Below are 72089 nucleotides of genomic sequence, written 5' to 3'. Positions count from 1 at the left end.
TTTTCTGCCAATACCATGCTGTTTTGATTTTCCTGGCCCTATAATATAGTTTGAAGTCAGGTATTGTAATGCCCCCAGCTTCACTCTTTTTTTTTTAGGATTGCTTTGGCTATTCGAGGTTTTCTATAGTTTCATATAAATCTGATGGTTTTTTGCTCCATTTCTTTAAAAAATGTCATTGGAATTTTGATGGGAATTGCATTAAATTTGTATATCGCTTTGGGTAATATGGCCATCTTGATTATATTTATTCTTCCTAACCAAGAACAAGGAATATTCTTCCATCTCATTATATCTTTTTCAATTTCCCTTAACAATGGTTTATAGTTTTCAATATATAAGTCCCTTACATTCCTTGTTATGTTTATTCCTAGGTATTTTATTTTTTTCTTGCAATTGTGAAGGGGATTATTCTTTTGAGTTCATTCTCAAATGTTTCATTGTTGGCATATAGAAAGGCTATTGACTTCTGTATGTTAATTTTATATCCTGCGACCTTACTGTATTGGCTTATTGTTTCTAGTAGTCTTTTTGTGGATTCTTTGGGGTTTTTGATGTATAGGATCATATCATCTGCAAAAAGTGATACCTTTACTTCTTCTTTTCCGATATGGATGACTTTTATTTCTTTGTCTTGTCTGATTGCTCTGGCTAGAAACTCTAGTACCACATTAAATAAGAGTGGAGAGAGTGGACAACCCTGTCTTGTTCCATGATTTAAGGGGGAAAGCCTTCAGTTTTGTGCCATTTAATATGATGTTAGCTGATGGTTTATCATATATGGCCTTTATCATATTGAGATATTTTCCTTCTATACTCATTTTGTTGAGAGTCTTAAACATAAAATTGTGTTGTATTTTATCGAAAGCCGTTTCTGCGACTATTGATAAGATCATGTGGTTTTTGTTCATTGTTTTGTTGATATGGTGTATTACGTTAACCATTTTACGTATGTTGAATCATCCTTGAGATTCTGGGATGAATCCCACTTGATCATGATGTATTATCTTTTTAATATGTTGTTGTATTTGATTTGCTAGTATTTTGTTTAGTATTTTAGCATCTGTATTCATTAGAGATATTGGTCTGTAGTTTTCTTTTTTTGTGTCATCTTTGTCTGGTTTTGGTATGAGGGTTATGTTGGCCTCATAAAATGTGTTTGAAAGTATTGCTTCTTCTTCAATTTTTTGGAAGACTTTGAGTAGAATAGGAACCAAGTCTTCTTTGAATGTTTGATAAAATTCGCTAGTATAGCTGTCAGGGCATGGACTTTTATTTTTGGAGAGGTTTTTAATGGTTTTTTCTATTTCTTCTCTACTGATAGGTCTGTTTAGGCTTTCTGCTTCTTCTTGACTCAGGTAGGAAGGTTGTATTGTTCTAGGAATTTATCCAGTTCTTCTAGATTGTTGAATTTAGTGGAATAAAGTTTTTCATAGTATTCCACAATAATTCTTTGTATATCTACAGTGTCTGTGGTGATTTCTCCTTTTTCATTTTGGATTTTATTTATATGAGTTCTTTCTCTTTTTTCCTTGGTGAGTCTTGCCAAGGGTTTGTCAATTTTGTTGATCTTTTCAAAGAACCAGCTCCTTGTACTATTAATTTTTTCTATAGTTTTTCTGTTCTCTATTTCATTTATTTCTGCTCTGATTTTTATTATCTCCTTTCTTCGGCTGGTTTTGGGTTTTCTTTGTTCTTCTTTTTCTAGTTCCTTAAGGTGTGAAGTTAAGTGGTTAACTTGGGCTCTCTCTTGTTTGTTCATATATGCCTGCAGTGATATGAACTCCCCTCTTATCACTGCTTTCGCTGCATCCCATAGATTCTGATATGTGGTATTGTCATTTTCATTAGTCTATATACATCTTTTGATCTCTGCACTTATTTCTTCTTTGATCCATTCATTTTTTAAAAGTATGTTGTTTAGTTTGCACATTTTTGTGGGTTTTTTTTTCTCTTTTTTTGCAGTTGAATTCTAGTTTCAAGGCTTTATGATCAGAAAATATGCTTGGTACAACTTCAATTTTTCTGAATTTGCTGATGTTGTTTTTGTGGCCCAACATATGGTCAATTCTTCAGAATGATCCATGTACACTGGAGAAAAATGTATACTCAGTCACTTTGGGATGAAATGTCCTGTAGATGTCTATCATATCCAGGTGCTCTAGTGTTTTGTTTCAGGCCACTATATCTTTGTTGATTCTCTGTTTGGATGACCGATCTAGAGCCGTCAGCGGTGTATTGAGGTCTCCAAGTATGATTGTATTTTTGTCAGTTTTTGTTTTAAGGTCAATAAGTAGCTGTCTTATATATTTTGGTGCTCCTTAATTTGGTGCATATATATTAAAAATTGTTGTGTCTTTTTGATTCAGTGTCCCCTTAGCCATTATGAAATGACCATTTTTGTCTCTGAGTACTTTTGCTGTCTTGTAGTCAGCATTATCAGATATGAGTATTGCTACGCCTGCTTTTTTTTGGATGTTATTTGCTTGGAGTATTGTTTTCCAGCCTTTCACTTTGAATTTGTTTTTATCCTTGTTACTTAGATGAGTTTCTTGTAGGCAGCATACAGTTGGATTTTCTTTTTTAATCCATTCTGCTACTCTTTGCCTTTTATTGATGAGTTTAATCCATTTACATTTAGTGTAATTATTGACACTTGTGAGTTCCCTATTGCCATTTTATAGATTGCTTTCTGTTAGTTTTGTGTCTTGTTTGATCCTTCTCTTTCATTTTTCTATTTTTTTTTTAATTTGGTTGTATTCCATACATCTTTCCTTTGTTGCTATCTTTTTTAAATCATGTGCTTCTGTAGTGGTTTTTCAATGGTGGTTACCTTTAAGTAATGAAAACGGTTCCTACCCTGTTCATTGTAGTGCACTATTTTGTGAGTACTTTTGCACTCCATCATCCTTTGCTACTGTTAATTTCCATCTTCTCCCTCCCTTTCTTTTTGTTTTTGTCACAGTTTAAATTTAAATTTAGTTTTATTGTGTTCTTCTTGGAGCTTTTACTTGTGGCTTTGTTTTTTTGTGTGTGTGTGTGTTTTATATCTGATTGGAGAACCCCCTTTAGTAATTCCTGGAGTGGGGATTTTCTGATGATAAATTCCCTCATCTTTTCTGTATCCGTTAATGTTTTTATTTCTCCTTCATATTTGAAGGATAGCTTTGATTGGTATAGTATTCATGGCTGAAAGTTCCTCTCTTTCAGGACTTTAAATATTGGGGTCCACTCTCTTCTAGCTTGTAGAGTTTCTGTTGAGAAATCGGATGATAATCTAATGGGCCTTCCTTTATATGTTGTATTCTTCTTTTCCCTGGCTGCCTTGAGAATTTTTTCTCTGCCGTTGGTTTGTGCCAATTTCATTATGATGTGCCTTGGAGATGGTTTGGTGGGGTTAAGAAAACTTGGTGTTCTGTTTGCTTCTTGAATTTGAGGCTTTAGTTCTTTCCACAGGCTATGGAAGTTTTCATCTATTATTTGTTTGAGTATGTTCTCCATTCCATTTTCTCTCTCTTCTCCCTCTGATACACCTATTATTCTTATGTTATTCTTTTTAATGGAGTCAGATAATTCCTGTAGGGCTATCTCACTTTTTTAAATTTTTGAGTCTCTTTCTTCTTCTTTCTATTGTGCCTCAAGTTGTTTGTCTTCTATTTCACTAATCCTACCTTCTATCTGGCCTGTTCTATTAGCTAAGCTTGTTACCTCATTTTTCACCTCGTGAATTAAGTTTTTCATCTCTGTTTGATTTGTTTTTATAGTTTCAATTTCCTTGGAAATATATTCTTTGTGTTCATTGAGTTGTTTTCTGAGCTCCCTAAACTGCCTTTCTTGTTTTCTTGTATATCTCTGAGTATTTTTAGGATTTCTATTTTAAATTCTCTGTCATTTAACTCCAAGGTTTCCAATATATTAAAATTTTTGTCCATAGACTTTTTTCTCATCTATCTGTGTTACCTCTCTTTCTTTTGTATCCATGATATTCAATTTTCTCTTCCTTAATAGCATCTGAGGGTGGTTTTATTGATAGTATTAATGAGATTTAATAAAGTATAAAAAGTTAAAAAAATAAAAATAACAAATCAAAAAGAATTTTTTTAAAATTAATAATTAAATAAAAAAACAAAATAAAAATTGAAAAAAAAAAGAAAATTATATCCCCCCCTTCTTTTTTCTCCTCTCCTCTCCTTTCTTTCTTGAGAAAATCTTGTGGTGAACTGTGAATTATATTGTACTAAATAGAACAAACAGTGCCTGTAATGGAGGGCCTGAATTGGGGAGAAGTAATAAAGGGGCAAAAAAGGGGGGTATGGACCTACAGAAAGCAAATAAGGAATAAATTTGGGTCAAGAATAAAATGATTTGCTTTTAGGTGTTGGTTGACTAAGAGTTATGATGAGAGAAATAACAGGGAAACAGGAAAATGGGGGGACAAATTAAAAAATTACTATTGTATTTAGTGGAACAAGAACTAGATAAAATGGAGAGCCAGGGATGAGAGCACTGCTAGTGAGTTAAAAAGGTGAAATAAAAAAACCCCAAAATGCCACAAACATAAGTTTGAGTCCCAGATAAGATAATTTGTTTGCTATTGAGGTTTGAATGAGAGGAGACATAAAGGAGAAAGGAAGAAACTAATATAGAGGGAGAGAGAAAGAGAGAGAGAGAAAAAAAGGGAACCACTAAAAGAAGAAAAAGAAAAAAGAGGAGAGAGAGAGTTAAGTGTTTTGGAGTGCAACCCTCATAGAGAGAAAGGAAGAAGAAAGAAAAAATAATGGGAGATGTTACACTTATGGGTAGTGTAGTTCAAGGAGAGGAGAGAGTAAGACTGGCAGAGAGTTAAACAACCAAGTTAGAGGAGGAAAAAAAATTAAGAATGAAGATAAGTGAAACAAACAAACAAATATAATAAAATGGGATAGGTTGTAAAGTCTGCGGATTATTCTTGATTTTGAGAGGTTAATCTTCTTGATTTTTCTTTTCTCTCCCTCTTCCTCGTCGGTGACTCTGTACCCCAGGTTCTGCCTCTTTGGCACGCTCAGGTAGAGATTTGCAGTTGATAAGTCTCTATGGCGATATCATCTATTGTGCTTCAGTCTCGTTGTCAGTCGTGGCTCATTAGTATTTATAGGCTCTGCCAGTGAGAGAGACTGTGTTCCTGGAGCCTCTCTGCAAGTCTTTCCTTCCTCAATTAGTAGCCTGATAATCCAGCTATGGGATTGCTGCTGCCTCTGCCTAGATAGTAAGAATCTCAAAGAGTTGGCAACTCCCCACTCTATTTTCACTCAGCACAGGGCTCTGGGTAAGGCTCAGAAAGTCAGAGCTGCTAGTATAATCAGGCGGGGCTTCTGCCCACTCAAAGACCTCTGGCTCTGCCACTCTGTCTGGTAACATGGGCGGGCGCCCACTCCTCAGGCGCTTGGAGGAAACTCTCGCTCACTATCTGCGTGAGCAGACCAGGATATCAGGCTGGCTGCCTCACCCTCTGAGTGAAAGCCCCGCCCACATGGAAAAGTTCCAGCATTGGAATTGGCTCTCGCTCCTTCCCCATGCGTGACTTTTTCAGGGTGCCAGGGCAGCCCAAGATTCCGCTTTTGGCCCACACAAAGGCCCCAGACTCTGCCCCTCTGTGGGGTAACAGAGGCTCCCACTCCTGAGGCACTTGTAGGAATCTCTTGCCCACTCTCCGTGCGCGCCAACCAGGATATCAGGCCAGCAGTCTCACACTCTGAGTGAAACCCCCACCCGCACAGAAAAGTTCCAGCATTGGAATTGCCTCTTCTTCCCTCCCTGTGTGCGGCTTTTTCAGGGTGCTGGGGCTGCCCGGAGATTCCACTTTTGGCCCACACAAAGGCCCCTGACTCTACCTCTCTGTGGGGTAACATGAGCGCCCACTGCTGAGGCACTCAGAGGAGTCTCTCACCCACTATCTGCGAGCACCGACCAGGAGATCGAGAAAAATACCTGCCCCGCTTGTCTTTCTTTATCTGGGTTTGGCGCAAGTGTTAGCTTGTATTGACTGGGTTGCCACAGGCAGAGTTTTTCCTTGACTTGGATCTCCATGCCAAAGCCTGGTTCGGCCGTTTGTGCCATGGCCTGGATCTATTCACCCCCTTTGCCCACCTTAGTTTCTATATTCTCAGTTCCCAGTGAAAGCAGCCCTGTTTAGGTTAGTGAGGAAGGTGGAGCATTTCTTACTCCCTATTTTTTTCGGTGTTTGATTATATATTTAGCCAATTTTTTACTCGACCATACCTTCAGGTGTATTGCAGAACATCTGGAGGCTCCAAGGATAGGTTTTTCTGTTTCTGGTTGAAGATCTTGTTGAGTTTTGGGGGAGATTTATTGGTATTGCTTCCTACCGCACCATTACTCTGCTATATATATCTTTATTATATGCGGCTCAAGTGTCTGTTTGTCGCTGATAGCTTATTGGTTGCCTGCATGACTGTACTAGCCAATGGGGTGAAGTTGCCATGGCATTCAAATAGTCCTGCCTTCTGGCATGCCACCTCACAAATTGAGGTTAAAGATTGGAGCAATTATTATGCTGTTAAGAAATCTTAACACCAGAAGGGATCTTTGCAATGGTACAAGACTAAAGGTTTTCCAATTGAAAAATAATGTCATAATAGCTAAGTCTTTGACTGGCTCCTCTAAAGGTGAAATACATGTCATTCCAAGAATTGATTTGGCTCCATCTCTAACAGGATTGCCGTTTCAATTGAGACGTAGACAATTTCCTGTAAAACTTGCCTTTGCTATGACCATCAATAAGTCTCAGTGCCAAACGCTTAAGCGTGTTGGCATTTTTTTACCTGAGCCTGCATTTGGACATGGTCAACTTTATGTTGCCTGTTCAAGAGTTCGTGAAAGAATGGACGTAAAATTAAAAATAATTGATGGTCCTCTGCAAGGCGAGCTTAAAAATGATGGTAAGATCTACACAAGAAATGTTGTGTACAAAGAGATCTTTGACATGTGAATTAACATTTTATTATTTAAATCACCTTTATTTATTGAGCTAGTGGTGGCTCTTAAGAAATGTAGTGCCAGTGGTTTCCTTCATTGCACTCTACTTTAAGCAATTAAGCAAGTAGAAGGGGGAAACCCTGTGGGACAGTAAGCAAAGGGGTGTCCTCGCCACCTGCCCTGGGTAATTCAGTTTGAATTAGCAGACACTTTTGCACAAATCATTTTAATTACAATTTATAATATCTAGAACAGAGGTCATTTTGTATGACTGCCAGGCTTTCTAGTCTTTAATGCCACTTTTTCTTGCTTTTTATATGAGACTTTACTTTTATATTTTTCATTGGGCCTATGAATTATACAGCCATTCCTGACTGTATATTACAAAAAAGGACTGTATATTACAAAAATATTTTGATATTCCCTTGAGATACACCACTTCCTGCATAGAAATGATGAAAGCTGATGGGGTGGTAACTGTCTCTTAGTTCTATTGGGACTGTTTAGAGGATAGCAAACACTTTCCATCAAAGACATAAACACTAAGTCAGTATTTACAGTTAAACCTGATGAGGGCCATTTTTTCTCACCCTTCCAGCTGTGTTAAGTATCACATCATGAGAGGAGCTTAAGAGAATGTATTAACAAATTATATTCTGGGAGTATAATTTAAGAGACCTGATTCTAAATCTGCCTCTGGCACTGATTAGCTGAATGCTGTTTAGAATGTCATACTCCTTTCGGTGACCCTCTTTCCTCATGTGTGAAAAAATCAGTTTTGATTAACTAGTGTTTTCAGACTGTCATGTTTCTAGAAAAATGCTTTAATGAGGGAGAGGTTTCTGCTAGGCAATGGAGCTATAGATGCCTCATACTTTTTTTCACCCATACCTGTTCCATGTTTATTTTTTTATATTTTTGTTATGCATTAAAATTTATTTAAATATATAAATATTAAAAATTTTAAACCCATCATTATGACCTTTATGGACCATTCTACTTCTAACTTCTGATTCTGATAGTATTTAAACTTGAATCTTACAAAGAGGGTAATGTTCATCCCAAAAAGAAATCTTCCATGACGAATTACCATAGAAGAACAGGAATCTAGGGAGGGTAAGGAGGTAAGGAGTCATAAGGCATAATCCTGGGTGGTATAGAGCTGAAAGATAAGAAAAATTTAAAAAAGGTTCAGGATTTCTACTGTGGGTTGAGATAAGAAACATCATCAAAACCAGGAAATTCAGCTAGAAGTTTGTGCCCAGGAGTAAGACTTTTCTCCATTACACAATAAGATATAACTATGCCTGGTGGACAGAATGGACTAAATAAAGAAAAAGGTTAGTTATGAGTACATTTTAATTCTGCTATTTTTTTTTTACCTTTTATCAATTTCTACAACCTATGCTAGACCTAGGGTGGAAGATGAGAAGAGTAACCAAATATGGCACCATTTTCCCAAAGGATTCCAGTATAATTAGCAAAATAGAAATTCTTAAAAAAAAGAAAAAAACTGGAGTATTTTATAAGGCCAAGTGTCATAGTACTACAATAAATGTACAAAGTACAAAGATAAAACTTTATGAATACTCACTTCCATCAGTAAAAACTCTCTGAAAAAGAAGATGGGATTTAAGTTTAGACTTTAAAAAAATCAATAGGACTTGGAGAGACAGGACATGGAGAGCTTTGCATTCCACATTTAGGAGTTTGAAATTGATCTTATTTGCACAGAGAGACATGAAAAGTTTTAAGCAGTGTGCAGGGTAGAAGAAGGATGATCTGATCGGATTTAAATTAAAACCACTGTGCTTGTTATGTGAAAAGTGGATTTAATAGGATTAAGGGTAGATTCAGAGAGAAGGAATACAAGATCATTTTGATAATCCAGGCCAAAAATAAATAATAAATATATAAATAAAGAGTGCAATGGTCTAGTAGGACAGTGGTTCTCAAACTCTTTGAAGTCGGGGCACATTTAAAATCCTACAAATAATTGTAGGCGTACTATACACAAATTTCTGAGAAATATGTTATAATAATTAAGTCAAATATTAAAGAAAAAATATAAAGCCCAAGTGTGCTTTTATAGTAATTAAACAAAATAAATATGACAAAATTAAATTTATTCTGACATTAAAAAACATTTTTATGTTACATTTTTTGTTACACTTTTTAGAATTTGTAAAAAAGAGAGGTTAAAAATTTTAAAAATGACAAAAAAGTTATCTTTATAGATAGATAGATAGATAGATAGATAGATACATTCTTAGTAAGATTTAGTAAATTTGGCAGGTCCTGGTTTGAATGTGTGAAGTTTTTTCATTTTTTTCTTTATGAGAAACATGAGCCTGATGTGTCCTAGCAATTTCTTCAATATTTGGGCATATATTTGGAAGGCAAACTCTCATTTCCTTGTCAATACATTGAAGAATTCCTCTCTTTTTTACTTTTAATTGTGTTGAGGGTAGAAAATCCTAATTCACATAAGTAGAATGTTTAAAATTGTAGTAAAATGTTCGAGGCTTTTTTAGATATTGCCATATATTCTTCTTTTATAGAAATCGAAAAGGCTTCAAGAGACAATTTCTTATGTTTAATTATCAATCCACGATCAGTGGATATAGCTGCCAGTTCTTCTTCTTCTGTTAATGTTGAACCAAAATCACTTGAAGCTTCCATGAACGAGTTGCTAATCCAATCGTATTGTGCAGTGTTAAGTGATGGAAAATAAGAACCCAATTTTTCTTCTAAACTTATTAAATATTCAACTATTATTGGAAGTGTTTCATTTATGCAAGTGTTATTTACCAATAGAAACATTACCAAATTACCTTCAACAGGTTTTCTTTTCCAAATATGTAGTTTTCTCTGAAACACTTTCATTTTGTCAGAGGATGGGAGAATATTTTCTTCTTTTCCTTGCATGCTAGTCTTCAAAATATTTAACTGCTTAAATATATCAGACAAATACCGTAACCTGGCAATCCAAAATTCGCACCAAAGGAGGTTGCAAAATGTAATATTGCATCTCTTCAAAAAATGCAAGAAGTTCTTGTCGTGGCTCCTGTACACGGGTAAGTACTTTTCCCCTTGACAACTACCTCATCTCAGTGATCTCAGTGTATAAAAGCAGCTGTCTGTGTTGTGAATCCATATTGATACAAAGCTTTTTGACAGGTCTTGTTTTAATACAGTTTACCATCTGAACAACTTGATCTAAAACTTCTCTTAATTTTTCTCCCAATGTTTTTGCCATCAAGGCCTCCCCATGAAGAAAGCAGTAAGTTGCGATAACATTCTTATTTTGATTTTTTTACAAAAGATGTAAGACCCTTAACACAGCCTACCATGGAAGGGGCGCCATCTGCACAAATGCCTACACATGACTTCTATGTTAACTGCCATTTATCACAATAGTTATTCAAAATGTTAAAAAACGTCTTCAACTTTTGTAAACACACCTCATTCTTTGCAGAAAGGAAACTGATTTACTATTTTATCTTTATTAATAAAACGGATGAATGCTAAGAGTTGTGTCATGTTGGTAATGTCTGTTGACTCATTAACTTGCAATGCAAAAGTTGAATACTGAAGCTTATTACTACATACATTTTTCTCAATATAAGAGGACATTTCTATAATACGCTTGTGAACTGTAGATTCCAGACAGAGGAATCTTGCTTATTTTCATTGCTGCTTCATTTCCTAGCATTGTCATGACGATTTTTTTTTTGCATGCAGGCAAAATAAGTGACTTACCTAAAGTATGGGCTTTTATTTTTTTTACTATCAGTTCTGAGACTTGATAAGAAGAGATTTGAGCTTTATCAGAAACAGTCATTATATTTTTAAAAGAATTTGCCACTTTTGTTTGCTGTTCAATTTCTTGAAAAATATTACAGATTTATCTTGTAAATTAGAGTGTATAGTTTTAAAATGTTTACTCAATTTACTAGGAAGCAATAATTCATTTGCTATTTTACACCGCACCCACATACTAAACATAGCAGTGAAGGATGACCTTCACTTCCAGTCCAAATGAAACCAAAGCTTAAATAACTTTCATTATATTTATAAATAAGCTGCAATTTTGCTTTCTTACCTGCACTTAACTTTTGTTCACTTCCAGAATCATATTCTTCAATATCACACTTCTTTTTGAGAAATCTATGCATTTTATTTGGGTGTATTTATCTAAAAATAATATAATGATGTGTTAATAATAAGATAATAATGAATATTAACAGAAAGAGTGGTGTATCCATAATGAAATAGCATAATAGAGTAACTATATTTATTTTTATATCTGGGCACATTCCGTGAACCAGCGCAGCTAGTAATTCCAGGTCCTGAGTGGGAATGGTGTGGAATTAAGAAAATACGGGGTCAGGAGGGCCCTGTAATTGCTGCTGGCAAGAACAAAGCCGCCCAAAAATTGCATCTTGCTTTATTTATAGGGCAAAGTGAGGCCATTAGCAAATCTTTACTTTACACCAAGCAAAGGATAAAAGAAACTTGCCTCCAGTCTTTCTGGGGAACATAGAGGGGTAGTGTAAACAATCCAGCACCACAGCTTAATAGCCTTTTGCAACCTAATCAGGCAGGTGAGGTGGGGGTTTGGGCAGACTGTCAGTTTACAGCCAATTCCCCACACCTCTGTCCCTCAAAAATCTAAACTCCAAAAACCCTGTTGGTTTTTGGTCCCCAACAAGCACATATTTCTCTGGAATACCATAGGGTGCACCTGGAAATTTTCTAGGGCGCATGCTTTGAGAACCACTGGTAATGACAGTGGTAGAGAAGAAGGAACCTGATTCAAGAGGCATTTGGAAGAAGGGGATTTGGGAGGGGGAATTGACAGGATTTGGTAATTGATTGAATGTAGGAAGTTGAAGGGGAAGGATGTATCAAGAAATGACTCAGGTTTGGGGCTTAACAAAATGGGTGGTATCATTTACTTAGAGAAAAAGGGAAAAGGAGGAGCAAGTTTAGAAGACTTCAGTTTTTAAAGGTTAAATCTGAAGAGACTGAGGAACTTCCAATTGATCATTTCAGCTGGCAGGTGGATATAAGGATTTGGGGCTCTAAGAGAATTGGTTTTCACACGGCTACCAAGTAAACCACACTCCCTCACAACTGGCATTTAGAAGTCCTTATCTGAGGGCTAGTAAGGCTACACAGTTTCTTGGAACAAAGACAGAAGAAAAATTGTTCTTGGAACCTGTCGGTCAAATAAGTTTGTAAAATATGACTTTTATGTTTGCTAACTTATAGTTGCATTTGGGAGCTGGTCAGCACCAGGTATATGTGGTCTGTGAAATTGAAAATTACCTTCATGCAAAATAAATAAATAAATAAATAAATAAATAAATAAATAAATAAATAAATAAAAACGGCATGAAAAAGGTAAAATAATCATTTTCAAAGCGCACAAATCCACAACACTCTCCAAACCTTTCCCTCATGTACTTTCTCACTTTAAATGCTTTCCTAAATACTATCACTATTTTCCAGGCTTAATGTTTAGATGGTGACGATGTGAGAAAAAAAGGAAGTAAGTAAAATTAAGAAAGTAAGAGGGAACACAGATAAAGAAGAAAGCAAAGGCACAAGATGAAAGGCACGTAATATTTGTTGAAGGAATGAATGAGGGAGGGAGAAAGAAAATAAGTGGTATCAAAAGATATTCTTTATCAATATAGAATTAAAAACTCAAGAAATTTGGGATAATGAATTCCATTTCACTCTCCTTCATTTTTCCAAATCAAGTCCAAGAAATATGAGGTAATAATAGGGTAAACATGTCAACTTATTTCATCATTGCAGACACTCCTCTTTCCATATTTGTGACATTATTTCTGAAACAGTAGAAGTTACCACCACTTACTATTTTTCTTGATCACTGATCACTAAATAGTTTTCTGGATCTTGATCATCTCTTCATTGGTAGTTGCAGAATCAGAACATCGTTAAATGGCTATCAGAAACTGAACATAAGTCTGAAGGTATCATTTTGATCCTGTGAAAGAGCACTAAAAGGATTCATGAAGCTCTTGGCTGATCATCACCTGACTCATTCTTCTAACTATTCCTAGGACAAAGGTAAAGCAACTGTGCAATACTAGTGGTGAATTTCACAAGAACTTGTTGGTCAGATAAGTTTAATCAAAAGACCAGGTCATAAAAGGGTTAGAGTCAGGTGACACTGAAGCTAGCTGCTGAACTCTGTCTCTGACTCCTTTTTTTGGTATTTTTTCCAAAGTTAGAAGTGGGGAGGCAGTCAGACAGACTCCCTCATGTGCCCAATCAGGATCCACATAGGATGCCCACCAGGGGGCGATGCTCTGCCCATTTGGGACATTGCTCCTTTGTGGCCATTCTAGCACCTGAGGCAAAGGCCATGGAGCCATCCTCAGCACCTGGACCAACTTTGCTCCAATGGAGCCTTGGATGCAGGAGGGGAATAGAGAGACAGAGAGGAAAGAGAGAGGGAGGGGTGGAGAACCAGATGGGTGCTTCTCTGGTGTGCCCTGACTGGGAATCAAACCTGGGACTTCCACATGCTGGACCGAAGGTCTACCACTGAGCCAACCGGCCAGGGCCTCTGACACTTTTAGTATTAGATATATCACAAGATCTCTAGTGTTTGACTTGCTGTCTCACACAAATGCCTGAGTCCTGCCATGAAAAAAGCACCAGAGAAGAAAAAGGATAAATTTATGCAGATCCATCTTCATTTATAGAATCTTAACTACATCAGAGTCCTTATGGTTTACTGGATGGCCATCAGTGAGTGATATCTAGAATTTCTCCATCTTATAAGTGGTTGGACTAGGATATCTCTGGAGTTTCTCCCAACTTTGATGCAAAAGAAACCATGTTTGTTTCAATTCACCAGAAAACACAGGCTTTTTGTTTAGTGTAGTAGTTAATATGTCTGATTCTGAAGCTATCTGAACCTATTTGAACCCTGGTTTAGAAGGTCACTGCTTCTGTGACTTGGGACTTAACCTACCTAAGCTTTACTTTACTAATCTGTAAAAGAAGGACATGTATATGAACTATGTCATCAAACAATACTGAAGATTAAATAAAATAATCTAAGTAAATCACTTGGTACATATTAGGTGCTCACTGAATGCTACTTTTTTCATGACCACTCCTACTTATGCATTTACTACTTTTCTCTCCATTTCTCCAAATGGGAGCAGAGATATTGTATGTGTACATTACTATAATTTTAAATCAATAGAACGAAACTTTAAAAAGACTGGCTGACGTATAATCTCTGTACTTCACTACTTAACCATCTTTCAGACACACACACACATAGCCATTTGGCCACAGCAGGTGAAAAAATAGTCTTTAACTTACAAGAGTAAATCATTTCTTAGTGCTCCAAACTGTTGGGAGCTCAGCACAGCAGCCCACCCAGGGGCACATTCAACAATTTATACTAATAAATGGGGATATTGGAAGAGAAAATAATGGGCTGAATAGAGATAATAGAAATAATATTTTCAGAGACAAAAGAGACAAGTTCTACTCCTAGCACTAATTTGTATTGTCTTTCAGTGAAAAGTTCACTTAACCTCTTTGAGCCCCATATATTCTCATCTCATAAACAGAAAAAACAATACCCACTAAACCTCTCTTTTAGGGTTGGCATAAGGATCAAATAAGATAATGAATGTGAACACACTTTATAAACTCTGGAGGGTGATACAACACACATGTAATGAATCCCTATTATTATTCCATCATCTAAGGTAAGAGAAAGAGTAGAAATGCGTCAATATGATCATTTCTGTTGTCTATTTCAGCTCCTGCTTATAGAGCTGCACTCTGTGCCCTCCCACACACCCCCTACACACACATCATCTGCTCTTCCTCTCCACCGTAGAAGTCTCAACTTTTGAAGTTTAAAACAAATAGCTCTTGGCTGTTCACATATTTTGAATCATTTAAAAACATGTTTTAATGTTAGTTTTATGTTCTTGTACAATTTTTAAAATTTCTCATTTTAAGATAACTCTATTCCTTGACATCTGCATACATCTCATGTATTTAATAAATTAGTTGAATGGATAAGTGATTTTCTATTAGTCTTTAAAAGATGATGAAATCTTCACCTGACCAGGCGGTGGCACAGTGGATAGAGCGTTGGACTAGGATGCGGAAGACCCATGTTCAAGACCCCGAGATCGCCAGCTTGAGTGCGGGCTCATCTGGTTTGAGCAAAAGCTCACCAGCTTGGACCCAAGGTCACTGGCTTGAGGAAGGGGTTACTCAGTCTGCTGAAGTCCCACGGTCAAGGCACATATGAGAAGGCAATCAATGAACAACGAAGGTGTCACAACAAAAAACTGATGATTGATGCTTCTCATCTCTCTCTGTTCCTGTCTGTCCGTATCTATTCCTCTCTCTTACTCTGTCTCTGATTCTGTAAAAAGAAAAAAAGATGATGAAATCTTTTATACTTAAAATTAGAATAAGATTTAGTTGCTTTTTTCCCCCAAAGAAAATAAATATTCAAAATTAAGACTTTATAAAGGAATAATTTGATACATCCAATCCATACATGGCACTGCATTAACTATACTCCTCACAAAAATTAGGAAATATTTTATTGCTTCATATTCATTTTGAAATATCTCCTAATTTTTGTGAGCAGTATAATCTCAATATAGCAGCCAGAATTGGTGTATTATTAATGTGGATAATATGTTTAGGGTATTTATTTATTGAAAATAATCAAGCACTCTTTCTATTTGTTGAAGTAGTAATTTTTCATGTTTAAAAGATGAATTCATGCATTTATCCCTAAATGTATGTAAATTTATACTACTGGTACTTTAAATATATTTTTAGTTACCACTCTTTTTAATTATTTATTTAGTTCTCTGGGACTCTTTCAAAAATAGCTTAACACTTAGGATTTAAATAAAGGTTCACTTATTTATTTGTTCAATAGAATTTCTTGAGTGTTTAATAAATGCAGTGTTTTTAAAGATCATGTGCTCCAATCTACTCATGTCTTGATAAAGAAACAGAAATCCAATGTGATTAAGTTAGGAATTACTTTATTATGAAATGTTCTTAGAATTCTTATTTGTGTTTATTAAAAAAAACTGTAACAGACTTGTGTGTACTAAAGTAATTAAGGTACATGATTATTGTAATTTAAAAGTTGTACATGATAAGGCATGTTTTTTTTTTTTTACTGTATGTTTTTACTGAATTACCTGTAACTCATCTCAAGTCAAACATGAACAAAATTAAGTTAAATATAGCATGTGACATCACATTCTCTTAGAATTTGTTTTATCTATTTTATTTTATTTAATACAGTCTGCATTTTTGTTTGTTATCATTGATAAAATAGACAAATAAAATATGACCTGCAAAACAAACAAACAAAAAACAAAGGGGTGAAGTGATTTGTCTAAGACCTCATGATAAATTAGTGGCAGAGCTGGTGTTTGAACACAGATCTCCTGACTTAATTTGGTGACCTTTTCATATCATTATCTTTATATCCCCTTAATTTATTTTCTGAAGTTATTGTGGGTTAGACTTTCACTTTTGCTATACACATTCTTCTAATAACAGATGAAATGTCATCCTCTGTCACTATATTTGAGCTATATGGTCTTTTTCACCCTTAGTTACTTCATCAATAACATAGAGCAGCTAGACTAAGTAGTTTCTGAGGCTTTTTCCAGTTCTCAGTTTTAATTTCCCATCGCTCTGTGAGTCAAATTGTACACAGATCATTGGTTGTTCTCAATATGTGATGAAGGGAAGCGGAAAGCAAATTTCTGTAGTTCAATGAGTCTAGGTTATACAAACCACTCTACCCTATCTGCTCTTTCAGCCCCACATGTTAGTAATGTCATATTGGTGTTTGACCTTTGTGTAAGGCACTAAGAACCACTGAGGCAAAAACATGAGATGATTCCCGGCCAGGGCACACAGGAGAAGTGCTCATCTGCTTCCCCACCCCTCCCCCTCCCCTTCCTCTCTGTCTCTCTCTTCCCCTCCCGCAGCCAAGGCTCCACTGGAGCAAAATTGGCCTGGGTGATGAGGATGGCTCTATGATCTCTGCCTCAGGGGCTAGAATGGCCCTGGTTGCAACAGAGCAACACCCCATATGGGTAGAGCATTGCCCCCTGGTGGGCATGCTGGGTGGATCCTGGTCAGGCACATGTGGGAGTCTGTCTGACTGCCTCCCCATTTCCAACTTCAGAAAATTTTTTAAAAAATGAGAGAAATGTGTTCCAAACTTCTTAACTACTTTATGGCAGAAAAGCTTAGTCAAAGATTTGGTCAAAATACCCAGGTTATGTCATATCTCAACTCTATGATCTTGGACAAAATGCTCAACACATTTGTCATCAATTCTTTTATCTAAAGTAAAAATAATACTACTTAATTTGAATGTTTTGCAAATTAAATAAGAAAATTATATAAAGTGCTTAACATATATTTAGTCACTTATTAAATGTTGCTTTTGTTTCTCTTTGAAAGTCTATTTTTAAATTTTAAGGTTCCATATATATAAATGTCCAAAATACATAAATGTGTAGGGACAGAAAGTAGATTAGTTGTTACCAGTGTCTTGAGGAGCAGTATAGGAATGATAGGTATGGGTTGTTTTTTGTTTGTTTGTTTTTGGATTAGCTATTGATTTAATTTAAATTTCTGGACTTACACTTTTTAAAATGAATTTATTGGGGTCACATTTGTTAATAAAATCATAAAATTCTATAGGTTTCAGGTGTACAATTCTATAATACATTATTTGTATATTATATTATGTTCATCAAACAAGTCAAATCTCCTTCCATTTCCATTTAGCCTTTCAACTCCTTTTTTCCTCTGGCAATTACTCAGGTATTATCTGTATCTATGAGGCAATTTTTTTTTGCTTAATCCCTTCACCATTTTCACCCAGCATTGCAATACCCCCTCTTTCTGACAGCTGTCCATCTCTTCTGTATCTTTAAGTCTGTTTCTATTTTGTTCCTCAGTTTATTGGGTTTATTAGATTTTACACATAAGTGAAATCATATGGTACTTGCCTTTCTCTGACTGGCTTCACTTACACAATACTCTCCAGGTCTATCCATGCTGTCTTAAAGGGTAAGAATTCCTTTCTATATAGTCAAGTAGTATTCCATTTTTTCAAGATACCACAGCATTTTTATCCACTTCATCTACTGACAACACTTTGGTTGCTTTCAAATTTTAGCTATTGTTAATAACGTTGTGATGAACATAAATGTGCATATAATCATTTGAATTAGTGTTTTAGATTTCTTTGGATATTTGCCCTGAAGTGGAATAGCTGAGCACGCTTTTGATATTCCCATATGTTTACAAGTTTTTCACTGCTTCTTTTCTTTCTTTCTTTCTTTCTTTCTTTCTTTCTTTCTTTCTTTCTTTCTTCTTTCTTTCTTTCTTTCTTTCTCTCTCTCTCTCTCTCTCTCTCTTTCTTTCTTTATGTGATGAAAATGTTCTAAAATTGAATATGGTAAAAGTAGTACAATTCTTAATATACTAATATTATTGAATGCAGGAAGAGATAAAGGAAAAAAAAAACTCGTAAAAACAGACAACTTCTTGGTTATCACAAGAGGGTCAAAGGGTGGGGGGATATAGAAGAGGGTAAAAGGGGGATAAAAGGTAATGAAAGGAGATTTGATTTGCAGTAGTGAACACACAATATAATATACGGATGATGTATTAAAAATATTAAGTCCTTCCTGGTTGCTCAGTGGATAGAGCATCAGCCCAGTATATGGACTTCCTCGACAGGGCACACAGAAAAATGACCATCTACTTCTCTTCTCTTTCCTCTCATTTTTCTCTCCCTCTTCACCTCCCACAGCTAGTGGCTCTACTAGTTTGAGTGTTGGACCCAGGTGCTGAGGATAGCTCAGTTGGTCTGAACGCATCAGCCTCAGGCATTAAAAAATAGTTTGGTTGATTCAAGCATCAGCCCAGATGAAGGTTGCTGGTTGGATCCTGGTTGGAATGCATGTGGGAGTCTGTGTCACTATCTCCCTTCCTTTCACTTAAAAATAATTATTCAATGTGTGCCTATCCCTAGAAGTGAATTCTACGGTATGTAAATTGTTTCTCAATAAATCTGTTTCCAAAACAAGGTAATTCTGATAAATATTGGCAAAAACAAATTTGTTATAGATCAATCATCTTGGCTAAATCTAAATTCTCTACTTAGCCTCAGGGAAGAGTCTTGGTTAGCATTGGATGAGATCATCAACTTAAAATTAGCTTGAAAAATTTAACAATGAAAATATAAATGTATTTGAAAGAAATAATAAAATTATAATTATATAAATAGATATATTAATAATGAAAAGAGATATGTTACTGCCAACTGGCAATGTTAAAAAATATAACAAAGATGAGACTCTTTAAGGTAATATGTAGATTTAGTACAATATAGTTAATATTCTACAAGATATTTTTAAAAATCTACAGTATACTTTACAAACCATAACAAATTTATAGTGAAATTCAATTTAAAGCATAAGAACACAAAAATACTAAACAATACTATTTTATGTAATGATGGTGGATAATTTCTCATTTTTTAAACCTTACTACAAAGTCATACATATTAAAAAATTAAAACATTTAGCATCAGTTAAAAGCAAAGATTGATCAATGAATAGCATATTTCAGAGAAAAAAGATTCAATCTCATAAAAGATCTCCAGTTGGCTAACTAGAACACACACATACACGAGTACTAACCGATCAATATTATTGGAAAAACTAAATACATAACAAGAAAAGTGAATATGAATCTCACTTCATATGCTTCAATAAATTCCAGATAGATCAAATAGTTATTTATAAAAATCCAAATTCTGAGACTAAGGAAAAAAGAGAATAGCATTGTTTATCTAGCTATTGTAATTATTGAAAAAATGGAAAGTATCATCAAGGCCAAGATAATGTGTTCAAATATATGACTAAAAGTCTGTGTCACTATACTGTAATAAAATAAAGATCAAAATGCAACAACCAAAATGGAAAATATATGCAATTGAGCAGAACTTTTAAAATACACTAGTTAGAACATATAAATAAATAATAAAATACATGAGATCAACATATGAAGTTCACTAGATGAATAGTCAAAGAAATAGAGTATGCATAGTAAGGAACATACTAAGTATATAATCACATAACAAAACATATTATGACCTCATCATAATACAATTTAAAACACAGTTTTTCCCAGCTTCTAAGTATGTACATAATTAAGATTATTGTCAGGAAATGGGTCACCATGTAAATTACTGATGAAATTTTTGCAATAAACTATGATAGTGTTTATCTGCTTTTTGTCTGGGTAATTCCATTTTCAGGATATGATCATCTGTAAATCACCATTTTATAAGTTTAGGGGGATTTTATTATGTGTAAGATGCAATCCCTGCCCTCAAGTAATGTATAATAAAGTAAGGAAAACAACTGTATATATAACATGTTCTATCATGGAAATAAAGACAAAGAGCTAGAGGAACAGATGTTATTCCATGTAGGTGGACCAGGGTAGGGGTAGAAAGAAAAAAGGTATTATGGAGGAGATAGCATTGGCTATGGACCTTGAAAGGTTAGTAGAGTTTTGTACAAGATGGGAGTGGTTAAAAGACATTCCATGAAATGATTCCAAATGGTCAATAACTGGGGAATGGCCAAACATAAGCTTGGATAATACCAGGTTGAATGGCTATACAATCATTAGAAACAAACAAAAGAAATATATTTGTGATATAACCATAAGCCACACAAAACCATGACTGTACTTTTAAAAAGTCAGATTAGCATTCAGTGTGCTGGATATCAAAAATATTTGTTTCAGTTAAGTGGCTCATGTTTCAAAAGTTTAAAAAGTCAACAACTATATAAATATGAGTGTTAAGGCAAACCAATGATCATTTGTTCTGATCTTAATCTGGGATCCTAATCAAAGTCGGGAGGGTGGTGAACACTGGGTTCCCACAATGTCTTCAGAAAAGTAAGAGTAGGAGTTGTCTCTTTCACTTTCACATCTTCTATGAACACAAGTCATTCACTTTATATGCCTTCACTTTGTCTTCCCCTTACATCTTAACCCACTAAATCCTCTTGTTTTTCACTGAAAAAAAAATCCCTAGTCTCCAAAATCCCTGAGTAATGGGACATGAGTTAGAAAGACTCAGAACATCTGTCTTGTTTTACTAATTCTACTGACAGGGGGGAAAAAAGCCCCCAGGATTGGGAACCTTAGTTTACATAAGCTTGGAATTCATCAGCGCTGATTTCTGCCTCGTATATTCTTACCCAAATTTATTGTGTGTTTCCTCTGCAGATGTAAAATTGAACTATGGAAAGCAATTTAGAATTACTCAAAAAAACAACAAAACTTGTCTTTCTGCCTGAAGTTTTTCAAGTTGTAGATCCTAAACAGATTTTATTGTATAACCAAAATCAGTGGCTCTTGAAAGGGCCCGCACTATGGTTTGCTCCCTTTTATTGCAAATACAGGGATTTCAACAAAATGCACACTTCCACTAACCTTACTTACAATGTCTAATTTTTATCAAGGATCCCTTCAGCATCTCACTCATCTTTTCCAATTGTTTCTTTCGGAAGAACTGAGCCTTTTAGCTTCTTGGACTTCTATCCATATAAATAGCCACCTGTGGGTCAACTGTGTGGTATCTACACAAGCAATGTACATCATATAATACAGAATAATTCTCCCCTGAGAGAATCTGAGTCTATTTAAAAGACTTCTATGTAAATAGACCCCCTTTCCTTAATCATATCATATATTTGTGAAAATATTAAAAAAATTCATGCGATTATTTTTATTATCCAAATCCCACTCAAATCTGTTACTATACTTTTATTTTTCTAATACCCCTGTGAAATTAGTAAGCTGTTGCTGGTACACACTTAATGTATCTGGGATGAATAAGACCAGGCCCTATCTTTAGACCCCAATCAGAAAGAACAATGGGCAAATTGTCTGAAAAGATGACCTCTGGCCTCAGCTCTGCCACTAACTAGCCATCCAAGCTTTAGGTAATAACTTTCCCTTTCTGTCCCTCAGTATTCTTTTTATTTTATTTTTTCTTTAATTATTCATTTTAGAGAGGTATAAGAGAAAGGGGGATGCAGAGAGAGAGAGAGAGAGAGAGAGAGAGAGAGAGAGAAAGGGGGGAGAAGCAGGAAGCATCAACTCCCATATGTGCCTTGACCAGGCAAGCCCAGGGTTTTTAACCAGCGACCTCAGCATTTCAGGTTGATGCTTTATCCACTGTGCTACCACAAGAAGTTAGGCTGTCCCTCAGTATTCTTATCTGTAAAACAAGTTATTGGACTGGACAGTTTACAGGTTTTTACCATGCTAAGATTCAATGAGTTTAGGTTCACAGCCATGTTTCAGAGGCAGCACACTGTGCACAAAATATAGTATCATAAAATTGAAATACATTGGCTTAACAAACTTCAGGCTGAATCTTAAATTTTCCACTACTGGTGTGCCATTCACCTAGTTGACCTCTCTGAGCCTTACTGCCTTTGACTATAAAAACAAGGTAGTAATAATAAACTCATGTGGTTTCTGTTATAATTAAAAAAGAAAACATAGGTAAATAACATGGCACATAATAGCTTCCCAGTAAATGGTAACCATTATTAGCTGTCACACAGGTTAACACACTGTAAATTTCTCTTTAGAACATATTTGTATATTACTCGTTTATAAACATTTATCTTTCTAGCTTTCAAAAAAATGTGTAAATGGTAGACTGATTATATCTAGTACATAAGTTATAAATAAAATAAAATAAAATAAACATATCTTCTCTACTTTCCCAGTTAGAGAATAAATTAGCAATTGTATAATTACTATATCAGCAACCTTATTTTATATATAAAAAAACTGAAATTATATGACTAGTCCAAAGTCATAAAGTGAGTTAATGACAGAACTAAATCTAGAACCCAGGTCATCCTATCCCCAGGTCAGTAAGCTTTACATACTCAATTAATAATCTTTAGATTGTTAACAGTTTGTGGTGTCATGTAATAACAACAACAATAATAATAATAATTTTTGTTCTTTCTATTGCCTAGCTAATGTAGGCAAAATGAACAAAACAGACTATAGAAGAATATCTAGCCAAATCATCTGAGAGTAAGGCCTACTATGACAAAAAATTTAATCAGCATCTTTGTGTTCCATTCAAATATCTAAGGATCTCAGGACATAAAATGTTTTAAAAATTCTATTATGAAAGGAAGAGATAAAAACAAACAAGGGAGAAAAACAACTTAGGCAAAATAAATTTCAGATAGATGAGAACTTTAAAAATCATCCTGATCATCAGAAATTAGAAAATAGATTATATCATTAAATAAAGAACAGTGTACTATAAAAATAAACATTAAGTAAAATCTCATAGACACAGATAGCAGTATGGTGATTACCAGAGGTAAAGGGAGATGGAGGGAGGTAGAAGAGGGTAAATTGGGGATAAATGGTGATGGAAGGAGACTTGACTTTGGGCTGTGAACACACAAGACAATGTACTGATGATGTACTAGAGAATTGTACACCTGAAACCTCTATAATTTTATTAACCAATCTCACCCTTCAAAATTCAATATAAATTTAAAAAAATAATGGATATTTTAAGTGACAACAGAAATAAAACTTCAATAGTAGTAGTGGAAAATGATGGTGAGAAATTCTCACAAAAATTAACCAAAAAAATAAAGCTAAAGAAAATAAGAAAAAAATTTAGAATGTTGAACCAGTAGGCCCAACGTAAGAATGCAAAGACACATGCACCCTTATGTTTATCACAGCATTATTCATGGTGTCCAAGATATAGAAACAACCAGTGTCCCTGCATAGAAGATTCGATAAAGAAGATGTGGTACATATACACAATGGAATACTACTCAGCCATAAGAAATGATAATATAGTGCCTTTCAAGACAAGATGGATGGACCTTAAGAACATTATACTAAGTGAAATAAGTAAATCAGAAAAAGTTATGAATTATATAATTTCACACATAAGTAGGATATAAAATTGAGACTCATCAACATAGATAAAAGTACAGTGGTTACTCAAGGAGAGAAGTAAAGAGTGACAAATATATATGGTGAAAAAAAATGATTTAACTTTGGGTTATGGGCACACAATGCAATTGACTGTTTAAATGTTATAGATCTGTTTATCTGAAACCTATGTATTTTTACTGTCCAATGTTAATTTCTGAATAAAAATATTATAAATAAAAAAATAATAACTTCACACATACAGATTCAAACAAATACATACACCTATACACCTACAAAATGAATTATAGGTTTTCCTGAAGGAGGACAGAGAAAATGGAGGATTAGAAATAATAATTAAAAAATTAAGAAAGAATCCCAGGATTAATAAATAGTTTCCAGATTTGAATGGACATTTGAGTACTCAGAAAGATTAATGAAATTAAACACACACTAAGGCATGACATATTGAAATGTAAGTACACTGAAAACCAAGAAAATATTATATATTTGAAGGGCAGACTAGAGTAGGAAAGCAAAGGTGAGTAAATTCCAGAACTACTGTATCCAATTGATAAAACTCTTCCTATTTTACTCTAAAAGGACATCAAGTGTCCAAAGGCTTTTCTTTACCTCCACTGTACCATCTTAGCACAACACACTATTCTGTTTCTCGTGGAGTACTAGAATACCTTGTAACTGGGTTCTCTATTTAACTCTGGTCCTTTATAGCCAATTCTCTAAACCAGTGGTCCCAACCCCTGGGCCGCGGACTGGTATCGGTATGTGGGCCATTTGGTACCGGTCTGCAGAGAAAGAATAAATAATTTACATTATTTCCATTTTATTTATATTTAAGTCTGAATGATGTTTTATTTTTTTTAAATCACTAGATTCCCTCTGTTACATCCGTCTAAGACTCACTCTTGACGCTTGTCTCAGTCACGTGAAACATTTATCCATCCCACCCTAAACGTCAGTCCGTGAAAATATTTTCTGGCATTAAACCAGTCCGTGGCCCAAAAAAGATTGAGGGCCACTGCTCTAAACAACAGCCAGAAGCATCTTTGCAACATGAAAACCAGACCCTTTTCCTTCCTTTTTTAATCCGCTCAATGGTTTTTCACTGTATTCGGAATTAAATCCAAACTTTTCACCATAGTATTTAGAACACCCCATAAAGTGGCCTTGAATATCATTTGACATCATCATCATCTGTCTCTCTTACTATTTCCAGCCACACTGATTTTTACTATGTTCTATATATATGAGCAGTATATATTCAACTTAGGGTTTTGCAGTAGTATTTACTTATAATTCTCTAGCTTCTTTTCATCAATCATCACTTAAGTCTCAGCTCATTTGTCACTTCCTCAGAGAAAAATTCCCTAATCATCTTCTCTAAAGTAGTCACTGATTCAACACTTTTCTTTTTTTTTTTTTTTAAATAAATTTTTATTAATGGTAATGGGATGACATTAATAAATCAGGGTACATATATTCAAAGAAAACATGTCTAGGTTATTTTGTCATTAAATTATGTTGCGTACCCCTCGCCCAAAGTCAGATTGTCCACCGCCACCCTCTATCTAGTTCTCTGTGCCCCTCCCCCTCCCCCTAACTCTCTCCCTCCCTCCCTCCCATGTCCTCCCTCCCCCCACCCCTGGTAACCACCACACTCTTGTCCATGTCTCTTAGTCTCATTTTTATGTTCCACCAATGTATGGAATCATGTAGTTCTTGTCTTTTTCTGATTTACTTATTTCACTCCTTATAATGTTATCAAGATCCCACCATTTTGCTGTAAATGATCTGATGTCATCATTTCTTATGGCTGAGTAGTATTCCATAGTGTATATGTGCCACATCTTCTTTATCCAATCTTCTATTGAAGGGCTTTTTGGTTGTTTCCATGTCTTGGCCACTGTGAACAGTGCTGCAATGAACATGGGGCTACATGTGTCTTCACGTATCAATGTTTCTGAGGTTTTGGGGTATATACCCAGTAGAGGAATTGCTGGGTCATAAGGTAGTTCTATTTGCAGTTTTTTGAGGAACCACCATACTTTCCTCCATAATGGTTGTACTAGTTTACAGTCCCACCAACAGTGAATGAGGGTTCCTTTTTCTCCACAGCCTCTCCAACATTTGCTATTACCCGTCTTGTTGATAATAGCTAATCTAACAGGGGTGAGGTGGTATCTCATTGTAGTTTTGATTTGCATTTCTCTAATAACTAATGAAGCTGAGCATCTTTTCATATATCTGTTGGCCATTTGTATCTCTTCCTGGGAGAAGTGTCTGTTCATGTCCTCTTCCCATTTTTTTATGGGATTGTTTGTTTGTTTGTTGTTGAGTTTTATGAGTTCTTTGTATATTTTGGATATTAGGCCCTTATCTGAGCTGTTGTTTGAAAATATCACTTCCCATTTAGTTGGCTGTCTGTTTATTTTGATATCAGTTTCTCTTGCTGAGCAAAAACTTTTTATTCTGATGTAGTCCCATTCATTTATCTTTGCCTTCACTTCTCTTGCCATTGGAGTCAAGTTCATAAAATGTTCTTTAAAACCCAGGTCCATGATTTTAGTACCTATGTCTTCTTCTATGTACTTTATTGTTTCAGGTCTTATATTTAGGTCTTTGATCCATTTTGAATTAATTTTAGTACACGGGGACAGGCTGTAGTCGAGTTTCATTCTTTTGCATGTGGCTTTCCAGTTTTCCCAACATCATTTGTTGAAGAGGCTTTCTTTTCTCCATTGTGTGTTGTTGGCCCCTTTATCAAAGATTATTTGACCATATATATGTGGTTTTATTTCTGGGCTTTCTATTCTGTTCCATTGGTCTGAGTGTCTATTTTTCTGCCAATACCATGCTGTTTTGATTATCGTGGCCCTATAATATAGTTTAAAGTCAGGTATTGTAATGCCCCCAGCTTCATTCTTTTTCCTTAGGATTGTTTTGGCTATTCGGGGTTTTTTATAGTTCCATATAAATCTGATGATTTTTTGTTCCATTTCTTTAAAAAATCTCATAGGGATTTTGATGGGAATTGCATTAAATTTGTATATTGCTTTGGGTAATATGGCCATTTTGATTATATTTATTCTTCCTATCCAAGAACAAGGAATATTTTTCCATCTCATTGTATCTTTTTCGATTTCCCTTAACAATGCTTTGTAATTTTCATTATATACGTCCTTTACATTCTTTATGTTTATTCCTAGGTATTTTATTTTTTTTGTTGAAATCGTAAAGGGGATTATGTTTTTTGAGTTCGTTTTCTAATATTTTATTGTTGGCATATAGAAAGGCTATGGACTTTTGTATGTTAATTTTGTATCCTGCGACCTTACTGTATTGGTTTATTGTTTCTAATAATCTTTTTGTGGAGTCCTTCGGGTTTTCGATGTATAGGATCATATCATCTGCAAAAAGTGATAGCTTTACTTCTTCTTTTCCGATATGGATGCCTTTTATTTCTTTGTCTTGTCTGATTGCTCTGGCCAGAACTTCTAGCACCACGTTAAATAAGAGTGGAGAGAGTGGACAACCCTGTCTTGTTCCTGATTTAAGGTAGAAAGTCCTCAGTTTTATGCCGTTTAATAGGATGTTGGCTGATGGTTTATCATATATGGCCTTTATCATGTTGAGATATTTTCCTTCTATACCCATTTTGGTGAGTGTCTTAAACATAAAATTGTGTTGTATTTTATCAAAAGCCTTTTCTGCATCTATTGATAAGATCATGTGGTTTTTGTTCTTTGTTTTGTTGATATGGTGTATTACGTTAACCGTTTTGCGTATGTTGAACCATCCTTGAGATTCTGGGATGAATCCCACTTGATCATGATGTATTATTTTTTTAATATGTTGTTGTATTCGGTTTGCCAGTATTTTGTTTAGTATTTTAGCATCTGTATTCATTAGAGATATTGGTCTGTAGTTTTCTTTCTTTGTGCCATCCTTGCCTGGTTTTGGTATGAGGGTTATGTTGGCCTCATAAAATGTGTTTGGAAGTATTGCTTCTTCTTCAATTTTTTGGAAGACTTTGAGTAGAATAGGAACCAAGTCTTCTTTGAATGTTTGATAGAATTCACTAGTATAACCGTCTGGGCCTGGACTTTTATTTTTGGGGAGGTTTTTAATAGTTTTTTCTATTTCTTCCCTGCTGATTGGTCTGTTTAGGCTTTCTGCTTCTTCATGACTCAGTCTAGGAAGGTTGTATTGTTCTAGGAATTTATCCATTTCTTCTAGATTGTTGTATTTGGTGGCATATAATTTTTCATAGTATTCTACAATAATTCTTTGTATATCTATGATGTCTGTGGTGATCTCTCCTCTTTCATTTTGGATTTTATTTATTTGAGTCCTGTGTCTTTTTTCCTTGGTGAGTCTTGCCAAGGGTTTGTCAATTTTGTTGATCTTTTCAAAGAACCAGCTCCTTGTTTTATTGATTTTTTCTATAGTTTTTCTGTTCTCTATTTCATTTATTTCTGCTCTGATTTTTATTATCTCCTTTCTTCGGCTGGTTTTGGGTTGTCTTTGTTCTTCATTTTCTAGTTCCTTAAGGTGTGAACTTAAGTGGTTTACTTCAGCTCTCTCTTGTTTGTTCATATATGCCTGAAGTGATATGAACTTTCCTCTTATTACTGCTTTTGCTGCATCCCAGAGATTCTGATATGTCGTATTTTCATTTTCATTTGTCTGTATATATCTTTTGATCTCTGCGCTTATTTCTTCTTTGACCCATTCATTTTTTAGAAGTATGTTGTTTAGTTTCCACATTTTTGTGGGTTTTTCCCCCTCTTTTTTGCAGTTGAATTCTAGTTTCAAGGCTTTATGATCAGAAAATATGCTTGGTACAATTTCAATTTTTCTAAATTTGCTGATATTGTTTTTGTGGCCCAACATATGGTCAATTCTTGAGAATGTTCCATGTACACTAGAGAAAAATGTATACTCTGTCGCTTTGGGATGAAGTGTCCTGTAGAAGTCTATCATATCCAGGTGTTCTAGTATTTCGTTTAAGGCCACTATATCTTTATTGATTCTTTGTTTGGATGACCGATCTAGAGCCGTCAGTGGTGTATTGAAGTCTCCAAGTATGATTGTATTTTTGTTAGTTTTTGTTTTAAGGTCAATAAGTAGCTGTCTTATATATTTTGGTGCTCCTTGGTTTGGTGCATACATATTAAGGATTGTTATGTCTTCTTGATTCAACTTCCCCTTAATCATTATGAAATGACCATTTTTGTCTCTGAGTACTTTTTCTGTCTTGTAGTCAGCATTATTAGATATGAGTATTGCTACACCTGCTTTTTTTGGGGTGTTGTTTGCTTGGAGTATTGTTTTCCAGCCTTTCACTTTGAATTTGTTTTTATCCTTGTTGCTTAGATGTGTTTCTTGTAGGCAGCATATAGTTGGATTTTCTTTTTTAATCCATTCTGCTACTCTGTGTCTTTTTATTGGTAAGTTTAATCCATTTACATTTAGTGTAATTATTGACACTTGTGGGTTCCCTACTGCCATTTTATAAATTGCTTTCTGTTAGATTTGTATCTAGTTTGATTCTTCTCTTTTGTTTTTCTATCATTTGTTTTTGTTTGTTTGTGTTCCATACTTCTTTCCTCTGTTGCTACCTTTTTTAAGTCAAGTGTTTTTGTGGTGGTTTTTTCAAGGGTGGTTACCATTAAGTAATGAAAAAGGTACCTACCATATTCATTGTAGTACCCTATCTTATAAGTATTTTTGCACTTCATCGTCCTTTGCTACTGTTAATCTCCATCCTCTTCCCCCTTTTTTTCCTTTGTTGTCACAGTTTAAGTTTGGTTGTATTGTGTTCTTGGTGGAGCTGTTACTTGTGGTGTTGTTTTCTTTTGTTCTTTGAATCTGGTTGGAAAACCCCCTTTAGTATTTCCTGGAGTGGGGGCTTTCTGTTGATAAATTCTCTCATCTTTTCTGTATTTGTGAATGTTTTTATATCTCCTTCATACTTGAAGGATAGCTTTGATGGGTATATTATTCTTGGCTGAAAGTTCCTCTCTTTCAGGGCTTTAAATATTGGGGTCCACTCTCTTCTAGCTTGTAGAGTTTTTGCTGAGAAATCTGATGATAATCTAATAGGCCTTCCTTTATATGTTGTACTCTTCTTTTCCCTGGCTGCCTTGAGAATTTTTTCTTTGTCATTGGTTTGTGTCATCTTTATTATGATGTGCCTTGGAGTGGGTTTGTTGGGGTTAAGAAAACTTGGTGTTCTGTTTGCTTCTTGAATTTGAGGCTTTAGTTCTTTCCACAGGCTTGGGAAGTTCTCGTCTATTATTTGTTTGAGTATATTCTCCATTCCATTTTCTTTCTCTTCTCCCTCTGATATACCTATTATTCTTATGTTATTCTTTCTGATGGAGTCAGACAGTTCCTGTAGGGCTTTCTCGTTTTTTATTATTTTTGAGTTTTTTCTTCTTCTCTCTGTTGTGCCTCAAGTTGTTTGTCTTCTATTTCACTAACCCTATCTTCTATCTGGGCTGTTCTGTTAGCTAAGCTTGTTACCTCGTTTTTCAGCTCGTGAATTGAGTTTTTCATTTCTGTTTGATTTGTTTTAATAGTTTCAATTTCCTTGGTAATATATTCTTTGTGTTCATTGAGTTGTTTTCTGATCTCTCTATATTGCCTTTCTGTGTTTTCTTGTATATCTCTGAGTATTTTTAAGATTTCTATTTTAAATTCTCTGTAATTTATCTCCAAGGCTTCCAATATGTTAAGTCTTTTCTCCATAGGTTTTTCCACATCTATTTGTGTTACCTCTCTTTCTTTCGTATCCATAATATTCGATTTCCTCTTTCTTATTGGCATCTGAGGGTGGTCTTGTTGATAGCACTAATTAGAATTAATAAAGAGTAAAAAGTAAAAAAAAAAAAAGGTAAAACACCCCACAAAAAAAAAACAGTAATAATTTATTATTTCCCCCTTTTTTCTTTCTGCTCTTTCCCTCCTCTCCCCTCCTCAGGGAAATATCGTGCCTATAATGGAGGGCCTGATTTGGGGTGAAGAGTTCAAGGGGCAAAAAAAATGGAGTAGGGACCTACTAAATGCAATAAAATAAAAAAATAAAAAATAAATAAAATAAAAGGAAGAAAATTTTAGACAAGCATAAGATGATTTGCTTGTAAGTGATGGTCAACTAAGAGATATAATGAGAGGGATAAGAGGGAACCAGAAAAAAGGACCAAAAAAAGAATAATGAAGAAGAAAAAAATAAAAATAATAAGTAAAAATCTGTTGTATTAAGTGGAGCAAAGACTAAATACAATGGATACCTTGGGTTGGGAGGACCCAAAATGCCACAAAAATAAACAAACAAGAAAAAAACAAAAACATAAGCAAAAAAGAAAAAGCCAAAAAAAGCCTTGAGTCCCAAATTAACTAATTTGTTCGTGATTGAGGATTAAATGGGAGGAAAGTAAAACGAGAAAAGAAAAAACGAATAGAAAGGAAAAAATAAGAAAAAGAGAAAAACGAAAGAAGAAATAAAAAAAGGAAGAGAAAAAAACAATAAAGCAAAACAAAAGAGGAGAGAGTGAGAGTTAAGTGTTTTAGAGTATAACCTTAAAGGAGGGTGAGGATGAAGAAGAGAAATAAAATGTAACACTCATGGGTAGTGTAGTTCAAGAAAAGGGAAGCATAAGATGGGCAGAGAATAGAAGGACCTAGGTGGAGGAAATAAAGGCAATAAGATAGAAGAAACAAACAACAACAACAAAAAATTAGTGGAACAAGTTGTAAAGTCTGTGGATTTTTCTTGATTTTGAGAGGTTAACTTCTTCTTTTTTGTTTTCTCTCCCTCTTCCTGGTCGGTGACTCTGTATCCCGGGCTCTGCCCCTGTGTCACACTTAGGTAGGGATTTGCAGTTGATGGGATTCTATGTCAATGTCATATAATTGGCTTTAGTCTTGCTGGTAGTCAAGGCTTGTTGGCATTTGCAGGGTCCAACGATGAGAGAGTTTGCTTTCCTGGATTCTCTCTCCTAGTCCCCCCTTCCTGAATTAGCAGCCTGGTGATCCAGCTATAAGGCTGCAACTGCTTCTGCCTGTGGGGAGTAAGAGGCTCAAAGAGCTGGGAAATCCCCACTCTATCCCCACTCAGTGCAAGGCTTTGGGAAAGGCTCTGGCAGTCAGGGCCTCCAGTGTAATCAGGCATGGGTGGGAGTCAATTGTTGTCAAGGTGACTGTTCAGCGCCTAGCATTCAGTTGGACCTCAACCCAGGCTTTCCACACTTTGTAGCCTGTTTTGGCTGGGAAGAAGAGGCACTAGTCTCTGCTTGCGACTAGTGTAGTATAGATCTTATTATCTGCCAAGTCCTTCTTGTTAGCGTTTATCCCTGAATATGGAGGCTCTATCAATCAGAAGTTGCCCCTGCCCCTTTAGCAAGAGGCACTAAAAAATATCACGCCTCTTGTCTTGGGTCGCTGAACTGAGAGAGATCTTATCAATTAGAACCGAGGGTGCGCAGATTTCATGGGTTAAGCTAATTTCAGTGATTGGGTCGCAGCTGTGCTCCCGAAGATATTTTAGGCTGCCTGCGTGCGCCCCTCCCCCAAGGCTTGATTGTTAGCTTGAATGGCTGGGTGAGGTGCCCTGCCCACGGAGAGAATCTCCCAAGTAGGGAAGACCACCCTGGTGCCTCTCCCGCTCGCCCTGCCACTGGCGGCTGGGGCACACCGGGTGCAGGGTAATGGGGCACCCTGGGTGTGCATGCCAGTAGGGCGCTCTGGGCACGTGGAATGCCCAGGGCACGCGTGCGAATGGGGTGCTCCGGGCACCGGCGGCTGGCGACTCTCACTCGCAGTGCACAGGCCCCTGGGAACGTTAGCGGTGCTCACTCTGCAACCGGACCGGGCGCGCGCCAGCGGTTGCTCGCCGCTCTGTAGTGTGGGCGTTGCTCGCTCTGCAACCGGACCGCGCGCGTGCCCGCGGCTGCTCGCCGCTCCCGAGTGTGGGCGGTGCTCACTCTGCAACCATACCGGGTGCGCGCCAGCGGCTGCTCGCCGCTCCAGAGTGTGGGCGGTGCTCGCTCTGCAACCGGACCGGGCACGCGCCCGCGGCTGCTCGCGGCTCCCGAGTGTGGGCTGACTCACCACATGCGCACTCCCTCGTGGCTTGAATGAAGGTCCCTGCGGTAGCTTCCTCCACACCCTCGTCTCTCAGATTCAAGTGTTAACAGTCCTTTCGCTTTCAGTTTGTGTGGAACTCCAGAATGCTCCGAGGATAAATTTTTCTGTTTCTAGTTGATAAATTTGTTGTGATTTAGGGGAGATCTGTCGGACGCGCTGCTCATGGCGCCATTTCCGTGACGTCACTCCGATTCAACACTTTTCTATTTCATTTTATTTGTAATAGTAATTAATAGCTAAAATTATGTTTTTAAATTTGTTTCTCTACATACTTACTATCTTCTCCCACTAAAATATAAGCACTAGGTGGACAAAAAAATATAATTGTCTTACTTATTTATCACTGTAACTCAGCACCAATAACGCATCCTTGAAAGCCATAAATGTTCAGTAAATATTGTCTGAATTAATTTACTAATGGATTAATCATCAAGAGTTTATAATCCTTGAGTTAGAGAAAATGGCTGCAGAGTAGGATACAGTCTGCAGAAATTACACTCACCAGTTCCCAGCCTGAAACCTGATTTATACCGAAATTATATTGTAGTCAACCTGAATAACCAACTGAAGGTTAGCTAAACCAAAATGCTCTAACGAAGGATTTTCAGAAAAAGCCATATAGAGACTGTTGAAAAAGGCAGAGACACAGAAAGAGTTAGTCTCCACACTGAGGTGTGGCAGCTGAAAAGCAGAAGGTATATCTCAGCTGCAAAACTCCCTATACCCTGGAACATGGGGTCTTAACCCCATACAGGAATCTCCAACTCAGAGCAATAGATGGGAAGAGGAGCCTGCATAACATCTGGTGGTGAAAATTAGTGGAGATTCAGTCTACCTGAGAGACCCAGGACACACTATCTCAGGGAAAAGGACATCTATTGTTTCAGCACAAGCCTGGCAAATGTACTACCTCATCTCCAACTGCTGATGAAGCCACTCTACCATACTTGGGTTGCAGAAAGGTTGCTGGCTGCACCGAATAGTAATTTTACAGGCCCTATTTTCCTTAGAAGGCCTTTAATGACTAAATTGTGTGACCTTGGAAAGAGGGCTAGTCTCCCCTACCTTGAGCACAGAGCTGATGCCCTTCCCCTCTCCTGTTGAAGCACTTAGCCAGCCCCGGCCTGTTGAGTTCAGTCATGCAGGGTGCCCAGAGGGCTATGTAGAGCTGGGACTTTCAGGCCATGTCTCCTGGGGAAACTTTTGTCTAGAAATCCAATGGGTGGGTACTGGGATGTGTGGCTAAATCTTTTGGAGAGTCTCTTTCTATATGTCACACAACCTGAGATCTGTGCTACCCTGTAAAGGTGAAGAAGTATCTGTCCCCTTCTAGTCTTGTGGGCACCACCTACAAAGGGAGGCCATTGAGTTAGGCCTTGCCAAGCCCCAGATATCTAGTCTCACTAGGCTTAGTTTCATTGAGGGAAGGCAAAGTGACTAAATGCCTGTACAATCAAAATGTGAGTCCCTCAAAGGCTACTGTCTGGGAACAATAAAATGTGTTTTGCCTGGCTGGGAAATGGCACAGTGGATAGAGCATCAGACTGGGACTCAGAAGACCCAGGTTCAAAACCCCAGGTTGCCAGCTTGAGCAAGAGATTATCTGGTTTGAGCAAGCCTCAGCAGCCAGCGGGCTTGAGAAAGGGGTCACTTGGTCTGCTATAGTCCCCTGGTCAAGGCACATATGAGAAAGCAATCAATGAACAACTAATGTGCTGCAATGAAGAATTAATGCTTCTCACTCATTTCTCTCCCTTGTTTTCTGTCTGTTTGTCCCTCTTTGTCCCTCTCTCTGTCTCTGTCACACACATACACACACATAAAAAGTGTATCCCTCCTTTGGGCTAGGTTGGCATGACTCCCAATAGGATCCTCTTTTGATCAGTCTTCTTGAACCCAGGGTGGCGGAACTTGCTTCTGCAGAGGGAAGAGCTGGCTATCCCTAACCTAAACCTGCAGCAGTCCCTTTCAGGGTATCTAGAGTTGAAGACTCTGGCAGAAACTGAATAATTTGACTCTATAAGAAGGTCCACTTTCTCCTCATTGAGAACCTCACTCTGCAATCCACAAGTAGGGGTCTAGCATTGTCCTGACAATCCGGTTGCCTTGCACTACTGATCTCACAACTTGTAGAAAGGCTTTGTTGCCAATCTGGGCCAACACTTTAGTCTTTGTAAAGCTATGAGGGAAGAACAGGGAACCTCAGGGGGGACACTAAATAACAGGTAAAGGCAAACATCAAGAGGCCTTGGTCATTTTACAGATCTGTTCTAGCTCTAACTGGAGTAAGCCAAACTTTATACACAGATTGACACCTCTCACACACACCCAGGTCTAGCAGACACAGCAAAATACAGTCCATAGCATAGTAGCTCCAGACAGGTTACCCAAGCCTGGTTACACACCATAAATGACATTGGCCTGTAGCTAAATCTTGTCCAGGTAGGCCCAAAACCCACAAAAATAATAGTAGGCTTCAGACCACTCCAAAGCTCAACCCAACTAGACACACAAGTGACAGTTACAAAAAAGGATTCTTGCAGGCACCAGACCCTGCTGGAACAACTATGCATATGAAGTCAGTCCCTGAACAATATCTTGTACACAGTGATAAAGGTTACCTTTATAGTCAGCCAGCCTGAAGGGGTAAATCCTCCAATGAAAAAGCCAACAACATTTAAGACTCAACTACGAAATGAAGCTGTACACAACCCACAAGAACCATTGTAGAACATGGCGCTCAGGTGATTTGGAAGAGTGTGCTATTAAACCAAACAAGGTACCTTCTTTATAAAATTAACACAGGTTTTGGAGTCACATAAGATTTACCTACCACAGAGAGACAAAATGAAGAGACAAATATGTCCCAAATGAAAGAACAAGATAAATACTCAGAAAAAGAATGAAATTAAATGGAAGCAACCAAAATACCAGATGCAAAGTTTAAAACAATGGTTATATGGATACTCAAAAGCATTAGAGGAATATTGGATAATCTCAATGAGATCTTAAACAAAAAGATAGTAACCTGAACAGGTGGTGGCACAGTGGATAGAGTGTTGGACTGGGAGGTGGAGGATGCATATTTGTAGCCCTGAGGTCAATGGATTGAGTACAAAATTATCTGGCTTGAGCATGGGATCATAGACATGACCTCGAGATCGCTGCCTTGAGCCCAGAGGTCACTGATTTGAAGCCCAAGGTCACTGGCTTGAAGTCCAAGGTCGCTGACTTCAATCCAAGGTTGCTGGTTTGATCAAGGGGTCACTCACTCTCCTGTAGCCTCCCATTCAAGGTACATATGAGAAAGCAATCAATGGACAACTAAAATGCCACAAGAAATAATTGATGTTTCTCATATCTCTCCCTTCCTGTCTTTCTGTTCCTATCTGTTCCTTTCTCTGTATCTGTCACACAAAAAAGAAAAAGAAAACTCAAAAAGATAGTAAGCATTAAAGAGGGCACAGCAACCATAAAAAAGAATGAATTACAAATGAAGTAAACAGAATCTGAAATAAAGAATAAACAAAAAAGAATCAACAGCAGGTTAGATGAAACAGGATCAAATCAATGATTTTGAGGACAAGATAAACAACAAGCACCCAAGCAGAGCATCAGTAAAGAAAGATAATTTTTAAAAACTGAGTTAAAGTTTAAGCAACCTCTGGGACAACATCAAGCTTAACAACATTCACATTGAAGTGGTACCACAAGGAGAAGAGAGTGAACAGAAGTTAAAAAGTGTATTTGAACAAATAGTGGCTGAAAATGCCTAACCTGGTGAAATAAAATGTCATACAAGCTCAGGAAGCACAGAAAGTCCCAATCACGACTCAAGATCGTGATTGAATATTAATACATATTCTAATTAAAATGACAAAGGTTAAAGACAAAAATATAATCTTAAAACTGCAAAAGAGAGATGGATACCTACAATGGAGTTCCCATAAGGCTGCCAGTTAATCTGTCAACAGAACCAGTTCAGTCAAGAGGAGATTGGCAGGAAATAAAAGTAATCAAATGCAAAGACCTGCAATCAAGATTCTTCTAACTGGCAAGGCTATCATTTAAAATTGAAAGCATTGCTGGGGTGAAGGAGGTAGAGGAAGCTATGGTGGGATAAATGATGATGGATTAAGACTTAACTTAGTGACGTGAACATAAAATATGGTATAAAGAGATGTGTTGTAGAATTGGGCACCTGAAACCTGTATAATTATGTTAACCACTGTCACTCCCAATAAAATAAAATAAAAATTGAAGGGAAATAAGAGATACAAACTTCCACTTATAAAATAAAAAAGCCATGGAAATGTTGTGTGCAGCACAAGAAATACAGCCAATAATATTGTAATAATTTTACATAGTGACAAATTGTTACTATATATATGGTGGGAACTACATTCTAAAGTATATAAATGCAGAATCATTATGTTGTACACCTAAGGCTAATATAATATTGTATGACAATTAACTTTAATTAATATTTTTTAAAATTAAAATAACATATATTTGAAAGCATTGCTAGGAGGAGGTGGATAAGGGTAAGTGGAGGGTTAAATGGTAATGACAAAGACCTTACCTGTGGGGGGTGATCAAACAATATAATGTGCAGAGATATGTTGTAGAATGGACACCTAAAATATTTCTAATTATGTTAATAGGTGTCCACAAATATGCAACCAAATATAGAATTGAAGGCAAAATGAAAAGCTTGCCAGATGAAAAAAAAATGACCTAAAGTAGGTTGTTACCACCAAACTGTATTTAAATAAATGGTTTGCTTTAAGAAGAAGGACCAGAGAGAGAGGAACATAGTACAAAGAATAAAATGTCAGTGAATATGTACATATTAATAATAACCTTTGATGAAAATAGGTAAAATACTCCAAAAGACATAGGGTAGCTGAATGGTTAAGAGAGCATGACCAATAGATAGGCTATCTACAAGAGACTCATCTCAGAAAAAAAGATAAACACCAACTGAAAGTGAAGGAATTAAAAAAATATTTTATGCAAATGGAAGTGAAAAAAGAAGTTGGGGAAGCAACACTTATATCTGACAAAATAGACTTGAAAACAAAATAGAAAGAAGGTCACTACATTATAATAAAAGGATCAATTTAACAAAAGTATACAATCCATGTAAACATATATGCACACACCATAGGATCACCTAAGAATTTAAAAAAAAATCTTGGTGGACATTAAGGGAAAGATTGATAGCAATATATTCATAATAGGGAATTTTAACACCTCACTATTATCAGTAAATAATTTTTTCAGAGGAAAAATCAACAAGGTAACATCAATCTTAAATAACACATTAAATCAGATTATTTTAAACCATAGTACCAAAACATTTCATCCCAAAGCAGCAGAATACACATTCTTCTCAAGTGGATATGAAATATTTTCAAAGATAGACCATGTATTAGGACACAAAATAAATCTTAATTAAATTTAAGATTGAAATCATATCAAGCATGTTTTCACACCACAGTAGTAGGAAATTAGAAATTACTTACAATAAAAAATAAAGCATTCAAACACATGAAAGCTAAATAACAGGTTATTAAACAATAAATGAGTTTAAAATGAAATCAAGGATGAAATTAAAAGTTTCCTGGAAACCAAAAAAATGAACACATAAAAACCAAAAATCTATAAAACATAGAAAAAACAGTCTTAAGAGGAAAGTTCATAGCATAAAAGACCCACATCAAGAATAAAACAAAAATCTCAAACAAACAATATAAACCTAAACTTAAAAGAATTAGAGACCCTGACCAGTTGGTTCAGTGTGTGGATGTTTTGGGTTTGATTCCCAGTCAGGGCACACAGGAGAGGCAACCATCTGCTTCACCACACTTTCCCTCCTCTTTTTCTCTTTCTTCCCTCACAGAGCCATGGCTCAGTTGGTTTGAGCACATCAGCTCTGGGAGATGAGAATGGCTTTGTGGAACTTCTCCTCAGGCACTAGAAATAGCTCAGTTGTGAGTATGTCCCCATATGGGCAAAGCATCAGCCTCAAATGAGGTTACTGCCAGGTGGAGTCCAGTTGGGGCACATGCAGCAGTCTGTCTCTGTATCTTTGCCCTTCTCACTTGAAAGAAAAGAAAAGAAAAGAAAAGGAAAGGAAAGAAAAAAAGAAACATAAAAAGAAAAAAAAAGAACTAGAAAAATACCCAAAAAATCCTAGAGTAAGTAGAAGAAAGGAAATAATAAAAATCAGTGAAAAAAATAATATGGAGACTAAAAAATCCATACAAAAATCAATGAAATCAACAGAAGTTTTTTGTTTTGTTTTGCTTTTTTATTAAGTGAGAGGAAAGGAGGCAGAGATAGACTTCCACATGCTCCCCAACTGAGATCCATCTGTCAATCCCCCCATGGAGTGATGCTTTGCCCATCTGGAGCCACTGCTCTGTTGCTCAGCAACTGAGCCATTTTAGTGCCTGAGGGGAGGCCATGGAGCCATCTTCAGTGCCCGGGGCCAACTTGCTCAAACCATTTGAGCGATGGCTGCTGTAGGGGAAGAGAGAGTGAGAGAGATTGAGAGAGAGTGAGAGAGAGAGAGGAAAGAGAAAGAAAGAAAAGGAGGAGGGATGGAGAAGCAAATGGTCGCTTCTCCTGTGTGCCCTGACCAGGAATTGAACGCAGGACTTTCACATGACCGGCCAACACTCTACCTCTGAGCTAACTGGCCCAGGGCCAATAGAAGTTTTTTTGAAGATATCAGTAGGATTGACAAGCCTTTTATCACATATGTCAAGGAAGAAAGAGAAAGGACTCAAATAAATAAAATAAAAAATGAAAGAGAAGTAGTAACTGACATCACAAAAATGCAAAGGATTATATGAAAATACTATATACAACTGTATGCCAGCAAATTGGACAACCTGTGTAAAATAGATAAATTTCTAGAAACATACAATCATACAAATCTGAATCAAGAAGAATCAGAAAACCTGAATAGGGAGATTACAACTAATAAAATTAAAGCAGTAATAAAAAAATCTCCCAACAAACAAAAGCCCTGGAACATATGGCTTTATAGTGAAATTTTACCAAACATTCAGAGAAGCACTAATACCTACTCTTAAACTATTTCAGAAATTTCAAGAGAAGGGAACACTGCCAAGCTATTTTCACAAGGTAAGAATTATCTTAATTCTGAAACCAGATAAAGACACTCCAATATATACCCCAGTATTTCTAATTAACATAGATACTAAAATCTCTAACAAAGTATTAGCAAACCAGATTAGGCAAAACATTAAAAATATTATACACCATTGTGAAGAGAGATTTATTCCAGGGATGCAAAGTAGATACAATATTTGTAAATTAATAAAAATGATATATCACATAAACAAAATGAAGTATAAAAATATCTTGATTATATTATTAGATGCAATAAAACTTGGCATTTGATAAAATGCAGCAACATTTATGATAAAATCTCTCAGTGAAGTAGGAATAGAGGGAATATAAGGCTATATATGACAAATCTACAGTTACCATCAGATTCAATGGACAAACAATAATCGTGTTTCCCTTAAGATCAGGAACCAGGAAGGGATTCCACTTTCATTACCTTTATTTAACATAGTACTGGAAGTCCTATCAACAGCAATCAGAGAAGAAAAAGAAATAAAATGTATACAAATTAGAAAGGAGGAAGTGAAAATGTCATTATTTATGGATGACATGCTATTGCACATAGAAAACCCTAAAGACTCACCAAAAAACAGCTAGATATAATAAATGAATTCAGCAAAGTATTAGTATACATAATTAATATTCAGAAATCAGTGGCAACTTTATACACCAATAATGAACTATCAGAAAAAGAAATAAATAAAACAACCCTGTACAGTATTAAAACAAAACAATAATATAAGGTACCTACAAATAAATTTGACCAAAAAGATGAAACACCTGTACTCAGAAACTTCTAAGACATTGAAGAATGAAACTAAGGAATGTACAAATAAATGAAAGCATAAACTACGTTCATGGATAGGAAGAATTTACATAATTAAAATATCTATACTACTCATAGCAACCTATAGATTCAGTCCAATTCTTATTGAAATACCAATGGCATACAGATCTAGAACAAATATTCCAAAATTTTATATGGAACCCAAAAAGAATATGAATAATCTCGGCTTTCTTTCAAAAGTTAAAAAAAAGTCTCTGGCCAGTTGGCTCAATGGTAAATCATTTGTCCAGCATGTACATGTTCTGGGTTTGATTCCCAGTCAGGGCACACAGGAGAAGCAACCATCTGTTTTACCCATTCCCCTTCATCCTCTCTTTCTCTCTCCCCCTCTTGTAGCCATGACTCAATTGGTTTGAATACATTGGCCCTGGGCACTGAGGATGGCTTCGTGAAGCCTCAGTCTCAGGTGTAAAAATGGCTTGGTTACCAAGCATGGACCCAAATGGTTAGAGCATAGGTCCTTGATTGGGGTTGCTGGGTGTATCTCATTTAGGGCATATGTAGGAGTCTATCTCTCTATCTCCCTTCCTCTCACTTGGAAAAGAAAAGAAAAGGTAAACAAAGTTGAAGGTATCAATCTACCTGATATCAAACAGTACTACAAAGTCATTATATTCAAACAGCCTGGTAATGACATAAGAAAAGCATATAGATCAATGAAGTAGAACAGGGAACCTAGGAATAAACCTACACCTTATGATCAATTAATAATTGAAAAAAGAGCCCTGGCCAGATAGCTTGGTTGGCTAGAGAAGCATTCCAAAATGCCAAGATTGTGGGTTCTATCCATGGTCAGAGCACGTACAAGGACAGATTAATGTTTCTGTTTCTGTTTCTGTCTCTCTCTCCCCTCTTCTTTCTAAAATCAATAATAATAATAATAATAATAATAATTGAAAATAAAGCAAGAGCATACAATGCTTTAAAGACAGTCTCTTCAGGAAATTGAATTGGGCCTCACCAGGCGGTGGCACAATGGATGGAGCATCAGACTGGGATGTGGAGGACCCGGGTTTGAGACCCTGAGGTCACCAGCTTGAGTGTGAGCTCATCTGGTTTGAGCAAGGCTCACCAGCTTGAGCCCAAGGTTGCTGGCTTGAGCAAGGTGTTACTTGGTCTGCTGTAGCCCCCTGGTCAAGGCACATATGAGAAATCAATCAATGAACAACTAAGGAGCCACAATGAAGAATTCATGTTTCTTGTCTCTCTCCCTTCCTGTCTGTCTGTCCCTATCTATCCTTCTCTTTGATTCTCTCTGTCTCTGCCAAGAAAAGAAAGAAAGAAAGAAAGAATAAAAAGAAATAGAATTGGGAAAATTGGACAAGTACATGCAAAAAAATAAAACTAGACCATCAACTTACACCATACACAAGAAAAATTTCAATACATATAAATGACTTAAATGTAAGTCACGAAGCCATAAAAATCCTAGAAGAAAATCTAGGTAGTAAATTCTAAGACACTTTTCATTGCAATATTTTTGCTGATTTATCTTCTAGGGTTAGGGAAAGACAAGAAAAATAAACAAAATTTGACTACATTAATTCCTGAAGCTTTTGCATAGCAAAACAAACACAAAAACTTTCAAAAATAGAGGCAGCACAATTTATGGAAAAAAATATTTGCCAATGATACATCTGATATGGGGTTAATTTCTTAAATATATAAAAAAACTTATACAACTGAACACTGGGAAGACAAACAATTCAATTTAAAAGTGGCAAAAGACCTGAATAGACTTTTTCCCAAAGAAGATATTAATGTGCCAAGAGACACACACAAATATTCTCAATGTCAGTATTCATCAGAGAGATGCAAATTAAAATCATAATGAGATATCACCTCAGACCTATCAGAATGACTGTCATCAATTAATCAACAATCAAGAAGTGTCTGTGAGGGTGAGGAGAAAAGACAAGCACTTTTGTTGAGAATGCAGATTGGTGCAACTACTGTGGAAAGCAGTATGAAATTTTCTCAAAAAATTAAAAATAGAACTGCCTTATGACTCAGCATTTCCACTTTTGGGACTATAGCTGAAGAAACCCAATTGAAAGAGTATACGCACCTTTAGGTTCATTGCAGTGATATTTACAACACCCAAGATTTGGAAGCAGCCCAAGGGCCCATATAGTAAATGAGTGGATATAAAGTCATAGTATATTTACACAATGGAATAATATTCAGCCATAAAAAATAACGAAATCTTACCTATTATGACATTATGGATGGACCTGAAGAATATTATGTTAAGTGAGATAAACTAGTCAGAGAAAAACAAGTACCATATGATTTTACTCATATGTGAAGTCTAATAAACAAAACAAACCAACAAACAAAATAAAACAGACTTACAGATATAGAGAACAGACTGACAGTGTCAGTGGAGATGAGGTTTGGGGGGCTGCATGAAAAAGGTAAAAGAATTAAGCAAAGAAAAAAACCTCATAGACACAGACAACAGTATGGGGATTACAAGAGAGAAAAGGGGTAGGTCGAGGTAGAAGAGATACAGCAGAGATAAATGTAATAGTAGAAGAATTGGCTTGGGCTGGTAAACAAAGTGCAATTTAAAGATGATATATTATAGAATTGTACACCTAAAACATGCATAATATTATTAACCAATAACACCTGTTAATACTAAATGAAAAAAATTAAGTCCTTGTATAAATATACAGTACTTAATATCCTCAGAATAGAAGAAAATGATGACTATTTTTTTGCCATGAGAATTTATTTTATTTTATTTTTTATTGAACTTATTGTGGTGAGATTGGTTCGCAGAAGCATACGGTTTTCAAGTTCATAACTCAATAAAAATCATATGCACACTGCATCCGGCTCCCTATGTCCCAAGCAAAGTTTCTTTCTTTCCTAATGTTTCTCCTTTTTGCCCACCTCCAGCTACCCTCCACACCCTTTACTTCCAGCTATCACACCTAGCCTCACCTAGTGGTGGTGCAGTGGATAGAGTGTTGAAAAAGGGACCCCAGTTGGGCTCGCAGGCTTGCTTAAGAGATCCATGCTCTGAATGGACTAAATGTGGTAAGGGTTGAGAAGGCACACTCATGTTCAGCTTCAAAGAGAAGAGAGACCCAGACTGTCTAGGTTTTTGTCTTCTGGGCTCCTGAGAAAAGATCAGACCACCTGTGATTGCATTTGCTGGGACTCCAAAGAGGGGAGAAGCCTGAAGCAACTGAGTTTTCTCTTGTCAAGAGGAACAGTGAGATTGAGGGGAAGCGGGGTAGATACTAATCCAAAGTGATAGCTGAACAAAGGGTCAGGGCAAGTATTCCTTCAGTCTGCAAACATCCTACATTGTCACACAGACAGAGAAAAATAAAGTGCAGCCCCCAAGCCTCTCATATACTACATTCTTCACCTTGCAAGTTAAGGAGAGTGGCAGAGACATACCTTACAGTTAGTTCTTTAGAGCCACTCTCTCCACAGAAAAATGGAAGTGCTCTATGTCTGGTCCCTTAGCCTACTGAGGGTGAGGAAGGAGTGACCAGAAGCCTGAGATATCTATTGGTAAAGCCGTAAGCCTTCACAAAATTCCACATGCATCATTGTGACTGCAAGCCCACTTATATCATTGCAACAGCAATGTCTCAGTGGAGGTTATGGACATAGACAAGAGTGCAGTGGTTACCGGGGGAGAGGAAAGGGCGAGAAAGAGGGGTATGGGAGAAAGGGAAGGTGTATAAAGAGGGATAACTCTAAGGTGATGGTAAATTATTTGACTTTATGTGATGAGTATACAACATAATTTACTGTTTAAATGATTTGGAGATGTTTGCCCAAATTTATGTACTCTTGTTGACTAATGTCACCCTATTAAATTTAATTTTCTAAATAAAAATAAATAGGCCTGACCTGTGGTGATGCAGTGGATAAAGTGTCAACCTGTAATGCTGAGGTCACCAGTTCAAAACCCTGGGCTTGCCCGGTCAAGGCCCATATGGGAGTTGAAGCTTCCTGCTCCTCCCTCCCTTCTCTCTCTCTCTTCCTCTCTCTCTCTCTCTCTCCTCTAAAATGAATAAATAAATAAAAATAATTTAAATAAAAATAAAGAAAGAAAGAAAAATTTTAAAAAAACAAGAAAAATAAGCATTAGAAAAAAGCATTAGAAAAAAAAGAACAAAGGCAACCCAAAGTCCGACAAAGAAGGAAATTGTAAAAATTAGAGCTAAATGAAATAGAAAACAAAAAATCTATAGAAAGAAATAGAACAAAGAGCTGGTTTTTTTAATAGGTCAATAAAATGGACAACCCACTGGCTAGACTCACTAAGTAAAAAAAGAGAAAAGACTCATAAACAAAATCCAAAATTGAAGTGGAAAAATTACCACAGACATCCAAGATATACAAAACATCATAGTAGATAGAATACTATGGAAGATTATTTACCACCAAACTCAACAACCTAGTAGATATGGATAAGTTCCTAGAACTACATAATCTTCTTATATTGAATCATGAAGTAGAAAACTTAAATGTACTGATAAGCAGTGAGGAAATAAAAACAACTATCAAAACTTTCCCAAAAATTAAAATCCAGAACTATATGGTTATAGTAGTGAATTCTGCCAAACATTCAAAAAAGATTCAGTAGTTATCCTTCTCATAAATTTTCAAAAATATAGAAGAAAAAGCAATATTTCCTAACACATTTTATTTTCTTTTTTTTCATTTTAATTAATTTATTAAATTTAATGCAGTGACATTGATGAATCAGGGTACATATGTTGAGAGAAAATATCTCTAGATTATTTTGACATTCGATTTTGCTGTATAACACTCCCCCAAAGTTAAATTGTCTTCTGTCACCTTCTACCTGGTTTTCTTTGTGCCCTTCCCCTCCCCCAACCCCTCTCTCCTTCTTCACCCCAACCCCCTCCACCCAACCCGCACCCCACACCCCTGTTGCCATCACATTCTTGTTCATGTCTCTGAGTCTCATTTTTATGTCCCTTCTATGTATGGATTCATGTAGTACTTAGTTTTTTTTTTCTGATTTACTTATTTCACTCCGTATAATGTTATCAAGGTCCATCCATGTTATTGTAAAGGATCCAATGTCATCATTTCTTATGGCTGAGTAGTACTCCATAGTATATATGTACCAAAGCTTTTTAATCCACTCGTCCTCTGATGGACACTTGGGTTGTTTCCAGATCTTCGCTATTGTGAACAATGCTGCCACAAACATGCCGGTGCATTTCTCCTTTTCGAGCCGTTCTATGGTGTCCTTGGGGTATATTCCTAAAAGTGGGATAGCTGGGTCAAAAGGCAGTTCGATTTTCAGTTTTTTGAGGAATCTCCATATTGTTTTCCACAGAGGCTGCACCAGTCTGCATTCCCACCAACAGTGCAGGAGGGTTCCCTTTTCTCCACATCCTCGCCAGCACTTATTCTGTGTTGTTTTGTTGATAAGCGCCATTCTGACTGGTGTGAGGTGATATCTCATTGTGGTTTTAATTTGCATTTCTCTAATGATTAGTGATGTTGAGCATTTTTTCATATGCCTATTGGCCATCTGTATGTCCTCTTTGGAGAAGTGTCTATTCATCTCTTTTGCCAATTTTTGGATTGGATTGTTTGTCTTCCTGGTGTTGAGATTTATGAGTTCTTTATAAATTTTGGTTATTAACCCCTTATCAGACGTATTGTCAAATATATTCTCCCATTGTGTAGTTTGTCTTTTTATTCTGTTCTTGTTGTCTTTAGCTGTGCAAAAGCTTTTTAGTTTGATATAGTCCCATCTGTTTATCCTGTCTTTTATTTCACTTCCCCGTGGAGATAAATCAGCAAATATATTGCTCTGAGAGATGTCGGAGAGCTTAATGCCTATGTTTTCTTCTAAGATGCTTATGGTTTCACGGCCTACATTTAAGTCTTTTATCCATTTTGAGTTTATTTTTGTGAGTGGTGTAAGCTGGTGATCTAGTTTCATTTTTTTGCAGGTAGCTGTCCAATTTTCCCAACACCATTTGTTAAAGAGGCTGTCTTTACTCCATTGTATTTCCTTGCCTCCTTGGTCAAATATCAGTTGTCCATAGAACTGTGGGTTTATTTCTGGGTTCTCTGTTCTGTTCCATTGATCTATATGCCTGTTCTTATACCAGTACCAGGCTGTTTTGAGTACAATGGCCTTGTAGTATAACTTGATATCAGGAAGTGTGATACCTCCCACTTTATTCTTCTTTTTTAAGATTGCTGAGGCTATTCGTGTCCTCTTTTGGTTCCATATAAATTTTTGGAATATGTGTTCTATATCTTTGAAGTATGTCATTGGTATTTTAATTGGTATTGCATTGAATTTATAGATTGCTTTGGGTAATATAGACATATTAATGATGTTTATTCTTCCTAATCATGAGCACGGTATATGCTTCCACTTGTTTGTATCTTCCTTGATTTCTTTTATCAATGCTTTGTAATTTTCCGAGTACAAGTCTTTAGTCTCCTTGGTTAAGTTTATTCCTAGGTACTTTAATTTTTTGGTTGTAATTGTGAAGGGGATTGTTTCCTTAATTTCTCTTTCTGACTGTTCATTGTTGGTGTATAAAAATGCCTCTGATTTCTGAGTATTGATTTTATATCCTGCCACTTTGCTGAATTCATTTATCAGGTCCAGTAGCTTTTTGACTGAGGATTTAGGGTTTTCTATATACAATATCATATCATCTGCAAATAATGATAGTTTTACTTCTTCTTTTCCCACTTGAATTCCTTTTATTTCTTCTTCTTGTCTGATAGCTGTGGCTAGGACTTCCAGGACCATGTTAAATAAGAGTGGTGAAAGGGGGCACCCCTGCCTTGTTCCTGATCTTAAGGGTATTGCTTTTAATTTTTTCCCATTGAGTATGATGTTGGCTGTGGTTTTCTCATAGATGGCTTTTATCATGTTGAGGTATGTTCCCTGTATTCCCACTTTGCTGAGAGTTTTGATCATGAATGGGTGCTGGATTTTATCAAATGCTTTTTCTGCATCTATTGAAATTATCATATGGTTTTTCTCCTTCCTTTCATTTATGTGATGAATCACATTGATTGATTTACGAATATTGTACCAGCCTTGCCTCCCCAGAATAAATCCCACTTGATCATGGTGTATGTTTTTTCCATATATTGTTGGATCCAGTTTGTTAATATTTTGTTGAGGATTTTAGCATCTATATTCATCAGAGATATTGGCCTATAATTTTCTTTCTTTGTGTTGTCTTTGCCTGGTTTTGGAATCAGAATTATGCTCACCTCATAAAAGGAGCTTGGAAGTCTTCCTTCCTCTTGAATTTTTTGAAATAGTTTGAGAAGGATAGGAGTTAGTTTTTCTTTGAATATTTGGTAGAATTCTGTTGTGAAGCCATCGGGCCCTGGACTTTTCTTTGTCGGGAGTTTTTTGATAACTGTTTCGATCTCCTTTGTTGTAATCGGTCTGTTTAGGTTTTCTGATTCTTCCAGATTGATTTTTGGAAGATTGTATGTTTCAAGGAATTTGTCCATTTCATCTAGGTTGTCTAGTTTTTTGGCATACAGTTCTTCATAGTATTTTCTTATAATATTTTGTATTTCTGTTATGTCAGTTGTTATTTCTCCTCTCTCATTTCTAATTTTATTTATTTGAGTCCTCTCTCTCTTTTTCTTGGTGAGTCTTGTTAAAGGTTCATCAATCTTGTTTACCTTTTCAAAGAACCAGCTCCTAGTTTCATTGATCCTCTGTATTATTTCTTTAGCCTCTATGTCATTTATTTCTGCTCTGATCTTTATTATTTCCTTCCTTCTGCTACATTTGGGCTTTACTTGCTGTTCTTTTTCTAATTCTCTTAGATGCAGGGTTAAGTTGTTTATTTGAGCTTTTTCTAGCTTCTGAAAGTGTGCCTGTAGTGCTATGAACTTCCCTCTCAGCACTGCTTTCGCTGTGTCCCATAAATTTTGAGTTGTTGTATGCTCATTGTCATTCGTTTCTAGGAATTTTTTCTTATTTCTTCTTTGATCTCATTCTTAATCCGTTCATTATTTAACAACCTGCTATTTAGTTTCCATGTGTTTGAGAATTTTTGAGCTTTTCTGCTGTGATTCATTTCTAGTTTCATGCCGTTGTGATCGGAGAAAGTGCTTGATACGATTTCAGTCTTCTTAAATTTGTTGAGAGCACTTCTGTGCCCTAACATGTGGTCTATCCTAGAGAATGTACCATGAGCACTTGAAAAGAATGTATATTCTGCTGCTTTAGGGTGAAAGGTTCTGAAGATATCTATTAAATCGAGTTGATCTAGTGTTTCCAATAAGTCTGCTGTTTCTTTGTTAATTTTCTTTCTTGAGGATCTATCTAGTGATGTTAGTGGGGTATTGAAATCCCCTACTATTATAGTATTGCTGTTGATCTCGCCCTTTAAATCCATCAAAGTCTATTTTATATACTTGGGTGCTCCTATATTAGGTGCATGGATATTTATAATAGTTATATCTTCCTGTTGGATTACTCCCTTTATCATTATGTAGTGGCCTTCTTTATCTCTTACTATATCCTTTGTTTTAAAGTCCAATTTGTCTGATATAAGTTTTGCTACCCCAGCTTTTTTTTTCTTTTCGTTTGCATGAAACGTTTTTTTCCATCCTTTTACCTTCAATCTATGTGTGTCTTTTGTTCGAAGGTGTGTCTCTTGTAGACAACATATGTACTGGTCCTGTTTTCTTATCCACGCAGCTACCTTATGTCTTTTGATTGGATCATTTAATCCATTTACATTTAAGGTTATTATTGATATGTAGTTGTTTATTGCCATTTTCTTCTGTAAAGGTTTATTCCTTTTTTTTTTTTTTTTGCTGTATTCTTTTCCCACTTTGATCTGTTTACACCAGGCCCCTTTATATTTCCTGCAGCATTGGTTTGGTTGTAATGAATTCCTTGAGTTGTTTTTTGTCTGGGAAGCTTTTTATTTCTCCTTCGATTTTAAACGATATCCTTGCTGGATAAAGTAGTCTTGGTTGTAGGTTCTTGTTCTGCATTACTTTGAATATTTCTTGCCATTCCCTTCTGGCCTCAAGAGTTTCTGTTGAGAAGTCAGATGTCATCCTTATGGGGGCTCCTTTGTATGTGATAACTTTTTTTTCTCTTGCAGCTTTTAATATTTTCTCTTTATCACTTAGCTTTGGTATTTTAATTATGATGTGTCTTGGTGTAGGTTTCTTTGGGTTTCTCTTTAATGGAGACTTCTGTGCTTCTTGGATTTGTGAGAGTTTCTCTTGCATTAATTTAGGGAAGTTTTCAGCTATGATATGATTGAACAAAGTCTCTATCCCTTGTTCTTTTTCTTCTTCAGGAACCTCTATGATGCGGATGTTATTTCTCTTCATGTTGTCACAGAGCTCTCTAAGAGTTTTCTCTGACTTTTTGAGTCTTTTTTCTCTTTTCTTCTCTGCTTTCATGCCTTCATTCCAGTTGTCCTTTAACTCGCTGATTCGATCCTTTGCTCTATCTATCTTGTTTTTAATACCTTCCATTGTGGTCTTTATTTCTGATATTGTATTTGTCGTCTCCAACTGATTCTTTTTTATACTTGCTATTTCTTTATTTAGGTTTTCAAACTGCCCCTCCATTGTTGTTCTAAGATCCCTAAGCATCCTTACAGTCATTATTTTGAACTCTGCATCTGGAAGTTTGATTATCTCCATATCACTCAGTTCATCTCTCGAAGGTGTCTCTTGTGGTTTCATTTGGATTGCACTCCTTTGTCTTCTCATCCTCTTTTTTTGTTTTATTTGTAGAGTTGGTTGAGTCTAGGCTTGGTGTTGTCTGCCTCCAGTTTTCAGTTGTGTTATTTCTAGGTCTTCTTGGGTTGGTATCAGCTGTTATCTGTAATCTACTTTCGGATTTGGGCAGCTTTGAAGACTTGATTTGTCTGTTTTCTTAACAGGTGATAGTCTTGTTTACTGATCTCAGCAGGGGGCTTCCTTGAAACTGTATCCAGGAATGCAGTGGGTGTAACCTGAGACTCTGAAGGCCTCTTTAGCCAGCTAGACTCACTGCAGGCAGAGTGTTTTCTCAGCTTCAGTAGGGGGAGGTGTATCTCATATCTCCATGGAGACCTGAGTTACTGCCCCTTCTCCCCACTTCTTGTTTTCAGCTGTGTCTTGTAGCACTGATTGGAGCTGGAGAGATGTCTGGAGGTCTCTGATCCGGAAGCATTCCAGCTCTGTTTTGTGAAAGGTTCAGTCCCTCCCCCAGCTATGGCCGCCTCCAACACGAATGAGTCAGCCCTTTTAGCTCCTCTCCTGCATTCCTTATCCCCTCACAGTCTGTCCCTCTCCCTTTCCTCTCTACCTAGGAGATAAGCTGGTCCTTTCAACACACTTCACTCCTTGGTCGCCAGGCAAGTGGCTGTGAGCAGTAGTTTCTGTTCCCCTCCCTTGGAGATCCTCTCTGGGCTCTCAGCCCCACCCCCCTCCGTTCCGGCAAGCAGAGGAGGTTCAGGGGCTCTGTACCAGGACTCCTGTGATTTCCTCTTTGCTCCTTGGTTTTTGAGAGCCATTCTTGCAGTTCAGAGTTGGTTTTTCATGCTGATTTTTACTAAATTGATTTGTATTCCAGTTTTGTGGTGAGAGCTGGGCGTCTGTATATCCGCCTACTCTGCTGCCATCTTTTTTCTCCTAACACATTTTATTAAACTGAGATAGCTTTGACATAAAAAACCTAACAAGGACAATGTAAAACAAAACAAAACAAACAAACAGAAAAAACCTACAGACCAATATTTCTAATAAATACAGAAGCAGAAAATCATAAACATAGTACTAGTAAACTGAGTAAAACAAAACATTAAAGAAATAATACATTACAATCAAGTGGAATTCTTCCCTGGATCACAAGAATTGTTCAACACTTGTAAATTGATCAACATATTACACACATTAACAAAACAATGGACAAAAATTATATGATCTTATCAATAGATGCAGAAAAGGCCTTCAATAAGATTGAACATCCATTTATGTTGAAAACACTCAATATGGGTATAGAAGGAAAGTACCTCAACATAATAAAGGCCGTATATGACAAACTATCAACTAATATCATACTAAATGGGGAAAATGAAGACTTTTTCACTAAAATTAAGAACAAGACAATGCTGCCCACTTGTTCTACTCCTTATTCAATATAGTTTTTGAAGTTTTTGCCAGAGCACTCAGGCAAGAGAATGGAATAAAAAGCACCCATATCTGGAAAGATTAAATAAAGGTATCACTACTGGAGATGACATGACCCTGTATATAAAAAACCCAGACTCCACTGAAAAATTGTTAGAAACAATAACACTAGGGATCAATTTTTTTTTCTTTTTTTGTTGCATGAGGTTTTAGAACTGTTTCTATATATTTCTGTATTGTTGATTCCAAATCTGAAATCTGTTTTTTGGTGCATGCTCTATTTTTTATGCAATTTTAATTTATTTTTGTTACAGTTAATGGCATGCATTGGTTTTTAAATTGGAGTTAAAGGGCAATGACTCTTGGATTGAACATAACCACAAGGCAATTAATGTTTTACAAACATCACTTTTACATAATTGTTGTTGTTTTTAAATTAAAAAATTATTATCTGATAAAAACACCCTCTTATTTTGTTTTAAGATTAAATCATGGCTTCTTTGAGTAGGCGTAAATAAAAGAATAGTCCTGACACCTTCTGTTCTATATGTGGCTGTTACACACTTCAACATCAAAGGCACAATATTTCAACATTTGTGACATATGTATATATTGCCTATTTTCAAGTTCCCCTTGGCGATCAAGACAAGAATTGGACTCCTCATATTGTGTGTCATAACAGTGAGGAAATGCTTCATGACTAGACAAAAAAAAACCCACAAAGGAATGCCTTTTGGTATTCCCATGGTTTGGCATGAACCTAAGGACCACAGCAGTGACTGTTATTTCTGTCTGATCCATACAAAGGGCATCGGCAAGAAAAAATGGCATATGATCGCATATGCTAATATTCCTTCAGGAATACGACCTATCCCATACTCTGAGACACTGCCGGTTCCAATCTTCAATGGTTTTATTTTTTCTAAGGATGAAGAAAGTAAGCATAGTGATCAAGTGTATTTTGATAAGATACATGAGGAAATGGTTATAGAATCTGAAGGGTCTTCTTCTGATGCCAAGCAATCATTGACCCCTCAGCAGTTTCGCCAACCTGAATTGAATGACTTAGTAAGAGATCTGGGCCTATCAAAGAAAGCAGCTGAGTTATTAACCTCCAGGATTCAAGAAAGGAATGTACTTCACTGGTCAGCTAAAGTATCCCATTTCAGGAAGCATGAACAAATTTTTGTGGACTTTTTTTCTGAAGACAAACACTTTGTTTACTGTCATGATATCAGTAGTCTTCTCAGCCAGCTAGGTATTACTACTTACAGTCCAACAGAATAGCGGCTATTTCTTGACAGCTCTAAATGGAGTCTGAAATGTGTTCTCCTACACAATAGTAATGTTTATGCAGCAGTTCAAATTGGTTATTCAACTCATATATGAAAAGATTATAATGACATAAAAATTGTCCTCGACTTCCTGAAGTATGAGGAACATAACTGGATCATTTGTGTGGATCTTACAATAGTAAATTTTCTGCTAGGACATCAGAGAGGTTTCACGAAGTATCCTTGCTTTCTGTGTTTGTGGGACAGCCAAGCTCAGGAGAAACACTGAACACAGAAAGAGTGGCTGAAACGTGAAGCTCTGGAAGTAGGGATGAAAAATATTGTGAATGAACCTGTAGTTAATCAAGACAGGATCATTTTCCCACCACTTCACATCAAACTTGGCTTAATGAAGCAGTTTGTTCATGTTTGAATAGAGAAAGTGAATGCTTTCAACATATTATTTCTGCTTTTCCTGCCCTGTTTTTCGAGAAGATAAAAGCAGGTGTATTCAATGGACTTCAAATTTGAACCCTCATACGTGATGAAGAATTTGCCAAACAGATGAATAATGAGGAGAAAGCAGCATGACAGTCTTTTGTGGCAGTTACAAAGAACTTTCTTGGCAACAAAAATCCCAGAAAACTATGAACTTCTGGTTCAAAGGATGCTGTTGGCTTTCTACGACATTGGCTGTAACATGAACGTTAAAATTCACTTCCTGAACAGTCACCTTGATAAGTTTCTCGAAAATCTTGGAGCATTAAGTGATGAACAGACTACTGCTGGAGCATCAAATGAGATTGTCCTCAACAAGTACACAAATGCAAGAGCTACAAACGCAAATTTTTGTCTGAATAGAATTTAAATAAGTTTTGCGCAAATTTTTTGATTAAAATAAGTATTTGAATATGTTCTATTTTGAAATTGTAGGCTAATTCTGATTCAATCATATCTTTTAGTGTATTAACTGCATTATATAAATTATTATATTTTCACAAAGATGATGCCCAAGAAGATATTCTACTTCATTATATTAAACTGAATGTTAAAAATTTTACAATGAGATGAAAACCTAAAATCTTGAATTGCAAAAAAAAACCCCAAACTGTAGCTTACTGAGAAAAACGAATGTCAGATTTGAGATCAGCACACTCGAATTAGGTAAGAACGAGTGTTTTTTGTAGATGCAACAAAAATTTTGTTCCCCAGTGCCAATAGAGTAGAGTCACTGGATCAATACATAAAATTCCACATGTACCTTACATGCTAACAATGAAATTCCAGAAAAATGAACTTTAAAAAACTCAAGTCTTTTCATTGCAACAACAGAAATAAAATACCTAGGAATAAACCTAACAAAAGAAATGAAGAACCTATGTACTGAAAACTATAGAACATTATGAAAAGAAATTAAAAAGACACAATAACATGGAAAAACAATCTATGTTTATGTATTTGAAAAATCTACAGAGTTAAAATGGTCATATTATCCAAAGCAATATACAAATTTAATGCAATACTTATTAAAATCCCAAAGTTAGTTTTTAAAACAATAGATAAAAATCACAAAATTTGTATAGAATCATAGCCAAAGCAATTCTGAGAAAAAAAGAATGGAGCTGGAGTTATCACACTACTTGACTTTAAATTATAGTATAGAACCACAATTATCAAAACAACATGGTATTGGAAGAGAAACAGGTAATGCAGAACAATGGAATGGAACTTAGAGCCCAGAAATAAAACCACATATATATGGACAAATAATGTTTGACACTGGAGCCCAAAACATATAATGGTAAAAAGAAAGCCTCTTTAATAAATGATGCTAGGAAATTGGAAAACCACAGGCAAAAGAATGAAACTTGACTACAGTTCATTCACTGGCAGAAAAATTAAATCAAAATAGATGAAAGGCCTAAATACAGGTTCTGTATCAATAAATTACATAGAAGGAAACATGGGCACTAAACTTATGGACCTTGGCTCTAGAAAACAGTTTATAAATTTGACCCCAAAAGCAAGGAAAGTAAAGGCAACAGTAAATGAGTGAAACCATATCAAAGAGCTCCTTCACAGCAAAAGAAACTGACAATAGAGCAAATAGGCAACCAACTAAATGGGAGATAATTGTGAACAGCTCCAGTAAGAGGTTAATATCCAAAATATATAAAGAACTCACAAAGCTCAGCAACAAACAAGCAAACAATCCAATTAGAAAATGGGGAGAGGACCTGAACAGACACTTCTTCCAAAAAGACATACAAATGGCTAACAGAGATATGAAAAGTTGCTCATTTTTACTAGCTATTAGATAAATGCAAATCAAAGCTACAACAAGCTACCACCTTACACCTGTTAGACTGGTTATTATCAACAAACCAGGTAATAATAAGTGTGGAGAGGCTATGGACAGAAAGAAGCCCTCATTCACTTCTGGTGGAAATGTAAACTGGTATAGCCATTCTGGAAAAAAGTATGATGGCTCATCAAAAAATTAAGAATAAAACTACCTTCAACAATCCCTCTACTGGCTATCTGCTAAAAAAAACCCTCAAAATCATTGGTACATAAAGACACATGCTCTCTCATGTTCATCGCAGCATTGTTCACAGTGGCCAAGACATGGAAACAACCAAAGTGTCCTTCGAAAGAGGATTGTATAAAGATGTATTATGCATATTCAATGGAATACTTTTCAGCTATAAGAAATGATGACATATTGCCATTTATAACAACATGGAGAGACTTTGAGAACATTATAATGACTGAAATAAATAAATCAGAAACACTAAGAACTATATGATTTCATACATAGGTGGGATACAAAACTGAGAATCATGGACATAGATAAAAGTGAAGTGGAAGACAATACTTTCAGGGATCATTTCTATAGTTCAATGAAAAGTGAAGTGGTTTTCAGGAGGAGGAGGTTATCAGAAAAGGGGATAAGGGAGGGGACTCTAGAGGGACAAATACAGGATGATGGAAAATAATTAGACTTTGGGTGGTGGGCACAAAACATAATCAGCAGTTCAAATGGTATAGATATATTTACCTGAAATCTACGTACTCTTATTAATCATTGTCATTCTATCAAATTTAATTTTCTAAATAAAAAAAAGGAGCCTGAATTCACATTTTTAGTATTAGATTCCCTTCTTTACAGGTCACATATCTTGCCTGTTTAAGACTGTAATTGTCTTAGTCTCCTCAGGATGCCATAACAAATTCCACTTCATGGTTTACAGAACAGATTTTGTTTCTCACAGTTTTGGAGGCTGGAAGTTCAAATCAGGGGGTCAACATTGTCAGTATCTCAGGAGAATTTTCTCCTTTGCTTGCAGACGATAATCTTCTTGCTCTTGCCTTACATGGTAGGGAGACAGAGAGAGCAAAATTTCTTGTGTCTCTTCATAATGAGATTATTAATGACATCATGATCAAGCCTCACCCTCATGACCTCATCTAAACCTAATTATCTCTCAAATGTTTAATCTCCAAATATCACTACATTGGGAGTTAAGTGTTCAATATATGAATTTTGTGGTGGATGGGGAAGAGAGGGCACAGTTCTTTCTATTAATGTAATGAAACTGATAGACATACAGTTAAGTGAGTAGACCATAAAATCACATTTCTACCAAAATTTAACAAATTGTGGTGCCACTGATACACTCTTGCATTGCCAATTATTCAACTTCCAACACTACCCTCTCTATCCTACTTTCTTTCCAAAACACCATGTGGTAAATATAAAGATCACTATACTCTAAAGTCATTTGATATGATTCAGTTACATACCCAGGAAAGGAATTCTTTTGTGTGTAATAGATAATAAATCTAATATTAATATTAAGGAAGTAATATATTCAAAGTCACACTGAAATTATAATTTCAAGCCAGATCTGTAACACAGAACTCTTATCTCCCAGCATAGGGGGATAGGCTTCTTCCTTGGAGGACCTGCCTATTTTTCCAAGAGACCCATGCCTCAGGTTAACTCTGAGAGAATGCAGCAGAGATTTAAATGCTGCTAAAACTCTGGGTTACTGTGACACTTACTTTGTATTTTATTGTTTAATTCTGTCTTTCTGAAAACTCTGCCTAAGTAACTGGAAATCATAAACATCCTCATTCTCTACCTAATTTGAATCTCGTTAGGGAAGAAGTACACTGTGTATTTGCTCCCTTGGCACTTCAGGTGGCAAAGTTTATCCTTTTCCAGACCAATTAGAAGTTTGCAAGCACCTTGTTCTCCTTCCAGCTGTCTTTAAAGACAGTGTGCCCCCTAAGACTCACATGACAATAATTATGATTGACCATAGACCAATAACTTCAACAGTTGAAAATGTGAAGTTTAATACTGAGATTGAAGCATCAACTGAGAAAAGAGTTCTAATGATTTCCTCATTATGAAGAAATTATGGGTGCAGGAACTGTCACTTTCCTAGAATTTATGTTCTACAGGAAAACTTGTATGATAAAATTCCACTTAACTCTCGCTACTCAATTATTTCACTTTTCGTTCTATGGTTTACCTTTGTTCAGTTGTTCTTTTGAAAACACTGCATTAGTATGACACCGTGCAAGTGTGTGTGCTCTCCTTAACTAACAAGTGTGTTCTGTATAGCTGCTTCTAAGTATGAACTTTATTTTCTGTGTTTTGTATTCTAAATTTCACTTTTCTGCATTTCTTATTAATGACAAAATATTTTAATGTTATGGAGAAGCATAAGAGCTAAGGATTGGCAAAATATGGCTTCTGAGTGGAATATACCATGCTGAATAGTAAAATGTGACACCATCTGCTATGACTCTCTGCAACAATAACAGCTATGTAGTTTAATTTATATATTAAAATATCTCTCTCCTGATCTCCATTCAACAGACCCCTAATGTCTGGGTTTATCTCTTATGTAGCTGCCAACAAAACCTTGATAAAGGTAAGAACTGGATGGAGCAGGGACACTGTAGTAAACTAGCCCTTGCTATCTCAGCCCTCTCAGTGTTTCCTCTCCCAACCCTTTTATTATATTATTTTATTTATTCATTTTTAGAGAGGAGAGAGAGAGGGAGAGAGAGGAGAGAGAGACAGAGAGAGAAGGGGGAGGAGCTGGAAGCATCAACTCCCATATGTGCCTTGACCAGGCAAGCCCAGGGTTTCGAACTGGCGACCTCAGCATTTCCAGGTCGACGCTTTATCCACTGTGCCACCACAGGTCAGGCCTCTCCCCCCCCCCTTTTAATTTTTGTTGTTAAAGATGTGTGTGTGAGAAGAAAAAAGGGAAGAAGGGAGGTCATTAGACTGTAGCACACCCTCTGCCAACCGAATAAGAGTTAGAGTATAGAGAAGACCTATGGGCTGTTTTGTTTTTGTTGTTTTTTTCACATTATTTTCTCTTCCTTAATCATGAAGAACTTCAATACTGTCTCCTTCCCTTATCAGTGAAGCAAGGAGAGTATGGTAGTCCACCTTGGAAAGGTTGTCATTGATGGTATAAGTAGAGATTGTCTCTGATTTAGTTGACAAGGTGACAACTGTTTCTAGTGTTTTTCTAACCCTTTTATTAACCAGATTATGTAAAGTTGTACACGATCTTATTCGCCCCTTTCTCCAGTTTCCTCATCTCAAACAGGAATTTACCTCTACCACCACTTCCAGATGATCTGTCATAGTTAACACACTCTTCTGTAGTAGGCCCCTTGGCCACACACACAATATAGATAAACCAATTAGGTGGAATATAATTTTATTGGCATAAAATCTAAGGTGAATATTGAGAAACCATGAATTATACATTAAAACACATACACAAAACCCACTGTGCTAGTTGAAGATAATCTGTATTATTTCTACCACACATTTTACAGTCATTTACAATCACTTTTTTACACAATATGCATGAAATTACTCAATTAGAAATTATAGAACGATCAAATATCAGAATGAGAAGAGTGTGTAGAGATAATTTAGTTTAACCCCCTTATTTAACTTTTTGAAGCTTACTCAGGTAGTTGAGAATAGAAGTGAGATTAAAATCATGGCCACAATAAAACAAATGAATGTTCTATGGATTTATCCTTCAAATTAAGAAGCATCAATCTGTGCATGTGTGTTTGTGTGTGTGTGTATGTTTGTCCCTTGTATATCCTGTAAACTAGCAATCTTTTCAAAGCAGAAATGACCCCATTCATCATATCTGAACCCCCCTGCTCTTTTCTGTACTGTTTTGCTGCTGCTGTCAATTCCCAGGATACTTTCTTTCCCCTGCCTCTGAACAGCCCACACGAATAAGCAATTCTTAAATGCATTTGCTATGATGTTTGCAAAGACAGCCACTCAAAAGAAAGGTCAGTGTCAATGTACTCTGTTTCCAAATATGTTCCTTAAAAAAAATTAGATATTATGAAACTGAATACCAATTGCTTAAAGACTTCTGAATCTCCTCTAGGGAAGTCTAAGGCTCCTTAAAAAATGGAAAATTATATAAAAGTTGTGACGTATTTACCAAACTGAAAAAGAAATGCATTTTTATACACCAACAATGAACAGTCAGAAAGAGAAATTAAGGAAACAATCCCCTTCACAATTACAACCAAAAAAATAAAGTACCTAGGAGTAAACTTAACCAAGGAGACTAAAGACTTGTACTCGGAAAATTACAAAGCATTGATAAAAGAAATCAAGGAAGATACAAACAAGTGGAAGCATATACCGTGCTCATGGTTAGGAAGAATAAACATCATTAAAATGTCTATATTACCCAAAGCAATCTATAAATTCAATGCAATACCAATTAAAATACCAATGACATACTTCAAAGATATAGAACACATATTCCAAAAATTTATATGGAACCAAAAGAGGACACGAATAGCCTCAGCAATCTTAAAAAAGAAGAATAAAGTGGGAGGTATCACACTTCCTGATACCAAGTTATACTACAAGGCCAGGCTGTTTGTACTCAAAACAGCCTGGTACTGGCATAAGAACAGGCATATAGATCAATGGAACAGAACAGAGAACCCAGAAATAAACCCACAGTTCTATGGACAACTGATATTTGACAAAGGAGGTAAGGAAATACAATGGAGTAAAGATAGCCTCTTTAACAAATCGTGTTGGGAAAATTGGACAGCTACATGCAAAAAAATGAAACTAGATCACCAGCTTACACCACTCACAAAAATAAACTCAAAATGGATAAAAGACTTAAATGTAGGCCGTGAAACCATAAGCATCTTAGAAGAAAACATAGGCAGTAAGCTCTCCGACATCTCTCAGAGCAATATATTTGATGATTTATCTCCACGGGGAAGTGAAATAAAAGCCATTCTAGCGACTGGGGCGGGGGCCATGGGGCCATCCTTAGTGCCCAGGGTGGATTTGCTCCGATGGAGCCTTGGCTGCAGGTGGGAGGAGGGGGGCCGGGAGGAAGGAGAGGGGAGGGAGTGGAGAGGTAGATGGGCGCTTCTCCTGTGTGCTCTGGCCGGGAATCGAACCCAGGAATTCTGCACACCAGGCCAATGACTCCGACGGGTCTACCATATCATGCTTTTTAATTTAAAAAAAAAAATTACATTTCTTTTGAATGCTGATGAACAGGAGACACCAAATCTTTTTCGCCTGCAAACTACTACCTTCTTTATTAGATCTAGCTAATAACACTGTTCTGTCTTTTTTCCAAATAGCTCCAGATATATGGAAAAGATTTATATAGGCGGATGGGGATCCTCAAACCCCTCAGCGAGATCTTCTGAGAATGGCTCTTAAGATACCTAGAGGCAGAAAAAGCCCAATAGAGATCAGGGGGAACTACCAGCTTTTAGGATACACCCTTAAAGGCTCCAACACCCCAAAGGGGTCTCATAGGATGCTATCTGGGTCCTGCTTCAATAGTGGAAAGGAAGGTCATTGAGCTAAAGCCTGCCAGGCTTACACGCCTCTGCTGTGAGGAAACAGGGACACTGGAAGGTGGGCTTCCCCCTCGCTCCTCTAAGGGAGGGTTCCATCTCTTCCAGCCTTGCTCCAGCCACTATGACCTAACCTTGCCCAGAAAGCTGGGGTTTGCCACTGAAGGCTGAATGTGCCCAGGGCCGTCGACCCCATCTACGACACTGTGGACGAGCCTAGGGTATTTCTTCCAAGAAGCAGGTAAACTGATCTCATTCGCACAAGGGCCACTTAACTATGTCTTGCCTGAATAGTCAGGTTTTTTATTCTTCCCTCAAAGATCTCTGTTGTGGGTGTTGATAGTCCTATTTTCTGCTGCTTTGCTTAATATATAGTGTTTCTTTATCCCTCCTACCTCAATGCCCCACTCACATTTCAGGCTGGGACCTACTCTTAATTTAGAGCTCTCTTTCCTCCTTTTGCCAATTTGTATTATGAATTTACCTTTGCCACCCAGCTTAGTGTATCCCAAGGTTCTCTTTACCAGGCCACAGTCACAGAGCTCCAGGGAAAAGCAACCTGGTCTCAACTCTCCAGGCAGAGGAGAACAGGAGCTCCATATCCACACATGCTGCAAATGGCTTTTTCCAGTCTACCTGAATCATTACCAGCTAGAAGCAGCAGTCATTGGGACTTGGACATGAGCTGCAAAGTATAGAATGGTGACAACAATTCCAGTGCCATGCGGACTTTTCCTGTGGGGAACTTTCCTGGACTCCTGCTCCCTGTGACAGCTCCTAACAGACTGAACTGTGGTTGGGTTGCATTTTTCAGGGATTTGGCATGGTGATGTGGTCAACTTGGACTTGGGGAACATGTTAAGGACACTACTCATTTATGGATTCTTGCTGTATTCGCCAAGAGTTTGCTTAAAGGCTCTTAATCACTGTAAAAAAAATAGAGGACTAGGTGAAGAAGATGGGGCACATATACACCATGGTATATTATTCAGCTAGGAGAAATGGTGACATTGGATCACTTATAGCAGAATGGTGGAGTCTTGGTAGCATTGTGCGGGGTGAAATAAGCGAATCAGAAAAAAAACAGGAACTGCAGGATTCCATACATTGGTGGGACATAAAGGCGAGACTAAGAGGCATGAACAGGAGTGTGGTGGCTATGGGGTGTGGGGGGAGGGAAGGAGGGAGAGGGGGAGGGGAAGGGGTACAGAGAGAACTGGATGGAGGGTGGTGGAGGACGATCTCTCTTCGGGTGATGGGTATGCAACATAACTAAATGACAAGATAACCTGGAAATGTTTTCTTTGAATGTATGTACCCTGATTTATTGATGTCACCCCATTAAAATAAAAATTTATTTATTTAAAAAAAAAAGACAGGATAAACAAATGGGACTATATCAAACTAAAAAGCTTTTGCACAGCTAAAGACAACAAGAACAGAATAAAAAGACAAACTACACAATGGGAGAATATATTTGACAATACGTCTGATAAGGGGTTAATAACCAAAATTTATAAAGAACTTGTAAAACTCAACACCAGGAAGACAAACAACCCAATCCAAAAATTGGCCAAAGAGATGAATAGACACTTCTCCAAAGAGGACATACAGATGGCCAATAGGCATATGAAAAAATGCTCAACATCACTAATCATTAGAGAAATGCAAATTAAAACCACAATGAGATATCACCTCACACCAGTCAGAATGGCGCTTATCAACAAAACAACACAGAATAAGTGCTGGTGAGGATGTGGAGAAAAGGGAACCCTCCTGCACTGCTGGTGGGAATGCAGACTGGTGCAGCCTCTGTGGAAAACAGTATGGAGATTCCTCAAAAATCTGAAAATCGAACTGCCTTTTGACCCAGCTATCCCACTTTTAGGAATATACCCCAAGGACACCATAGAACGGCTCGAAAAGGAGAAATGCACCGGCATGTTTGTGGCAGCATTGTTCACAATAGCGAAGATCTGGAAACAGCCCAAGTGTCCGTCAGAGGACGAGTGGATTAAAAAGCTTTGGTACATATATACTATGGAATACTACTCAGCCATAAGAAATGATGACATCGGATCATTTACAATAACATGGATGGACCTTGACAACATTATACGGAGTGAAATAAGTAAATCAGAAAAAAAAAAAAAAAAAACTAAGATGAATCCATACATAGAAGGGACATAAAAATGAGACTCAGAGACATGAACAAGAATGTGATGGCAACAGGGGCTGGAGGTTGGGGGAGGGGGGAGGGGGTGAAGAAGGAGAGAGGAGTTAGGGGAGGGGAGAGGCACAAAGAAAACCAGATAGAAGATGACAGAAGACAATTTACCTTTGGGGGAGGAGTATACAGCACAATCAAATGTCAAAATAATCTAGAGATATTTTCTCTCAACATATGTACCCTGATTTATCAATGTCACTGCATTAAATTTAATAAAAAAAACTGAAAAAAAAAAGAAATGCAAAAGGCACATAAAGAGACATCACGTTTAAACTCACCTGGGGAATTGTGCTAAAAGTCTATAAGACAATGACACTTTTCCTTATTCTTCTGTCTTTATACTCAGCCATTTTTATAATGCCTTGAAACTATATGATTTTACACATAGGTGGCATATAAAACTGAGATTCATAGACATAGATAAAATTAAAGTGGTTACCAGGAGAGGGAGTTGGGAATGTGGGAGAGGGAATTGGGGGGGGGAAGGTTGTAAAGGACAAATGTGATAGAAAATGGTTTGACTTCGGGTGATAGGTGTACAGCATAATCAACAGTTCAAATGCTATAGAAATGTTTACCTGAAACCCATGTACTCTTTTTTAAAAAAAATTATTTATTAAATTTAATTATTTATTAAATTTAACATTGATAAATCAGGGTACATATGTTGAGAGAAAACATCTCTAGATTATTTTGACATTTGATTGTGCTGTATACCTCTCCCCCAAAGTTAAATTGTCTTGTCACCTTCTATCTGGTTTTCTTTGTGCCCCTCCCCTCCCCCAACCCCTGTCTCCTTCTTCACCCCATCCCCCCTCCCAAACCCATGTACTCTTATTGATCAATGTCACTCTGATAGATTTAATTTTCTAAATATTTTTTTTAAAGGAAACTCAGGTAAATTTGCACATGATTTCTGGTGGCTAGAAATAAGAAGTCATAGCCCTACAGAGCCTCCAAACAAGAAATGGAATCACAAAAGAAGGAATAATTATTCATAGTCATTTTGCTTTGTGTTTCTGATGTTAACCTTTTCCGGATACTGTTAATCTACTCTAAACTCTGAATTTTCTACAATATAAAATTACAGTTGCTGTTTTACTTAGGTGCTGCCAAATATTATTAATCAGATGGCATACACAAAAACATTCACAATCATACCCAACCTACCACCTTCTAGTCTTACTTTCTACTACTTTCTTCTGTGCCATAAACACACTTAACAGCTCTAAATTACTGCACAGATCTTGTACTTTGAGGGTTCACACTTTTTCTTTATATCTTTACAAGTAGTGTCTCAAATTGCTAGAATGTTTGCACCCCCTTTTCTAATTTATATTCTTCTATTAATTCAATTATTCAAATGTATTGAGTAGCAACTACTTGTCAGGCATTTTGTTAAGCATTAGGAATACAGAAGAAGATAGACATAGTTGCTGACATTGAATTTATAGGATAACAGGAAAGATAACGAGTTGTAATAAATAGTTCTCATAGGAGAAATAAAAGTGAGTGTGAGATGCCACTGCAAGGATCTGGCATAGTCTGGAGAGGTCAGAGAAGGTTTACCTGAAGAAGGAGCATTTAAATTGAAGGTAAATCAAGAAAGACATTGACTAATCATATGAAATGAATATTGATGAGTTGTCAAAAAAAAGTGGATTTAGCAAAATGGGTGTCATTGTGACCTTTCAAGAGATAGTTCAGTGGAGTTGTGTGGGTAGAAGACAGATTGGAATGTGCTGTGATAAAGAAATGGAGCTATAATTGTAGGCAATTCAAGAAATTTGTGTTTAATGATATTAAGTGAGATTTTTTAGAAACTGAAGGGCCTAAGTGATCCAGAGGTTTTTGCTTATCTATTTGTTTGAATATAGGAAAGAGTATACTATCTTTAAAAAAAATCAAAGAACCCAGTAGGAAAGAATTGGTTGAAAATACGGGGAAAGAGTTGCCTGATGACATATGTCTCCTGGAAAAGCAGAGTGGGAAGAGATTTAGAATATAGGTGAAGGGATTGGCCTTTAATAGAAGGAAGGATATTCTTCTATGGTAACATTAAGATATAAAAGGGTAGTCAAAATTTCCATAGTCTCAGGGTTTGGAGGTGGAGTTGAATAGGCTGTGGGTACCTTTGCTGGAATTTTGGGGCAGAGAAAATGATGGGAGAGAAGGTAATTTTTAATCAAGTTCTAAGAATGCTTTCTTATTTTCTAGACCACCCTGTGATTACTAAAGGATAGTGTAATGTAGTCATTAAGACAATAAAATCAAGAAAAAAAGTTTCAGGTAAGAAACATCAACTAATTTATGACCTTGTGCAAATCACTTCAATTTTTTTTCCTCATTTTCAGTTTTCTCATCAATGAAAATGGATATTTTTACTTACCATATAATTTTATTATGAAATAAATTAACTGAGTTAATATGTATGAAGGGATTAAGACAATGTCTGACACAAAGGAAGCATTCTGTAATGTTGCTTTCATTATTAATGCTTTTCAAATAGCACCTGAGTTAGTTTGTTATTGGATTATGTGAAAATGCAAAAGACAACTTCAGGTGGGTCTTGGGTTATGACTCTTCCATTCCTACAAAATGACATAACCTGCATTTTGGTGTAAGTTGAAACACACCCTAGCCTAAGTCACTTAAAGCCAATCCTAATACAATTGTAAAATAATAATCTAGAATATAAAAACACAACTAAGCCACAGAAAAAGTAAAAGGGCATAAATATACTTAATGTACATTGTACATTAACAGAAAAAATGACAAAAATAAGTGTAAAAAGTCTTTACTTTTATTACCGTCACATTCTTGTCCATGTCTCTGAGTCTCATTTTTATGTCCCATCTATGTATGGGTTCATATAGTTTTTAGTTTTTTCTGATTTACTTATTTCACTCCATATAATGTTATCAAGGTCCATCCATGTTATTGTAAACAGAGGGTGGGGTGGAGGGGTGGGGAGGGAGCAAGTAAGGAGACAGAGGGTGTGGGGGGAGGAGAGGGGCACAAAGAAAACCAGATAGAAGGTGATGGAAGACAATTTGACTTTGTATGAGGGGTATGCAACATAATCAAATGTCAAAATAATCTAGAGATGTTTTCTCGGAACATATGTACCCTAATTTATCAATGTCACTGCATTAAAATTAATAAAAATAAGATTAAAAAAATCTTTACCTTTATTCATGTGGTTGGCTTGCACACTGGAAGGGGAATTTAAAGGTGGTTGATACTGACCTATTGAGAGGAAGAAACTGGAGAGGCAGGAAAACCTGCAGAAGGTGTTGGAGATGCTGGGTCAGGTGACTCAGGATTGCCTAAGAAACATGTAGGAGATGCTGGAGATGATTCTACCTGTATTATGGATGTTTAATCTCAAAAAGCAGCTGATGTAGAGGGTAGAGCATCTGTTGCAGGCCTCTCTTCCTTCTTAAAGAATTATACCAGGCTAATCTGTAAGTACAATATAGTCCATAAATACAATGCTAAAATTGTAAGCCGAAACACTCATGTTTCAATTTTTTAAAGTTCTTATGGGAGTGAGCATCATAAGCTCAAAGGGTGTATGTTGAAACTGTCATAACCGAGGAGTCCCTCTATTAGAAATAGTTTTTCTTCAAAAGTTGATATTTTAATTTTAGTTTTTTATGTGAAATAAAAATACAACAGGTATATTGTTTGTACACACACACACACACACACACACACACACACACTTACACTTAATCCCATAAAAATCAGTGGATAGCAGTATATCGCAGTAGAAGGGACCTAGTCTATAAAAGATGGAATTGAGAGTGGTTTCTAATGAAAAATTTAGAGAATTATTTTCTGAGCTCTAGGATGACCCTTTTCTAAAGCCAGCAGCAGGGATAACATCACCAATTGGAGATTTTAGATTTATTCCAGCTCTCTTTTTTCGTTTTATATATAATTTAGGAAGAAGAAAACTTCACATCTGTAACTGGAAAAGTCACAATTTTTTTTAGGTGGGACTGTTTCTTTTTGAAATAGCTTTGGAAATAGCCACACATCATCTAGGTAAATTCCATAAGAGGGAGGTCTCCACCCTAATACACAAATGTTTGCTTCTCCTGTTCACTTAAAGAGTATTTTGCCAAATTAGTATATAACTTGGATATAAAAATTGAAAGACTGAAGATACTTTCTGGAGAGAGTATATGAGAACAAACAACTGAATGGAACTAGCTGATATGGTGCCTTGAAAGTCAAATTAGACACCTGGACTGTCAGACTTTGCTAATACATTCTGCATTAGCAAAAATTGTATAGATTACATGTACATAATGATATATCAGTTTATTATTTTCTGTATGTATGAAATGGCCAAATGTTGCCTAGGAGAGGTCCCAACAAATCTGATTCTGCCTGATTTATAATAAGCATATTTATTTGTTAATATGCAAATTATGCTTCTCTAGTAATTGAGAGGAAAAGTGTTGTTAAATAACTGCGATATTTTTCCTACAATTTTGCTGCAAATGTTAATTAATGCTGTCAACTTCTGTTTTTCAGAATATGCAAAGTTAAACAGCAAACAAGCAGAATTACATTAAATTTTTTTTTTGTATTTTTCTGAAGCTGGATACGGGGAGAGACAGTCAGACAGACTCCCACATGCGCCCGACCGGGATCCACCCGGCACGCCCACCAGGGGCGACGCTCTGCCCACCAGGGGGCGATGCTCTGCCCCTCCGGGGCATCACTCTGCCGCGACCAGAGCCACTCTAGCGCCTGGGGCATAGGCCAAGGAGCCATCCCCAGCGCCCGGGCCATCTTTGCTCCAATGGAGCCTTGGCTGCAGGAGGGGAAGAGAGAGACAGAGAGGAAGGAGGGGGGGTGGAGAAGCAAATGGGCACTTCTCCTATGTGCCCTGGCCGGGAATCGAACCCGGGTCCCCCACACACCAGGCCGACGCTCTACCGCTGAGCCAACTGGCCAGGGCCTGAATTACATTAATTTATACAGTAATATTCATTTGTGTTAGACTGGGAAGGTGGTGTGAAGACCTGGCAGATCTTTAAGTAGAATGTGTGTAAAATGGACCCCTTAGCAACATATATAAGGCATAACTTGGAATAAGCAAAGACAAAGCTTCCCATTTATAAACCCATTTGCTCTCCTCTGGGTTTACACAGATATGACAAAACACTTTGGTATAAAGATACAACGTTCCGCTTCATTACTTACTAACTTTGTGACTTTGAGCACACTCCTATATGCTTAGAGTATAGATGATGCTCTCCACAACTGTGAGTACATAAGCAGTATAGTGGCAATATAATACAGCAACTAAACAAGAGAGCTCTGAGGTCAGACTGAGTTTAGAATTTTGACTCTAGTATGCTAGCTATGTTCCATTCTTTATCAAGTTATTTAATCTCTTTAATACTTGATTTATTTCATCTGTAAATGAAACACCTTATTACTTAACCCAAAAGATCACAGTGACAATTTAATAAAATAATCCATATAAAGCATTTAGCAGAAGGTCTGAAACATAGTAAGTCCTCAATAAACTCTACCTCCTTTGTTTTGTTTTGAACTCAGGATAACATTTTATTTCAGTGAGCTTTAATCCCTGATAGTTTTAACATAGTATCTTATAGCTATAAAATGTCCAAAATTCAAATCATTAACACTAGCTCTTAAAATTTCACTCCTAAACTTTCTTCATTTTAGCTTATGCCCAATCAACTTCACTATAACAACCTTTTAAGAACACTAAATTTTACTTCGGTATTGCTTAATTCAGTGAACATTCCTATGTGACTTTCTTTTTCAAAAAAAATTTATTTAGAAAATTATTTTTTTTTTAATTTATTCAGATGAGGGGAGGCAGAGAGACAGACTCCCGCATGCACACGGACTGGGATCCACCTGGAAAGCCCACTAGGGGGAGAACTCTGCCCTTCTTGGAAGTTGCTCTGTTGCTCAGCAACCTGAACAACCCAGTTCTACTTTGAGCCTGAGGTGGAGGCCATGGAGCCATCCTTAGCACCTCAGGCCAACTTGCTCTAATTGAGCCATGGCTGTAGGAGAGGGGGAGAGAGACAGAGACAGAGAGAGAGTGTGAGAGAGAGGAGTGGAGAAGCAGATGGGCACTTTTCATGCGTGCCCCGACTGGAAATCAAATCTTAGACATCCACACACCGGGACAACGGTCTATCACTCAGCCAACCAACCACGGCAGAAAATTAAATTTAACAGCAACAATTAATGCACTTATTTCTCCTTAGGAAGATGTGAAAAACAGAAGTTTTTAGGAGATTGTGAGGAAGAGCTATTACTTAAAAGGGTCAGATGTTGAAATGAGACTGTGACATCTCTGTGTCTGAAACACTAAAACATGGTACTCTAAACCACTACATGCATATTGAATATTCAACTGCCCAAAGGCAACGCTAGATTGTATGTTCTTTGAATGTTTCTTTTTCCTGTTAAAATCTGTGATTTTTTCCAAGTTAGTGAATGATAGCAACTACTATTTGTGCAACAATAGCTAAAATACAGAGATGGGCATTTTACATGTGTCCCTGCATTCATTGCAAAAAAAAAAAAAAAAGTGCATGCTGCACATTTTAAAATTGATGAAATTTTAAAAAGTTAAATAAATTAAATAGACTTAGAAAAATAAAATAACAAGTTTATGAAGATAGTGAATAGTAAATTCAGAATATCAATTTATTTATTTTTATTTTTTTGTGACAGAGAGAAAGGGACAGAGAGAGAGACAGACAGACAGGAATGGAGAGAGATGAGAAGCATCAATTCTTTATTGTGGCTCTTTAATTGTTCGTTGATTGTTTTTTCATATGTGCCTTGACTGGGGAGCTACAGCAGAGTAAGTAACCCCTTGCTCAAGTCAGCAACATTTAGGCTCAAGCCAGCAACCATGGAATCATGTCTATGATCCCACGCTCAAGTCAGCAACCCTATGCTCAAGCTGGTGAATCCACACTCAAGCTGGATGAACCTACACTCAAGCTGGGAACCTCGGGGTTTTGAACCTGGGTCTTCTGCATCCCAGTCCAATGCTCTATAGAGTGTGCCCCTGCCTGATATGGCAGAATATTCATTTCTTTATTCAGTCACTCTTGTATAAATCCAGTAAGTGTTTGTTGTGCACCTACTATGTGCTGGACACTGTCTTTAGCAATGGTGTATATCATTGAATACAGTAGGTAAAAATGTATCCCCTTGTGGAGCTTATATTTTAGTAGGCACAAAATATGATCCAAGACTATGTGGCTTCAAAGCTTGATTTAGCTTTATAATCTAGTACTATGTCCTCTGACTGGATTATGTGTCATGTTACCATTTTACAGTGAAGGTGATTTTTTTTTTCAGACACAGTAGAAGCATGCATCATGGGAACCAAATCACCTCTGAATTTTTTCTCCTGGTACTCATGGCAGGGTCTGAACGGCAGCAGCTTATCTTCATGCTCTCCCTGTACATGCATGTGATCACCATCATAGAAAACTTACTTATCATCCTTGTTATTGTTAATGATGCTCACTTCCAAGGCCCCACATACTTCTTTCTTTGTGTAGTCTCCTTCACAAACACTACAATCCCTCCAATTCTGGTAGACATTCAAAGCCAGATCTCAGTCATCTCCTTGACCGCATGCCTTTCACAAATGTACTTTTTGATGTTGCTGGTGGACCTTGACAATTTTCATTTGGCATCCATGACATATGACTGGTAAATTGCCATTTGTCACCCATTACACTATGCTCCATTATTGAGTCCCAGGTGTTGTGTCTTGTTGGTAATGACTCCATGGTTTATCTTCAATCTATCTCCATTTCATCTGCTAGACCTCATGACTTTTTGTGATCAAGGAAAATCTTACAATTCTTCCATGACCTGAAACCCATTTTAAAGTTTATTTAATCAGGTACCCAAATCAATGACCTGACAATTCTAGTCATTGAGGGAGCAGTAATCTTTATCCCCTTTACTTTTATTCTTGTCTTATATGCCTTTATTGGTTGCCCTGTACTTAGAGTTTCTTTAGCCAAGGGGAAGTAGAAAACATTCTCCACTTGTGGCTTCCATCTCTCTGATGTGTCCTTATTCTATGGATCCTTAGTGCTCTACTTTCCACCCTCTTTTGCTTACTGAACAGAGAGGAATAAGGTGGCTTCCATCATGTATACAATTATAACTCCTATAATTAACCCCTTAATCTATAGTTTAAGAAACA

This window comes from Saccopteryx bilineata, chromosome X (genome assembly GCF_036850765.1).
Source record: "Saccopteryx bilineata isolate mSacBil1 chromosome X, mSacBil1_pri_phased_curated, whole genome shotgun sequence".
Lineage (NCBI taxonomy): Eukaryota > Metazoa > Chordata > Mammalia > Chiroptera > Emballonuridae > Saccopteryx > Saccopteryx bilineata.
This window is presented reverse-complemented; position numbering follows the sequence as displayed.